We start from the raw sequence: 72,089 nt of genomic DNA, 5'->3' as shown, positions 1-72,089 counted from the left end.
TATTCTAGCAAAATTCCTTTCAAGTAGATCCACAGAGACAGAACTCACGTTGCCCGACAGCTTAATTCATTGAAGTATATGCAAAAGCTTTATTGCATGTTTGGCCATTCTATACATCAATTCTGATGTTTGCAGTGTTGGCATTTCCAGGTGCAATTTAAGTTTAAGTCGTTTCATTCGAACATTCTTCTTTACATATGAGTACGCTCAAAGAGTTTTTGTGGATAGTATTGAAAAAGTAGCGAATAAGAGGAGCGAAGATTCATTTATTTTTCATTCTCTATCAGAAGGATGTCATGGAAACAAGTGTTCATATTAAAAAAACTATCAAGTTAAAAGAAAAAAAATTAATCTTAACGATAAAACAGAAATATAATATGAAAGCATTGCCTAGTCTTCAAACGGAAATTTAAAAACACATTGTCCATTTCCTGCTTCTCACCAAAAATGTAAGGGGAAGGGGAAAAAAACTTATTTGAAAAATACGCGATCAAAATCACTCAAGATGCAATTCATTCAAAAACAATAAGCTTGATTAAAATGGTTGGTGTTAGCATAAAACACTTTCATTGCTGTAAGCACGAGCGTCAACAAGGAGAACCTGAGCCCTTTCTTCCTCGCTGGAATCGGGTAAATGATCTGTTTTTGTGGTTATGATTATTGACATATGGCAAAACTCACGAGAGGAGGAAAGTCTAAGCTGAAGGAAGCTCTATTTGAGGATTCCTTAAAGAAAAGTGGCTCACGTTACCCATGGGAAAAACTACGACACTCAACCACGCAGGCAGTCCGCTCGCCTAAATTCGGACCCAAGACTCAAAGAATCTGTAAGGTAACTTGGTAGCTACCAAGATTCAGCGGTTCATTCGGCCACCAAACTAAACTCGATGGCACAATCAGCTTATATTAGAGAACCACGGCCGGCAGTGCCCTGATATCTGATTTCTAGACCATGTGCTCCGGAGTGCTTGTGAATCTTGCCTAGACAAATGGTCATCTTGTCCCTGGTGCTTGTTTTATGGATTTCCTCAAGGGATTAAAGGCTGAGTCAACCTTGCTCAGCCCGGGGATCGAACCTTGGACCTGTGGTGCTGCTGCGCAACGCGTTAGCTATTCGACCACTAAGAAATGTATTTTTATATTGAAGCACGCACAGTTTATATATTATGTTTTGGAATTAATACAATGCTTAAATCAACCTGTCAACGCCCTCAAATTAAGAAAAATGTATTGAAGGAGTAATGTTTTGGAATTTTTACTCCCAGAAAATTTTCTGGCCTGGACAATATTTTTAGTATGCACACCCAAAATTGCGATGCATATAAAAGGAATAGAGCAGGTAGATCATTATAATAATAACAAATTCTTAAAATTAACGTTATTACTTTAATTTTATGCATTTCTCCGCATTTTTCCGAGTGGCAACAGTATAGCAAGCTGGAGATGAAAATCTGCTTTATTTTGAAAGTTGTTGCCACTGATTGCATTCAAATCCTAGAGTTTGTTAATAAAAATTTTCTAGGCTTTACGATTAAATAAAAATAGCATCGCCAAAGATTAAATACATTATTCCCGATTCCAAAAGTTCGTGGGAAGCCATTTCGACTATTCCCATCTTCGTACAACTTCAACGGAAATATTAATTAAAAGCTCTAAAAGCGCTAATTTTCGCACTCATTTTTTCCGAGTGGCAACAGTCTCGCGCGTTGGAGATAAAAATGCTTTATTACGAAAAATGTTGCTGCTGCTCGTTTTCAAATCGTAGAGTTTGTTAATTAAAAATTTTTAAGTTTTACAAAATCTATACGTACAAAGAAGAATGTCTGCTTGCGTGTTTGTTTGTTCGCGTTATTGATTTCTGATCAATTATGATCAATTTTTTGCCACATTTAATCGACTAAAATTGAATATAGGTGAAATATTGGATGCAACTTGAGCTTTTACGACCACTTGATTAGAAAGACGAAAATCTTTAAAAACTACCTACCATTGTTGCTGATAATGTGAGAGAGAATTAGTTTATTTTCCTATCGAAATTTTTATGTGAATACCATATTCCATCAGACTGTAAAATGTATGACTATGATTCGTACTCGTATTTTTTGCTTCGTTATTAGAGAAGTACTACAGCGGTATTTTTCTCTTTGTTGTCAGAGACATTACTCTCAATCTAACTTAACGGGCATCGGGTACTTCTGCTAGTAATAAATAAATTTGTATTATTAGTTAAATCTGAATTATAAATTAAATTTTTTTTCTGTCCGAAATGGCAGCACTCTGAGAATCAATAATTTGCGAGATCATGTTAAAGATTTTAAAGTTTATATATTTCGCACACAAAGGCAACACTTCCCAAACTTCGTGAAGACAAATCCATCGTAACTTATTTTCGTGTAGCAAATGCAATGCTCCAGAATCTTTGAAAAGACTCTGCTAAAGACTTTTCTGACTACTATAGTCTTATTGTCATTTCAATACACATTAATTTCTTTTAAATAATTTACAATGCTATAAATTTTTCGTCTCTCAGTTAGATACTGAGTAATATAATAAATTTACTCAATAACATTACAGTGCTTCAGTTTTCGCATTCAATAAATTTTTGAGTTGCAGAATAAATAACTCGTATTGTATTTTATGTATTTAAAATTCCTACTTAATTTCGTAAATTTTCACTTAATAAACGAGCAGAATTTTTAAAATGCAGTTTACCGTTTTTCATTTAAATCAAATTTTGATTTAAATGGTGTTAATTAATGAAATAAGTTTTTCTATCTGTTTTGGAGTAGTCAATCCATTTAAAAGTTTCATGCCATACAACAAAAGCACAACAGAACCCCGTTTTTAATATACATATACATAGATGTCTGTCGCAACACAGATTCCATTGTGTATTAAATTTTGAAGGACAGGGCAACGGTGTTCGGTGCTTTGATCACTTCGTCAAATTTATTTTCTTCAACAGAAATGACAACTGCTTTGTGAACACTACCTTTTCAGAAGAAAGTAATGCACTTTGATTGATCCTGCAGCTACTGACGCTTCGTCCCATTAATATTGCTGACGGTGATGGAAAATCGATATCATCTTCACCTGTGATTTTTCCGAAAAACGATTTTTATTTTTGAATGATTTCTTTCGTGCTTTCATTTATTAAGTTTTGATGTTTAAATATTTGAATAAAAAGTAGAAAGGATCCAATGTATAATTCAGAATTAGAAAAACCGGAAATAACAGATTGGCATAAATTTTGAATAAAATAAAAAAATTAGATTTACGTCTCTCTCCGTCAAGAACAGTTTTGCATCTGTAAGAGAAGTATTAATTATATTTATATGCGAAGCAATAAGAGGAGCAAAGCGAAAACGAACATAGGGCCATTTGTCGAGAAAACGATAGCAGAACGTGAAAAGTTAAAATATTGCAATTCTGAAAGAGCTTGCAAGAAATGGATTGAATTTAATGTCATTAACAAGAGAAGATAATTTTTTTTTCCTGTTAGCAAAAACCTTTTCCTTCTGAAGAATGGGAGATGTTTCTGTTTGCGGCTTATCCCACCCATTCGACAGTAACAACAGATCAGGTCGCTGATAATAGAGCAAGTCCACGAATTTTATCATGGCAAGGGTAGCTGGCATGAGCTTTGAGCACCCTGTAGGTGACAGTATGACTTTTATGAAGTAGGGGAGTTACATGCATTATCGCAGCTTCTTTTGTAGAAATCGCCAAAGTTTCGGAATACTCCAACTTTGGTAGCCACGCGTCTAACAATTTTTAAGGCAACAGTGAACATGACAATTCAGTTTTAACAACTAACGTCGCCATTTCCGTGTGTTTTCTTTTTGCTATATTCCAAATTCCAATGGTTTCCGTGGATAAATCTTTATAATTTTTGCCTTGAACTCAACTTCAAAATATCTGCTTGTGAGATTTTCCCACACTAGAAAAAAATATGATAAAAGTTCTGCAGAAAAATGAGCTTTTAGTGCTTTTGCCTAAAAAATCACTAAACGTAACAATTGCTTTGAATCTCTTCTCAAAGCGATTGCCATGAAATTTGTGACCATCTAGTTGCTCAGCGGTTAAGAAAACTAAATACTGGGAGTTTGGCCTGGGTAGGATCCAAGACGAAAAGACTCTCTATATGATTGGCACTTATCTTCTACAACGGTCCTGACGACAATGCTAATTTCGCGCGTTTCTGCATTGGCGAGGAAAAAACTGTTTATTGTTACCGATCTGCCCACATGTGTTTTTTTAACGTACAGCAATTTTTCAAAAGTTATCGATTGACGCATATGTATCTCTTCTATATCCGATTTTAAAATGTAACGGTTTAGCGTGCTGGTAGGTCACGTTTCTTCGACTAATGAAAATATTCGCTTTTAAATTAAAGCGGTTTTTTTTATTGCAAATATTTATAATGCTCACTAATTTCAATCTACCGTCAAATGAAGAGAAAGTTATAGTTTTTTTTTTTTACAAGAAAAAAGTGTTTTACCAAAAGAAAGAATTTGCGAAAACGGGCATAATATGCAGTTATATGTTGGGAAAGCAATCATTCGGCGATGCAGTGTCAGCTGCTGTAAAAAGAAGGTAGGTTTTCGTGTTTTTAGCGGATCACCAACTACAACTATCTTTTCTTACGGCATTGCAAAAATCAACGAAATAGCGAAACAAAAAGCACAGAAATACGGCTCATTATCACCTGGAATCCTATTTAAAAAACTGCCAAGCAATAAAGTCTCTGAACACTGGTAGTTCGGTTCAGTGTTTGAACGAGCTGGTCCCAAATTAGAGCTGGCTTTGCATGGACATATGTGTGTTTTCCCCATGTTTAACGTGTATACGAGCCAGCTTGCTTTAGAAAACTCTCCACGAAAGCCACTATACCAAATGCCTATTCAATACCAAAGCTATGAAGTTTTCACTAGAATCAAAGAAATAAGAAATTCGCTTGAAATATGTTTATTGATTGCTTTTTGGAATAAATACTTAATTAAAACACAAAATATGTGAGAAATTAATAATTTTTTACAATAATTAGTATCATTGTTTTTCTGCCGTAAAATTTGCCGAACTCCGTCAAAGTGGTTAAGTATGGAAAACGGGCTTCTGTATCATCATTCCTCGAAATTGATAAAATTTCATTCAAAACTTAACAAAACTGCTTTGCTTAAAACCTTACCTTGTCTTGCTTAAAACTTGAATAAAATTAATTTTTTTTTTACTTGTTTAAAAGTGTATCTCAGGGCAATGTTTCATTGTAGCTTGCTTATCCCAATAAAAACTGCCGTGTTAGTTTTCGCCTCTATGAATTATAAAACTGATGCTTCGTTTGAATTGCGTCTTAGTACTTGCAAAAATATTACACTCTACGAAGTAATAATGCACTTCTGCTTTCTCGTCATTTGGGCATTCAGTAGAACACCACTTTTAATTTCCGTTAAAAACCTAATTCGAACAGCATAACGAGTTTATTAACATATTAATTCTGAGTAACACAGGTTTAACTCTTGAATAGCATTATAAAGAACTCTAACGAACATTTTCATATCTATACAGTGCCGCCATCTGTACGTAGATAAATCAACTTCGCCTGGTCATATTCGTTTCTCCGAAGTCTCCAAAATTAAATCATCCCAATAATAAATTGGCACACAGAGTAAAAGCTTTATAAAACTCCTCTAAAAATAATTTATTATAAATTAAGAACAGTTTGTAGTAGAGAATTTATTATTTAAAGGTCTCTAGTTTGTGTATTTTACTTTAATTAATATTTTTAAGTATCTTTCTGATAGAATACACATGAGAAGAAACAGTCAGGAAATAAAAATTTTAAGTATCAAAACATTCTTAAAATAACACGAATACTAATTTTAATTTCGAATTGCTTTAAAATGTGATTGCCACTTTGGAAATTTACGTTATATTAATTACCTCGAGTTACAAAAATACAGATGGCTCAATATTCTTCTCGAACTATTTTAATCATCGGACATTATTAAATATTTAATATCACCTAAGGAATGAAGAGCGGTATATTGAAATTCCAATTTTTGAATTTTACATTTTAGGACTTTCTAACAATGAACTTTTTTGAAGCTTTCGATTAATGGCATATTTTCCATAAACGCGAATTATGTTTTGTTAATGGATTCTTTCATTTTTTTACATTGTGAAGAAAAATATCTTTGACGTGAAAGAATAAATCATATTACATATATTTATAGAAATAAAGTTACGTTACTTTACTAACCAAGTAAAAACTAATTTAGACATTTGAAAAATATGTAATTATGCCCAATTGCAGCCATTATTAAAAAGGGTTACAATTTCTATAAAAATACTTAACCATTTTCATACTCTCCATTTACCAAAATACATATAATAATCATAAAAAGTTTCAAAATATATAAAAAGAGAACATTACTAATAAAATTTTAATTTTGAATCGGAATAATCCAAAATTTAGCTGTACAAAATGCAACAGGAGTTAAGCAGCTAATAAGCTAAAATTTGAAATGGAATGTTATAGTCCTGAATCCATTCGTAACCGTGGAGATGATCGAATTCAGTGCAGTTAATCACATTTCAATATAGGAAATCCAATACAACGTTTCTGCACGCTATGAGATGTCTAATAATTTTGATTCTATATAAATATATGTAAGATAAAAACACATGTTAATCAAAATTTTTACTTTAATTTGTAGCAGTCTCTTAACCCTCTATTTTAATATTGCGGCGGCCCTCACAGAGATGAGAAAATCGTGTGCTCGGTTCCCCACAAACCACTATTTTCAAGCTGTTACGATGCGTCTTCCGTGTCCGTAAATGAACACTTGTCCCATTAATTGACCGGAACTCTGTTCTCTCTATTGACAACAAATTACTCATTTACAAGACCCTTTTGCATCCCATCCTCTCATATGCCTGTCATGTTTGGGGATATACCAGTCTTAATAATGTAATGAAATTGCAAGTTCTTCAGAATATCTTACTTAGACAAGCGGCAAATTGTCGATGGTTCGTTAGACACTCGGCAATTCACCAAGAGCTTGACATTAAACTTATGTATGAACTTTGCAAAACTTGCTGAAAATTTTTTTCAAAATATACCAGATGTAAACAATAGCACCACACCAGTGCTTAATTATGACTATAACTCTGATAGTAATCGAAAACGACCGCTTGTGATTCTTGGATACCTTAATAATTAACTGTTAAAATTTTAAATTCAAATATTACTCCTATGCATAATCTCCTACTGTTCTGCTTTTCTGTTAAGCTGCTGACGTATGTATATATTTATCTGTATATAATGTATATATTTTCTTTTATTTCTATGCATTTATGTAAACTGTCATTATTAATATTACCCACTTCCCAACACGAGAGTGACTCTCTAATTCAGCAACCTAAAGCATTTCTTTTCATCCACGTTTGACATGTGATTGCTTACCTCTTACTTGAGCACTTATCTTCGCCTCAAGGCCTGCACCGCAGGTGTGTTTCTGTTGGACTCATATCTATGTGCTCACCCCTACTGTCAACTACTTTCCGTGAACTTTCAATTTCTTATGTGTGTTTTATAAACTGTTCGAACACTCAGAGAATCGATAATTGGAAATCATTATGCCGGGATAGTGTCTACACGCGGACACCTAATCGAGTTTGCCTCAGCCGACGACAATATCTGACATCGCAGACGCAATAATTCGTTCTGGCTGACATTACAAGAGACATAACTTCACGACCAGTGTCAAGAGATTTTTAGCGTTCTACATCGTGTCTGTTGTCAAAGTCTCTCGATTTCGAGAAAGCTAACGAACCAATGATCTTGTTCTTCTGATATCGATCCAGATATAACGAATCAGAGGATGTAAAATACAGCTGAAAAATTAAGGAGGCGTGACTACTTCAGTCTGCAGATTGTTTCGAAAGGTACACGTCAGAATGCTCTGGAACTCTCGACTAGAAAGACTAGCCGTTAGCAAGATCCCTACCTTACGACGAAGATAACTCTACCTACAATAATTGTTCCATGTTATCAGATATTGAAATAGAGCTTCTCATAAATTTGTAATAAGTATATTTTGCATTTAAAAATGCAGTAGGTGATAAGCAACCTCAACAAATGTACTAAACGAAATAGTAACTTGGTCAGTTACTAATACTTACACCGAGTCATCAGCGCAACCTGCCCCAGTTACCACCATATGCTTATTTCCCCGTTTCATCCTAAAAACAGTAACTGCTTATAATAAATGCTTTTATACTACGCCATTTCAAACTTAATCTGTGTCATGTTATTCATACGTAATGTTCACGAAGCAAATACTTATATAACGCTTCAGCGAATAAAGATTTTAAATTTAAGAACGGAAATTTATTATAAAACAACGGGGAAAAAGTCTGAACCTGAATTACTTAATTCTGACCCAAGTTTTAATCTCGGACACTTCAAATTTTCTCTCTCATATCCCTTTCGGGCAATTTATTTGCTCACCGCTGCAGTTCTGCTTACACTGCATCGAAATTTATTGGCATGAAGATGTAAAAAAGGCACAAAATGTATCAACCTGCCTAATCCATGGCTACTAGTAACTCCATGCATAAACAATGTTTTTTATGTTCGTGTCATCAGTTGTACATATATATATATATATATACAACTGAAGACACACACACACACACACATATATATATATATATATATATATATATGTATAATTGTAATAATTGATGATTGGGCCGTAGCTGCAATGGATTGGATATGGCGACGTTGTAACAACTATGAGAAGGCTTTTCAGCCTACATATATGGATGATATTTACGGACAGATGCGGCCCGAAGACAAGATATAATTTATTGCTAGACAACTACCTCTTGATATACTTATTCTTATTCACACTCCATTAGGACACAATAGGCATCCTACAGTTTTTGTAAACTTACGTTTTCAGACAATAGATGATAGACAGCAGTTAGTCACATGTTAGCAGAGGAAGGCAAAGTGGGAGAGTAAGTTCACATTTACCTAAAGCGAGAGTTATAGGATCTTTTCTTTGTTGAAATTTTGATCTGTGATTGGAAAAAGGATATCCCTTTTGCTACGCGTTAAGTAAGATGGCATGATGCGGATATTAATTTGTAAATTACGCACTTAAGATTGTCATATTATAAACATTTTAGTAGTCTTAGAACAGGAATGGAAAGTAGGCAAATTGAAATCATGAATAAATATTGCCAAAATAAAGTTTGAAATTTGTTTGCATATTTTATATCTTGCATATTTCCCCCTTCAAAGAGAAAAAAAGCTAGGCCATAGAAAAGCCTTTTAAGAAAAAGCATTAAAGCGAATGAAGATGAATATTCTGTACAATATATATAATATGTGTTTCCTCAAAGAGAAAGAAAATTGTTTTCCTGAAGGACATACATAGCCTTTAGATTTCACCATGCCCCGTTATTTTTTTCACCAAATCTCATATTTTGAACATACAAAATGACATATAAAAATGTAATTTAGGTATGTTATAAAAACATAATATTATATAATATTTAAACTAAATATGCAGTGAAATTTTAAACGTTTGAAGGTTCTTTTTCTCTGTGTTAGTTGGAAGTGTTAAAAGTTGTTCACATTTTCTCACCAAATATCATAAAAATTATTCTAAATTTGGAAATAATTGTAAAAGTTCATATTTCTTGAAATCTTTGCTTACATTATGATATTTTACAGTCATTTTCTTGAAAATCTTTTATAAAACTGTTGCATTTAATATTAAAAAAATGCAAACATTCCAAAATTTCTTTTTTAATTTTCATAAATTCTTTTAAAATAACTAATTAGTCACTATAAAATAATCCACATTTCCTGTTGTAAGACAGTGTAAAATGGACTAACAAAATAGAATAGAAATCAAGAAGACTAACAAAATAGAGTAAAATGTCAAAATAAACTTTGATAAAAAATGGGCAGTTCTTCTACAAATAAATAAGCGTATGGCCATGAGATGCATAAATACAATAGAAAATGAAAACCCCTTTTTCCTATACGAGGTTTTATCGAGTAATTATGTAAAGGTTATTAATTATGAATTATGGCCATAAATATTCTCCAATATTACATAATTAAAATATAAGTATTATTACTATTATATTAAAATTTAGTTATCATAAAATTAAGACAAAATTGTATATTCAAATTAGGTCTTACAAATTTAGCGAACAAACATTTTACATTATCCCAAAATAAGAATATTTAAGGGAAAAAAAAAGTTTAAATACGTGTTTGTGTGTAAAATGACTAGAGTGACTGGTGAAGCACTCAGTCAATTCACAGCCATATCTTACTCTCTTAAAATAAAGATTAATTTTTATTAGGAGTATACCTAGGAGGACAACGAGCGTGTGGTGTCACTGCTTGTATCCTTCCCCTAAGGACAGAATGCAAGGAGTAATACACATACAGTGGTGGCCAAAATTGTGGACACTTTTGGAAATTTTTATGTTTTTGAACTTTGTATGCTTATAGAAAATGTTACGTTTCGCAAAATGCAAACTTGTATATATCATTTTATAGAGAATTTATTACTGAATTCAATACAAAACACAAAATTCAATTATTTGCAATACAAAAAAAAAGTTATATGTACTTTAATATAAATAAAAAACACAGTTATGAAGTAGTTTGCAATGTCTAGCTTTCCTGGCCAATCACTGTTCTTGTTCTGAGAACCAATCAAATGTTAGTAACTGCCAGTAAAAGCTGACATCATGTTTACACTTGAAACAATTCATTATTTTGCTTTGTTCTGTAGAAGGAGGACCTGTTTCTTATACATTGCAATTACAAGTAGGAATTTTTGTAAAAATTTTTAATATTTAGTCAAGAAGCAATGACATCAAATAAAAGAGTAGATTGGACACCTAGAAAGAGACGTAATATTATTGTGTTACGAGAAAGTGGTCTTTCCTATGCTGAAATTGCAAGACAGGTGGGTGGTTCAGTGACTACATCTGGAGTCCGAAAGTTTTGTTTACGATATCAGGAGACAAATTCAATAAAAAACAAAGAAGGAAAAGGCCGAAAAAGGTGCACCACATGTATTGATGACAGAAGAATAAAAAGACTATATCTCCAAGATAGAAAAATGTCATCAGTGGCCATCAGAAGTTATTTGAATGATGCTGGTGTTTCTGCCAGTTCAAGAACAACCAGGAGAAGATTAACAGTGTTGGACTGAGAGGTAGATTTCCATGAAAAAAGCCTTATCTTAATTTTCAGCAACGAAAAAAAAAAAGACTACAGTGAGCAAAGGAACACATTAATTGGACAGATGATCAGTGGTCACAAGTTATACGGAGTGATGAAACTAAGATATCGTTATTCGGTAGTGATGGGCGAAAATATGTAAGACGTTGAATAGGAGAAGAGCTACATCCTGACTGCATTCAAGCAACTGTGAAGAACCCAGTTAGTGTTATGATTTGGCCATGCATGTCAGCAGATTGTATTGGTCGCCTTCATGTCATCGATAGGACACTGAATGCCAGAAAATACATTGACACTATTCTAGAACCAAAACTTCTACCTTCCATCAGAGATCTCTTTCCTAACAATGCTTCGTTTATTTTTCAGCAGGATTCTGCTCCTTGCCACACGGCCAAAATATCGAAAGAGTGGTTTCGTACAAAGAGCATTAAATTGTTGTCATGGCCAGGAAACAGTCCTGACCTCAATCCTATCGAAAATTTGTGGCACCGTTTGAAAACTTTTGTCCGAATGAGGCGCCCATCAAATAAAAGCGAACTAATTGAGGCTTAATTGTTTCCTGGCATCATTTAATAACGAAAGAAGAGCTTAAAACTCTTGTCAGCTCAATGAAACGTCGGTGTGAAGCTGTAATCAAAAATAAAGTGTACCCTACTAAGTACTGATAACTCACTGCAATCATCACTATCTAATGTATATCGATAACTATTATCGTTTAACTTTTTTTTGTATTGCAAATAATTGAATTTTGTGTTTTGTATTGAATTCAGTAATAAATTCTCTTTAAAATGATATATACAAATTTGCATTTTGTGAAACGTAACGTTTTCTATAAGCATACAAAGTTCAAAAACATACAAATTTCGAAAAGTGTCCACAATTTTGGCCACCACTGTAGTATGAATCACCCGGTCTCAGAGTAAAGCAAGATAAACTTTCGTCTTCTAAGAATATGGTATTCTGGCCAGATTACAAAAGTTGGTTTAGAGTTTTTCCTCTTTTCATGTCCGGGGTTTGGGAAACGTATATGAGAAATTTCGAACGATAAAACTCAGGAAAGAAGGAAAGGGTAAAATAGGAAAGAAACCAGTTTGAGAGAAAATGAAATTCAGGAATAGTTTGTCACAATTAGGTTTAGAGGCTTAATCGGATTAAAAACTAACATCAGGGTTACAATTATTTTTTTTTTAAGTTTAAGGCTTAATAATTTATGTTTCCTTAGCTCTGTTGTTACGAGTTGGTGAGTAAAATGAAATTACAAGTTGTGGGATAAGAAGTTTAGATTGTTACGCTTTGACTTTGACCTGTAGGTAATTTGAATTATTGTTGACTGTCCAGCCCATAGGAAACGAAATTTAATTTAGTTAACTCTTTCAGATTCTGTAACTTCAAACTGAAGTTCAACTAAATTCTTTAGTTATTAGTTCAAAAGGCTATTAGTCTCGAAAAGTGATTTTGTGTTGATTCACTTTAAATTTCGCATACTGTAAATGCGTTGTTCACTTTTCATTACGTTGTCATGTAACATCAGAATGTAGGGCCCGTGACACTTAGCCGACAACCACTTAGCCGACGGGACACTTAACCGACACCAGACAGCGGACAGTACATTTAGTCGACACGGACACTTAGCCGACAGAACATTTAGAAGACAAGGACACTTAGCGGACAGGTCATTTGGCCGAGACGGACAGTTAGCCGACAAGACAATTAGCCGACAAGGACACTTAGCCGACAGGACATTTAGCCGACAAGGACACTTAGCCGACAAGGACACTTAGCCGACACTGACACTTAGCCGACAAGGACACTTAGCCGACACTGACACTTAGCCGACAGAACATTTAGCCGACAAGGACACTTAGCCGACAGAACATTTAGCCGACAAGGACACTTAGCGGACAGGTCATTTGGCCGACACGGACAGTTAGCCGACAAGACAATTAGCCGACAAGGACATTTAGCCGACAGGACATTTAGCCAACACGGACAGTTAGCCGACAGGTCATTTAGCCGACAAGGACACTTAGCCGACAGGACATTTAGCCGACACGGACAGATAGCCGACAGGCCATTTAGCCGACAAGGACACTTAGCCGACAGGACATTTAGCCGACACGCAGAATTCGCCGTCAGGGCATTTGGCTACGAGACAGTTAACTGTTAAGACATTTAGTCAACAGGACACTAAGCCGACAGTAACGTTTAGCTGTCGGGTACCCAATAATTATTTAAATTTACAATCAATTACAAAATTTCTCGACTTCTCCATAAGTTCAATATTTATGTTTTTTTTTTTTCACCTATCAGTAAAATTCAGTTTTCGATTCTTGAAGATCTCATACGTGCTTTTAATTTATTGTGTTAATTTAGCATTGTTTGATATGTATTGTGCTGTTTAGTGCATATTGGCCAAATTGAAAAAGCGCTGAAATTTCTCGTCAGGGAATATGAATTAAATTTCGAAATAAAAAAGGAATTTTTTTAGCTAAGTACGAGGGTCACTTAATTACATTTTAATATGGGATCTTCAAAATTTATCCGTAAAGCGTTTTCATTTAATCAACTTTCACATCATTAATAATTTTTCTTGTTTACTTAATGATATTAATTTTCCAATCTCGCTCTTCCAAATGCTTTCAAATTTCTAATATCTTTACGTTACATTACTATTTTGCTCATCACATCGTGTTACATTCCTTCCCTTAAAAAATCGTTTGTCTCCTCCCACTAATGAAATTTCCTTTCTCTGTAAGGAAAATCTGAATAACGCAATAAAAAGTATTGTTATACTTGAATTATACTTTTTTACAGAAACATATGGCCGTGAGGGTTAGTTTTGCAAATATATTTTATTGTGTTAAAAACAATTAAGACAATGAATTTTTAAGACCAGCAAAGGTATATATTATTTGTGACCTCTATAATTCATTCTATTTGTGACCTCTATATTTATGCCACCATCCTTGAGATACAATTCTGTAAAATTTTATTGACCACGCTTCTCGCTTAAAATACTTACTTAGGTTAATTTTTATAGCCCTAAACTAGTGCATAATGTTGAATTTAGAAGTAAACTATTTTTTAAGGTTTTGTTTTATTCATAATTGAAGCTGCAGAAGGAGGCGGCCACAAACCAAGTAGGGCGGAGCAAAGCGTCAGTCCGTGAAAAGTCATCGTAATGTGGCGCCATTTATCGATGCTGGATTTAACTAGATCAGTCATGTCAAAAGATAATATTATGTACTATGTTTTGAAAGTCGCGATGTGTAATTTTCGGCGCAAATCTCGCCAAGCAGACTTTATTGGCGACAACATATACATAAAAATTTTTAGCAAATTTAGAATTTTTAATTTTGAAGGCATAAAAATTTTAATATCCTTTAAAATTTTTCTAAAAAGGCAATAAATAATGACAATAAATTTGTAGAAAGATATTAATTTAAGAATTTACTATGCTTTCATGGTTCAACATCCTGATTCGCCAGTTCATATCACGTGACCCCAAGTGATCTCATCTCACGCAATCTACGCTACAAAAATATATAATTCTCTCTAATTATCGACATTAATTTCAAGTTAACTCTTAATTTGTTTAAATTCTAGAATTACTTCAATTCGTACGAATAGCTTATTCAGAAATTATGTAAAACCGCAGTGCTTTACTTCGCTATTGCATTCTCATTAGAATTGATGAATTTAAGCCTTGACTTCGCCTTCGGGTGGGCGGTGTGATTGCACCCTAATTGACTTAATTACCGCGAATGGCCTTAGGGCATGAAATTGAACTATCTGAGCGTAAAAGGTTACCAGCGGGGATATTTCGTTTGGCATCAGTTGTACCATCATTGGCGACTTTATTGGTTGCGCCGGGAAAACAGAAAAGTACCATAATAGGTTATATTAATGTTTTTCTACTAATATGTAACTTCTCTCAATATCTGTTAAAAAACGTATAAATTATCATTTTATTTTTCATTCATTTTATTTTTTTCTTTCATTCCTTCTCTTTCTCGTTTTCGGTTTAGCTACATGGTAATGGAAAAATTTCCTGAATGTATTAATAACGTTCTAGCCTAAAAAGGCAATTTTCATTGGAAGAGACTGGTTATGTATTAAGTAAAACGGTCACTCTATTTCTGTTAGATTCGGCAGCAGCCGAGCGGTAAAGTTTACACTGCATTGAACACTGGCAGTTCGGTCCGAATTTGAATCCCTCGAATAGACAGGTTGTTTTCGTGGTTTTTCCCATGTGTAACATGTATACGAGGCTGTTTTCCTTAGAAAGTCCTCCGCGAAGGCATCCCTCCCCTTAGGCAAATAGCCCTCTGGCTTTGCTGTAATTACATAAACTAAACTCACTTCTGTTAAGTGGTCGCTAAACCAAAACGAGAAGGAGAAGGAACGAAAGAGGAAAAAAAAATAATTAATGAGAAATGAAATGAAAATATATACATTTTAAACAGATATTGAGAAAAGTTATATTTTATAAGAAAAACATTAATATAACATATTATATTGCAAATTACACATCGCGACTTTCAAAATATAGTAAATAATATTATCTATTTACATGACAGATATAGTTAAATCTACAATATGTTTATATGTATATGCTCTATGTACAGGGGTTGGACAAAAATATGGAAACACCTTTAAAAAAACATGTTTCTTTGTTTAATATGGTGTAGGAAACCCGTTGGCATCCAAAACAGTTTGCAGTCTTCTCGGAATGAATAAATACAGTTCCTGTATGTTTGCCAAGGGAATATTATACCATTCTTCCTGCAAAACGGTGGCAAGTTCAGATAACGATGTTGGCGGTGGATAACGAGAACGCACTTTCCGTTCCAATGTAGACCACAAAGGTTCGATAATATTCAGGTCTGGTGACTGTGGTGGCCAGGAGAGAAGGGACAACTCATCCACGTGCTCGGAAAACCAGTCCTGGACAATGTGAGCTGTGTGAACAGGGGCTTTGTCGTCTTGGAAGACACCATCACCATCGGGGAACAAAGTTTGTACCATGGGATGAACTTGATCGGCCAAAATGTTCACATAAGTCTTGGCAGTCATGTGCCCTGACACAGTTGTCATGGGGCTAGCAGAGAACCATGATATGGCTGCCCAAATCATAACAGAACCCCCGCCATGTTTCACTCTTGGCAACAAGCAGTCTGTATTATAGGCTTGAGATTGCGTTCTCCAGACGTAAACTCGGCCAGAAGTGGGAAACAATGTGAAAGAAGACTCGTCAAACCATATTACTCGCTTCCACTGCTCTATAGTCCAGGCTTTATGACTTAAACACCACCTTTTCCTGTTACGGGCATTAGCATCACTGATAAGTGGCTTCTCAATTGCAGCACGGCCAGCAATTCCCTGTTTATGAAGCTCCCTTCTAATTGTTTTGGTACTCACAGGGTTCGGTAACACAACATTCATTTCAGCAGTAACTTTTGCAGCTGTGGTCTTCTTATTTTTCGTCACAATTGTCCTTAATGATCGTCTATCACGATCACTCAGGACACACCTTCGTCCGCGCTGTGATTTAGCAGATGATGTTTTTCCGCTTTTCAAATATGCGGAATAAATCTTCGATACAGTACCTCTTGAAACACTAAACACCTCGGCTACCTTGCTTACGGAAGCACCTACCGTACGTGCTCCAACAATTTGCCCACGTTCGAAGTTTGTTAACTCTGACATAATGCAATGACAACCTCACATAACAGTACTCCGACAACAACTGAACTGTTTACCACATTTACGAAGTTGTATAGGTGGCGTCAGTAGTCAAAAACGCCAGCGCCACCTACATATTTCATTAAAATCAATCTTTCTTTTCAAACATGCATTTCACAAGGTGTTTCCATATTTTTGTCCATCCACTGTATGTATTTACCATATGTGTATACCCTCACCACCATATGTTTCTATGTAAAATATAATTCAAGAATAACAATAATTTTATTGCATTATTCAGATTTTTCAGAACGGTCTACTGCTACTACGCTGAGGACAGCAGCCAGTTCAGTCTAACCTACGATGTCTCTCGATTAACTACACTTCGTAACACGAAATGAATGATCCCACCTCACTGCGGATTCTCGCACGATATTCCTACAACCAAGTTATGCCTGCCAAATAAGTATAATTGCTCCCAATGAATATAGTAGGCCCACCAGCGGCCGAGCGGTAAAGTCGCTGAACACTGGTAGTTCGGTCCGAGGTTCGAATCCCGCGAACGGGCTGGCTGCATGGGCGTTTTCGTGGTTTTCCCCATGTGTAACGTGTATACGAGCCAGTTTCCCTTAGAAAGTCCTCCACGAAAGGCATCCCTCCCCTTAGGCAGATAGCCCTAGTGTGCTTTGCCATAATTAAATACACCACACCACACCACCCAATGAATATAATTGCTCATCACCTCCTACTTCGCTAAAATGGTATCTGAATGCTTCGCATTCAAATCTCCTCGACTTAATGCTAGCACAGAAAAGTTATGCTCAGTAATTTCACTTGCTATATACAGGGTAAGGCAATGGCTGGATACCTACATCTGCGACTGCGTCGCTTCATAGGATAAAGGAAATTTCATTAGTGGGAGGAGACAAACGATTTTGTAAGGGAACGAATGTAACATGATGTGATGAGTAAAATAGTAATGAAACGTAAAGATATTAGAAATTTGAAACCATTTGGAAGAACGAGAATGGAAAATTATTATCAGTAAGTAAACAAGGGAAATGTGTGTCATGTGAAAGTGTTCAAAAGAACCCAATTTAATTAAATGAATAAGCATTACGGATGATTTTTGAAGATCCCATATTAAAATGTAATTAAGTGACCCTCGTACTTAGCTAAAAAAAATTCTTTTTTCCTTTCGAAATTTAATTCATATTCCCGACGAGAAATTTCAGCGCTTTTTCAATTTAGCCAATATACACGAAACAGCATGATACATATCAAACAATGCTAAATTAACACAACAATTAAAAGCACGTATGAGAACTTCAAGAATCTAAAACTGAATTTTACTGATAGGTGAAAAAATAACTTAAATTTTGAACTTATGGAGAAGTCGAGAAATTTTGTAATTGATTGCAAATTTAAATAATTATTGGGTACGTGTCAGTTAAACTTCACTGTCGGCTTAGTGTCACAGTTAACTGTCCCGTAGCTAAATGTCCTGTGGGCTAACTCTCCGTGTCGGCTAACTGTCCGTGTCGGCTAAATGACCTGTCGGTTAAGTGTCCGTGTCGGCTAAGTGTCCATGTTGGCTAAGTGTCCTTGTCGGCTAAATGTCTTCTTGGATAACTGTTATCGGTTAAGTGTCCCGTCGGGTAAGTGTCCGCGACCGCAAAATGTAAGATATCTTTCAAATCGAATTTATCTTTTATGAGTTAACAAACTAAGTTATTTAAAATCAACAGATTAAAACTCAAGTCGAATTCAAATTAATGGAATTTTCTCAAAATCGCAATGCCTCAGTTTTTTTAGACCAAAGGGCGTTAGCCCAGAAGAGCTATTAATTTCGTTTTGGCATTTTGCGTCGAAAACTTTAAATGTCCGTTTCAGTTTTCAAACTGTTGCCACCAAATATTAGAGCCCTGTATTATATTTAAAGAAATTAAATTATGAAGAAGCTACATAAATGTATGTATTTTTCTCACATTGCGATAAAACAACGGTATCTAGAGTCACGTCTCCACTAGAATATGGGCATCTGGAAGCCCAAATTTGGTACTTGGAATTGGTTTTATGATCTATTTCATATTCTGTAAAGCATTTGTGAGTTTTTCATTAAGAAACTCAACGATTTCAAAACGAGCAATAACAACACTGTACGGGGGAAAAAAGCGTTTTTATCGCCAGCGCTCTAGATTGTGCGTCGGAAATTCTAAACATATGCTCTTTTAAATATTTTGTGATATTGCTGTTGAATTGAATTTTATGGATTAAGTGCGAAGAACGGGATTGTAGTGTTGTTAGCCGTGATCGTATAAAATAACGATACTAAGAGTATCAAATGCGAATTAATTCCGCGTAAATAGTTAAACTAAAATTTAAGGGTTAGTACATTGCATACATTGCATGATCTTTAATAATAAGAATAAAATGACTTACCCAATAAGGCATGCATGAGTCTGTATTTCTCTTTTAAATATACATTTATTAAATCACAAAACACACTTTTCTTGATTAGCCTAGATAAATCACAAAACCACACTTTTCTTGATTAGCCTAGATTCTATATGTTACAAAAAAAAACTACATTCATAAATGCCTTTCGGCATGTCCTACTCGTTAGTCCTACGGGACTCTCACAGCGTTCATTTCTTACGGTATACTGTAATTCCTAATCCTACAGCATCGATGGCACATTACTTATCAGCATCTTGCAAGAAGCTTAATTACTATGCAGTGCAATTATTCGCGATAGAAGAGAGAAGATTTCTTGTAGATAGGCTTAAATTTGGCGCACATGGTTGGCACTTCGAAAAATCCAATTGGATTATACACGTTGAATCACAGCACAGGAACAATTTTTACCTCGTAGCATAATCAGCAGAGTTTACCTGAGTTCTTATATTCTTCGTACAAGAACATATTTTCTCCTCCATCTTATGCAAAGGAATATCAGCTCGATTACATTATGTTTTACCGTGAACGGTGGCGAGAGCTGTGTGTGTGGCCCAAAGGCCCACACACTCGTTAACACCACGACATGCAGAAAGAGAGAGACAAAATCAGTCCTTCCAGTTTTTATCCACTGCGACGCACGTGGTACGGCGCAATAACGATTCAAGAATCGATAAAGCCACCGTGTTCACAGCGAGAATTCTGTGTTCTCACAAGGATATTTATTAAATAAAGGTAACACACAAAACGTTAAAAAAATACTCTTTTGGGACGTAATATAAAATATAAAAGCTTTCAGACATTTTTGTTATTATATTTATTTGTTTTACGTTTATTCGTTAGAAAGATAATGACTTACAAATGTGACTCCAATAGATCATTAATGGCATGATATTTTCATTCCAGGTAATTTAGCACAGCAATGTTTTTTTTTTTTTTCTTTTTTTTTTTTTTTTCTTTTTTTATATTTAATTCGTCTGTATGCATGCAGGAGCAGAATGTAATTTGTTTTACTCCTTCGAAGAGAACATCTTTAGCGTATTCATTATTTCCACTTAGGGGATTGCGTGTCACTTAGGGAAAAAATTGCCTCTGGGAAAAATATCTATTGCAAGCTTCACGTCCAAATGATTCAGTGAAATAAATGCACTGTAACGTTTTGAATAGTTAAGCCTTTTTCTTTGTACGCAGGTCTGCATATGATGTTAATTTACAATGAAATATTAATATAGCACTTTTTATCTAGCATCTGGGACTGATATTTTTGAACATTCAGTTATAATTATATGATATTTTATGCTCTATAATTTCTAAGCATTAATTCTTAAACTAGCGCTCCAGCTGAGCTGAAAATTATTTCAGCTGTGAAAGTGAAATGCTGCTGTTAAGATTAGACTGTTATTATATATAGTATCTAAGTTATTATTTACTGATTCTATTATGACTTTAAAATTTTTATAAACAGAAATGAAATTTTTTAGAACTTTAATGGTCAACTCTTCGAATGTAATTTGAAATTGCTTTAGATTTAAAATGTTCGCTTTCTCTCTCTCCTTCCTTTTCCTTGCCTTGCAGATGATATCCAAGAGAAATAATATGTTAAAATTATTTCCCTACATTTTTAGAAAAAGTCGCGTAATATAAAAAAATCCTTCGACAAAGCTTAACTAAAATACGTAACACTAGATATTTAATAATTTTATTTGAACATCCTTTTCCCCATTAAAGAGCGAAGTGAAAGATCTGTAGTCTAAAGCCTTTTCGAGGATTTTAGCTAGTTGAATGCTGAATTCAAAGACTGCTTTAAACTGCTTCTTCGCGCGCCATTTTTGTCCCGCAAACTGGACATTTTTTGAGTGTGAATGCGTATCATGCGCTGGGTCTATTATTATAAAACGTAATTTTAATTAATTGTAAAATCGTTCTCTTGAGCAAAACCGAATTTATATTAATTTATTTAAATAATTCGTTAGTAATTTTACTTCATAAGGAAGTATTGTTTACCAAAGAAGTTTACCAATTTATCATGATTTGTTTTTGCATTTTTTACAGACTTCTCTAAAAGAAGCCGGGCGTTTGCATAAGGGGAATACGTGTGCTCCTGTTGAACATTCGGTAACTAATCAAAATAACAATAATAATATTGCCAATTAGAGCTTAACACATGTTTTTACATGGGTTAACCCTAATTTCATATTTGATATATGATTTATGCAGATTTTAAAATATAAGGTATGCTTCATGGTCAGCAAGTGTGTTATATTGAGCTTGAGCTCTCATTCTTTGAGAGACACTTGAGCAAAAGTCCAGTGCTGGAACTTCTTCAACGCAGCAGCATATTTTAATATCACGAACTGTTACGAAAATTAAGACTGCGATGTTAAAGGCATGAAACTATTTTTTTTTTTTTCTCCAAATACATACGAAAAACTATTTTCACATAAATTTGGGTCTCGCAAAATACTTTTAAAGGCACTGGCGAAAATAATAATTACTTTTAAGTAACTCCGTAAACTTTTATCAAAATTCAGAATTTAGACTGGAGAAAAATATTTTCAACCCACCAGAAAGAATTAGTGTCAGATAAATACCTTTTTAGCTATTTATGAATTAAGTTGTATGATTAAGACTTATTTGTAGTCGTTATCTGAAATATGCTACAGAAGCTCAAATCATAAGCCATGTTTTAGATGCAAAACTTTGTAGAGCTCATTAGGATGGGCAATGCCCTCGCCGGGATTTGAATTCCGAACCTCCCGATTGCCAGCCAGATTGCGCTCCCAGTTACAGCGGAAATGCCTATAGCACATCTACAGCTGCCTAGGCACGGGCGAAATACTTTCTGGTGTCCCTTATTGGAATAATCATCCTATGAAATGTCAACACAAACATATAATAAACATTTTATTAACACAAATTAAATAGTTAAAATGATATGGAAATAAAATTGTTAAGACTAACTGAGCAAACATATATTTGAAAAAAATATTAATTCACGGTTTTTGGTGGTTTAAAAAAATTAACTTTTCTGGCAATAAAAAGAACAATAAAACTGTTTTTTTAAGAGCTTTACTTCTCAAAACTTTTCCTACAGCATCAGCAAAATGAAAGTTTTTAGCTACTGCATTTTAAATGAAAAGATTGCCAAACTGTTAAGTCTTATTTGGCTTAAAGTTGACAGAAGATAACTTTTAATTAACTTCACATTTGAAAAACTTCTGTCTTAAACACAACTAAAACACACACTATCAAAAAAGTGTTTGTTTCCAAATATGAGTTAAGAATTTCATTTCCACAATAAATGGTAAAAAAGTCCACAATGGAACAAAATGAAAGTATCATGAAATTCCAGAATAGAAGTCCATTTCTACAATAAACTTTAACATTTTTAATTCAGACCAAATTTTTTTAGCTTCGTTCCTTTTTATATTCTTACATGTAGGTACAAATAAGTTCCTGTGTGAACCAGGACTTAGAAGAGAAGGGCTAGCTCATAGAGCTTTTCCCCCTGAAGCAGAAAGTGAGAAGTGATGACGTAGCATGATGACACTGAGCGCGCAAATGCAATTCACAGCTTGAAAATTAGCGATTTTGAACCAGCCTTTGAAATGAGCTGTGTGTAAAAGATAGCTATAATTTGGAAGAGACAATGTTACTGCTTTATGCATTTTAGACTGAACCATTAAAAAATTTAATACTTACTCAAATTTAAAATAATAGATAAAATGTGCTACTCTTTTAACATAAAGTTCCGTGGGTTTTTTTTTAAATTTTTATTTGCAGGTTTTTTATTTAATGAACGTTTATTGCTAATCATTTCTTTATCTGCATGTGAACTGAGAGAATTTTTATACTGCTTCTAAGATAACTATAATAGCAGCTATTTAAATTTACTCAAAAGACAATTTTACATTGACATAGTTTTAAACATATATGACATATATGGCAACATTTCTGCTAACCTACGTTTGATTTTTTGTTTAATTGTAAATTTTACATTGTTATAATTCTCTTTCGATTCAATATAATAATTTTTTTAAATAATTTTGTAATTTATAGTTATATCTATATTACAATTAAATAAATGTATGTAAGATTGTTACCTTAATTTTGACAAAATAGCTTTACTCAGAGTACCTAATACAGTTATTTAATTTTTCAAAAGTGTGAGTAAAGGAAGCAAGTCTTTTTATGCCAAATACTTTAATGTTTTATACTATTATATTTTATCTAGAATGCTAATTTAGCATAAAATCTAATCAATAATTAGTTACAAAGGATACAATAAGAATAACAAGTACTTAACAAAATTAGTTTGTTAAATACTTGTTATTCTCGTTGGTACTATTCATAATACCGAAGATATTATCGATTAACTCATAGAAGACAGATGCTTTTTGATTTCCTGTGGGGTGGAGTATACCTCTTGTAGTACTTTTTGAAAATAATGTTTCCTCTGGAGCGACTTTCTGTTTCTCGTTTTCCTTGACCATTAAATAATTCGGTTTTAGTTTGTGACATAATTTGATTTCTTCGCAATCTCTATTTAAAACCTCTTTAATAATAACAAAATTTAAAACAGTTCCATCTTCTAAAACAAATCCTTTATCTAAAACTTGGTTTCTCAGTAATTTGAGGCAGAGCGCGAAATGAGACCCCTGATTAAAACAAACTGCACATTTTGGAAAGAACCAACTTAGTCCAGTTTAGAGTCATAGCAGAGTTTTCAATCTATATGCATTTCGTCGAAACTGAGAACGCATATTTTTTCTACAGAATACAAATATTCGCCTCTTTCCTTCTTTAGAGTAAAAATATCACTTTGAATTCTTGGACTACACTAAAATTTAGCGCACCATTTCTTTAATTTGCTAATACTAGGTAAAGATATTTCAGTTTTTTTTCTTAATTTTTTTTTCTTTCCAAAAATCATAGCTTTAAGATGACAGAGCTCTTATGACAATGCAACGTGAAATATCTTCACTAGTCCACCTGATTTTTTCGTTCTTTTTCAGTAATACATTAATCTGAGTCTTTATAAAAATAGGCTTTAGACATTTTTACAAATTCTCCGATTTGTGCTTCCTCCCCCCGCCAAAATTTCGCTATTTGAGATTTTAATTTCTGATACCAATTTCTGTCTAGATGTCGTCCACCTTCTTTGCCTCTGAACAAACATTCTAAAATTTTTCTTCTCTATTTTTCAATACTTTAATACAATTTAATACAATTTTCTAAGGATATTATTTTGTTCTTCAAATTATCAATGCATTCTTGTTTATCCTTAAACTTAGGGCATTCAGGAATATCTATATTTTCATTTGTGAGTTTTATTTCAAAATCATTAAAATTTGATTTATTATTGTCATCATCAATTTCGATTTATTTTTGTCATCATAATTTACTTTCGGCACAGCATTCCATTTCAACAGTTTCTTTTTGTGGCTATCCAAACAAGCGATTTTTCATATCATCTTCATAAACACTGCATAGAAAATGTTCGCTGCAGATTTTTCCGCTCTTCGCATTAATAGAATCTTGTCTTTGACATTTGTGTATCCATTCTTGCGTCAAAAGCAAAACCTCATTTGGATCCTTTGGTCCCATGAAATACAATCTCATCCTTTCGTACTTCTGCAAGTGCTACGGTAAGTTACTACAGCGCAAAAAGCCATATTACGTAAACGATACTTTACAATATAGAATTTAAAATAAAAACTGACTAAAATTACATATATATAAATTATTTTAAATATATACATTATTAGAAAACAGATATATATATGATTAAAATTAATTTGGGATATGTAACCTCTAGAAAATCGTCTCGCTGCTGAATGAAACTACAGTTTTAAACGTGGGAAATCAGAACAGGTGGCAACACAGTGACGTCAGATTACTGCCTGTTAATTTTCCTCATTAGGCTCGCGTCGGCGAGGAGTCGAACAAAGAAATGAGCTAGCCCTTAAAGTTGAAAGAAGATAACTTTTAATTAACTTCACATTTGAAAAACTTCTGTCTCAAACACAACTAAAACACACACTGTCAAAAAAGGGTTTATTTCCAAATATGAGTGAAGAATTTCATTTCCACAATAAATGGTAAAAAAAAAAAAAGTCCACAATGGAACAAAATGAAAGTTTCATGAAATTCCAGAATGGAAGACCATTTCTACAATAAACTTTAACATTTTTAATTCAGACCAATTTTTTTTAGCTTCGTTCCTTTTTATATTCTTACATGTAGGTACAAATAAGTTCCTGTGTGAACACCTTTGATCAAAGGTCCAGGATGGTCCGTCCCCCTCCGTCTCGGCACACCTTCGGCGAATGCGTACGAAAAGGCAGGAGAGAAGTCCCTTATAAATTTTAAAATTAACCCTCCTAGACATTTATTCAGGAAAATTCGACACAGTAAATCTTTAATCGTGCAATTTTTTTTTTTTTTTTTTTTTTGTTAAATACAATTTCGACTCCGCGTATTCTACAAAGTATACTAGGAGTAAGTTATAACACTAACAAAATTAATAAACAAATATACAATAGCATTGCAGATAGAAAAAAGGTATTAAATATTCGTAAGACCTTACGAAACTTTACGTATTATCGTAAGACTTTACGAAACTTTACGTACTATCGTTAAAACATTACGTATTATCGTAAAGTTTTCAAAAATAAAATTAAAAAATAATGAATAAATTAAAAATATAAATAAAAGAAAAATAAAATAAGATAAAAAAAAAAAAAAAAGTAACTGAAATTCCGGAAAGCAGAAATTGTCTCTTGAGTCCGAAAAAGTCATTCTGTGAGAACTGAACTGTTGTACAGAAAAAGACTTTCACTTCACTAAAATTTTTTTTCTGTGTAAATAATTGCATTTAAATGTCTGATATAAATATTTAAAACTAAGCTTTTATATTGAAGCATATAAAATAACATTTTCTAGTCTGTATAAAGTCTTTTCGTATGATTTTTTTTTTTTTCATTATTTAGTTCAGTAGGTTTAGAAACAGTAACACAAATCGAAATAAAAGTGAGTGATAGGAAAAATTAAAATAATTTTTTTAGTTTATCTTAGAAAAAAAAAAAAAAAAAGAAGAAGAAGAAGAAGTACAGTCTAAATGTCAAATATAAAGTTTTCAAAAACGAATAATAGCAGAACTTTACTTGTTTGATAAGCTGTTGCTAGATGGCGCCACTAAAAATACATGTCTAGTAGACTAGAAGAGAAACACGCTAATGTGACAATCAAAATCGTAAAAAACAACCTTATATTTAGCGTAGGTATAATGAAACACTCAATCGATTTCGAGGGCAGCTAAAGGTCCCTCCTCATCAGGAGAAAGAAATACATAGAAAGAAGAAAATAGGAATCACAGAAACACGTGGTGCTTCTGGCTTACACCACCACGTGTTCACAGCACCACGTGTTTCTGTGATTCCTATTTTCTTCTTTCTATGTATTTCTTTCTCCTGATGAGGAGGGACCTTCAGCTGCCCTCGAAATCGATTGAGTGTTTCATTATACCTACGCTAAATATAAGGTTGTTTTTTACGATTTTGACATGTCTAGTATTTAAAAATTATTTCACTTTTAATCCTATAACTTTCCTCAAGACTTGGCAGAGCCAAACTGATTCTCAGATATATTGTAGGGGTATAAACAAACTTATACAGGAAGTTTAACTGCATTAAAGACTTTATTTCTTTTATTTTCATTCTGTTTTGTACTTGAAATATTTCTGACTTTATTAGTTGAGTTAATAATTTTAATTTTAAAATGCCAGAAATATTTTTAACTCAATTTTTTTTTTATTAGTTTTCGCACTGTGCAAGTTGAAATTTTCTTCCTAATATTACGCTCAGAAATTCAGCTACGTATATTACAATGCACAATAACTAAGACAGTTAAACTCGTATTTAACTAAAATATATCTTATATATAAACACATCTTATATAACTAAGACATATCTCAAGTATGTAAGCCTTCAATCTTTTATGTTAGCAATACATATATTGCTTTTAAAATTTTAAATTTTAACCTTCCGTTTTATAAAGTAGACGTTGAATTTATATAAAATACCCATTCAAGAGAAGAAAAAAGTCAATGATTTTTTGTTTTTGGAATCTAAGATATAAAGTAAGAATATGTAAACAACCTTTCAAATTTGCGACTTCAACAGCTGCGCTTTTGCTGACAGACAAAATGTTTTTTTTTTTTTTTTTTTTTTTTTTCCCCCTCAAAAATACGAAAAATACATTACAGAACTTTTAACACAGACATTAGCATGTTTTCTAAGTAAAGTAATTTTGAGAACAATTAACTACAGCTCTTATATGAGCATAAGGGGAGGAAAATATGATATCTGAAAGACCTTTTTCAAATGTTATTGTTTTAATGGAAATCCAGCTTTGACAAGTTGTTGCTAATCCATGAAGAATAATTTTTCCTTTTATTTTATAAATTAAAACACCGTATTACTTACCACATAGACTTGGAACTATGCAATGTAGGCGTGGAGGTGGGGGTGCAGTGCGTTAAGTTCAGTGGCGTTTTGGAAGGAGAGTTTAAGGAAAATACCTAATGGAAATGAAATATACCGAGATAATTTGTTTGGATGTTAACCTTAGTGTAAATGATCTGTATAATACGAGTATATCTACTGCAAGAAAATACAGTTTTTACGGCAGGAAACTCCCCAAAAGAGTTAGTTGTTAAAAACTTCTTCAGAGAGAGCCTTACTGAAAAGTTTGGAACATTGCATTAAGTTACCATGCATTTTTCATTCACTTGACTTACAACTGCCCAAAATATACCTTTTAATTTCTCTTCCACATGATCTTGTAAATAATCGATTGCTAAAATGCTGTCATTTTGTAAATTATAAATTTCTTATCTTTCAAATTTAATCAATCAGAAATGCTTAAAAACTGAATGGTTTAAACGAAAGAAAGCCATTTCTTAATAATTTAAATCTATTTTTTTATAAGAAGATTCTCTTAAATCTAATTAGATGGTTGCTACACGTTGAAATAGCCAGTTTTGATGAAAATCACGTTGATATTATATTGCTTTATTTGCTAGAGCATATTTTTAGCTTTACAAAATAAATTTGTTTTCCTCTCATAATTGAAAATTTTATGAAATCGGGTGAACTAGAAGTGAGCATCTAAATCCCAGAATGTCGCTTTTCAAATGGCTTGAAATCTAGCTTTAAAATAGCTGTGAAAGCCACTTTAAAAAAGCAAATTTTTAATTTTTATATATCTTATAAGGCTTCCAGGTAACGATTGAAAATGTGTGTAATTAAATATGAATATATTGGGCACATTCCAAGAAGCTTATCTATTCTAGATCTAGAGAAAAGTCGTGCAAAATTAAGTAAGATCTTTCTTTATAAGATGCAAAATTATTATAGGATGACAGTTTGTTGCAGATAATAATTTGCAGAGTTCAAGAACTGCAGCAATGTTCCATCTCTTCAAATGTAAAGCATCTGACGCTTGGTTATGCCTTATCAGCAAGAGAAGTTAGGAAAAATTTTAATAAGGTGTTTAATAATTTAATAATAATAAACAATATTTTAATAATATAATTAAATAATATAAACAAATAAAAAATTTTAATAATAATATTTTAATAAGATCTGCAACAAATGCTGGAATAAGTCCAAAAAAGAGGCAAAAGAAAATAATGAAGCTAATTAAATATTTGTTTCTGAAACATTTTCGACATTTCGAATTATAACATTTGTTATTGAAATACTTACATGGGAGAATACAGAATAAAAATAAGAACTTTAAAGAAAGTACTCTAAGAAAATCTCGCAAGACATTTTGTTAAACAACACAGTGTAAATTTAGGAACATAATGGCCATAATACAGTTATGCTTATTTATGTTAAACTCTCATTTTTATTTTAATTCCTCAATGTAGCAGTAACTTACGACATCCGTCACAACACATACCACTTTGTATTTAATGACTGTTGAGACATTTGTATATTTCTATTTATCTCATGGTTAGTCAGTCCCACGATCTGATTACTGCTTTCAGAGTCGGTAGCTGATTTTATCTTAATTTTTTTTTTCTGATAGGGCACCTTTCTTATATTTTATCTAGTATCTTGTGGCCCAGCAGTGGCCGAGCGGTAAAGTCGCTGAACACTGGCAGTTGCGTCCGAGGTTCGAATTCCGCGAACGGGCTGGCTGCATGGAAGTTTAAGTGTGACCACCGATTCGATTAAATAAAAATGCACACTAAAATTGTTACATAAAATAAACTAAATAAATAAATAAATAAAAACAGATCATGCAACAGTAAAAAAAGATATGAAACTAAACTACATGCAACACATTTATATAATATACAAACATTTATATAATTTATAATCACAAACATTTATATAATTTATAATTATATACGTTTATTTTCAACGGCATAAGAATTTCGCATAGCTTCTGGCATTTTTTTTTTAAATACCTGGCTTTGTTAAAGATTCATAAAATGCGGACGTTGTGTATGTTTTCAAGCGATGTTATCTGAGTACTTAGAAAACGAATGTCTCGTACATTCAAGTATTAAGCTTTAACCTTTGATCTTTAATGTTTTATGAAATACTGAGAGGAGGAGAATTTTGGTGTTTTAGATCAAAAAACAACTTTTATGCAGATTCTACTGTCACTGTATTTTGATAGATTATTCGAGAAACATTTCTTTTTTGAGTGTATAATACCTTCGAATTAAAACAGATAGGTCTGTATGATGGATCATCTAAAAGGATTGAATAAGATAATATTAATGAACTTGAGAATCCAGCTGGTATCCTTGACCTCCGCTGTATTTAGTGATGCTCCGCTGTAGTGATGCTGTTCTTAATGTACTTATAGTTTATAAATTTTTACAAACTAAGATTCGACATCAACCAATATATATGTACATATTCTGTAACTGATATGAAACTGTGGTGCAGAGCTCTTTATAGAACATGTTACATAAGAATGAAAATATTTAATTGTATAATACAAACCATTTTCCTTGTTATTTATTAGAATTAAAATTAGATTTAAAATTAAAACCATCATGCATTTTTATTGAAAAAATTAGTAGATTTAAAATTAAAACCAGCATGCATATTTATTGAGTTTGCATCTCATAAAAACAGTTTTATTTCGTGCTGGTTGACTAACAAACGAAAATGACTGATAGAAAATTATTAATAAATCACTTCACATGAAGACAAGAAAGACTTGGTCTTGTGTATATGAGAAAGGGAACACTTTTTACATTTTGTCTTACTGCAGTATGACCATTGCATAATAAACACTTGTTTGCAGTGAAGATAAATTCCATTGCAATTTTAGGAAGAATAAATGCAAGACACATTGATAGAGACACAAACATAAGCTTTCATAGTGTGTAGGATAATTCCGCACTTCCACAGCGTTCTGTTTTATAATAGGTCCCTCAAAGTAACTCGCATTGTTAAATGTTAAAAAAGTTTGCAAATATAATTGACATGAGTTTCATTGATGCAACTTCGTGTGATTATGATGATGCTTTCGTGGCATCAGAAACATGTTAAATAATTGGGTTTTTTAAATATATGTAGAGGAATCCCAAAATAATCGAAATGGTAGCGTTTTCGTAATTATTAACTGTGTAGCTAGATCTTTTTAACTTCAAATTTCCTGCGCCTGTTTGTCAAATGACATCAGTCTGAGTCGAACGGTTTATCTTGAGGGCTGATTTTTGTGTATCCCTGTTTATTAAAAAATGAATATATATCACATAAAGATTGATATGATGTGTGTATTCTTCGACCAGCAGAAATGAAGATAACATTGAGAAAGTATGATAGGCCATTAACGAAGATCGTCGAAAGACCAGTCACCCGATTTCTGATAAAATTTACTTGATCTGATAATTCTTTCAGAATATGCTGCTTTAAGTCTCACGTATTTTATCTTACTCAACGCTTTTCATCAATTATTCTTCTTGCCTAGTGTGATTCTTTTCAGCATTAACGGATGAACGAATACTTCCAAAAAGCAATTCAATGCACTATTAAAAAAATGACTAATTTAGTGATGCGGATAAAATGCCAGAAAATACATTTCGCGACTTGGATAATATTCGGTGTCAAGAATTCCAGAATTAATTTCATGTTTCTAGAAGCAGGTAAAACATTAGGAAACGAGTATCAAAGCTGATGGAGAATCTTTGAAGGAGACTTAAGTACGTAATTGATAAGTATAATATAATTATTTTTAGTATTCCCTCATATGTTTTAAGAAATTCGTAAGATAGAACAAATTTTCTAGATTTTTATTACAGTTGCATTCTCCACTTAGAAGACTTGTAATGAAATTAAAATATCTGAAAAAATTAAAATTTATCTCCTTTTAAAATATTGTAAAATGTAAAAATACGATGGAAAGTTTAGCTTGCGAAAGAAAATGTTCTGACGAAACCTAATTATATCTGATGACAAAATTATTCAGTGAAATATTGCATATAGAAAGATATGAAATACCCTAAGAGTTAAATTAAGAGTTAAAACTGAAATTTAGTAAAAAACAGAGTGGTTTTCCCCCTAATCAATATAACCTTATATAGAAAACTGCAGCAGCGCATATTTCAATTATTAGTGCAGTGAACCTGTCATGGCGATTGCCCTTACTAGTGTACAGTCTTTCTGAGACCGTAAACATCGGTACTGAATATAGTATAGACAGTAGGTTTTTTTGATGGAGTAGATGTGAAAAATGTGAAGTTTCGTCACCTGGATTCGAATGACAAATATCCCGATTCTCAGTCGGACGTGCTGTTCAGTCACACCACGAAGGCATACAGTAAGGAGGAAGAAAATATCTTACATACACCGCCCTTTTAATGGGCGACTGAGGATGATTGAATATAGTCACCAAATACTGGTGTTGACGAATTATCGTCCACAACCTTATAGTTCACTTCTAGAGTCATTTAGAATTTTTCGATGATAGTAAACTGAAGAAATTCTCTGTGCCCTTGCCGGAATTCGAACACTGGACTTCCCGATTGCTAGCCGGACGTGATATCCAGTAAAATTCTGAAGGCACCCTGTAAGGAAAGAAAAAATCCTTTACAACGTCAAACGATAGTCTTATTCTCTAATTCGACTACTTTCGCAGACCGAAATCATTTGAAACCATGAGGTCTGTTTGGATGGTTAAGTTTAACATGAGAGGAACTAAAAAAATATGAATTGTCTGAAATAATGAGATAATGTTAAAAGTTTGCCCCCCTCCATCGCTGAAACGCTTTTGACTCGCACTGGCCCAGAATCCTTTGGTCAGTATATATACTGAAATCCCTGGAATAGTACACTTACGTTTGAATACTCTCTGCTTATGTCCCAAACAGTTTCAAATAATACAATTAGACAGTAGTAGCATATTCCCAATTTCTTCTTACAATTTATGCATATAAAAATATTAAGTCAATCATAATATTATTCATTCAGATAAACAAGTTCTGCTATCTACCATATAAACCTAAACCCTTACGCGGTCTTTATTTTTGAAATTACTAGCTAAGATACTATAGGTATTGGTCAATATACTTCCAGCTACAAAAATTAAACGACACATATATTCATGTTTGGTGTTTTAAAGTGAAAAATGAGCAATCTTCGGCAATCGAATTACGAACCCCTTGAATACGCGCCGAGCGTGATGACCATTACACCAAGAAGACATGCTAAGAAGGCGGGAGAAATGAAACAATATTACGACAATTTATATTTAACCAGAAATCTACGTCTGAATAATCATGATCCAGGCAAAATTTAGCAATTTATAAATCATAAACTTGACGTTTGTATCCAAATTTAAGTATCCATTAGTAATATTACAACCACAAATGATCTCATTAACATTGTATGTGTATCTTTATTAACAGTTCTGGAGATAAAATAAATTATAAATTGATTTAAGAAACAGTTTTATCTTTTATTTTAGATCGAGACCTTTTCTTTCAACATTCTATTTTTCACAATCATTAATTTTTATTTGTATTTTACTAATTCTTCATTACAATAAATTTATTGCTTGGATACTGAATAATGAAATCAGAGGAACGCTATCAGCATAGTGGTGACAAATCAAGTTCACTCAGACCAATATAAGTCCCATCAAATTTTATTGATAATAATAGTCATAAATTGAAGATTAAGAAAACTTTTCAATAAGAACTAATATAATCAAATAAAGTGTATTTGATAAACATATAAATGTAAAAGATTTTCACAATTTAATTGAACCGTATTGCATGTGCCTAGAAGTGTACCAAAGAATATACAAAACTAAGTTTTGTATGCCAGTAAGCGCCACATTGCTCTGAAAGGCAATGTCGACTTTTTTCCCCCTAGCCCAAAAGGGACTGTCAGTCACAAAATTTAATTTTACGTCGGTTTACGGGGAATCACTTTTCGAATTTTTGTCACGAAATATTCTCGGTCTGTATTATTTTTAAAGAAATTAAACAATGAAGAATCTGCATAGATGCATGCATGTTTCTCGCATTGTGAGAAAACGACGGTACCTAGTTCAGTTGCTTGAAAGTGTGTGGTTTGCTGTTGTTCATCCACTACTTTGCCGAAGTTTAGAAGGAAAATGTCACAGGGTTTGAGTTTTGGACTATGTAAGCGTTTGAGAAGCCATCTGGTGGATGCTTGTCATCTAGACAATTTCCAGAAGTGTGTGAATCATGTATGCTCGTACGGTTAAGCCTAAGTATGGATAAAAGTATGATGGACCTGTTAGAATAAATTAGTATCACCTTTGCATAATGAAACTCAGCAACGTCAAAAACAAACGAGTACCAAACGATATATTGAGAAAGAGAATTCTTCCTATATATTTTTCAGATGCAGAAGGCTTAAAAAAGTTTTATACTTACTTTGTATTTGTGCTTCATTCTTTTCAGCGTATTACCACATTTTAACACTTTAATTGTGTGTATGTGATTATGGCAAAGCCTCGAAGGCTATCTGCCTAAGGGGAGGGATGCCTTCGTGAAGGACTTTCTAAGGGAACTGGCTCGTATACACGTTACACATGGGGAAAACCACGAAAACGCCCACGCAGCTAGCCCATTCGCGGGATTCGAACCTCGGACGGAACTACCAGCGTTCAGCGACTTTACCACTCGGCCGCTGGTGGGCCACACTTTAATTGAAATGTTTGTAAAGACTGCTAACTTTGATTTTTATTCTGTTTGTGTTCTATTTGAGTTAGACAAACTAACTTGTTCAATAAAGAATTTATAGTTATTCTAACTTATTATTCTTTAATAAAACTGTAAATAGAGGATAGTGTACTCGAACATCTTAACTGTGTTAAATGCACGACATATCAGGACTAATCATATTCTTGCAACACTGTAACATTGTCAGGTAGAAAAAGCAAACAGAAGAAATTCAAAGTTCATGGCACTGAACATTGTGAAATTCGTATGCAACTATGTACATGCACATTTGTTTCCATTAAGATTCTGTAAAAATAAAAAATGCTACAGCTTTTTAAAATATCCGTTTATATTCCTCTCAACCTGTACCTCAACTCTTCCTTTCAAAATATATATATATATATATATATATCCAAATGATTTTTAAATGAAATTGAAGTGATTTTAAGGAAAGCACAATTTCCTTACTTCCAAACAGTATAAGAGATTCTTTTTTTTTTTTTTTAAAGGTTTAGACTACAAATGTGAAATTTTATATTTCAATGATATCTTTACAAAAGATTAATTACCTTGTTTGTGACTTTTCCCATACATTTGCACGCATCTCATTTGTTATATAATTTAGAAACTTTTAATTTAGTTTAGAAACATGAAAAATATTGATGGGTGCTGGAGTAGAATATAAAACTAGAAAGCATAATGCTGAAGGTAATAACTGCAACTAAATTTTTTAAAACATACAAAAGATCAATGTTAGTAAATCATTTCATACACATTGGTTAAAAGACAAACTGTTTAAGTGGAATGAGAAATGCTATACTCAGCATAATTTTCCCGTTAACGACTTTCAAGCGGTATAGTTCGAAATTATGTGTAGCAGAAATGGCAGAGTAAATACGGTACTTCAAGGTTTTGTTTGCATTGTAATAACTGGCTGATAAATCACAAAAAAGTTTTTTTTTTTTTTTTTTTTTTTCAGTTTGGTGATCACAGTTAAAAGAAAATCCGAAGTTTTCTTTTTAAAGTAACTTCACGTTGTGCAACGCTTGAGAGTGTACCAAACAATGAAAGTTTTAGAAAATCATGACAGATGGCGCCACGAATGCATTCTAGTGAGGAGAAAGTAACTCTGTTAAAAGTTTACGATCGTCCGTATTCACCTCTCAAAATACACGACTGAAGAATTCGATTATCTTTAATTTCCATCTCCTCCTCCTTTTTTTTTTTTTTTTTTTTTTTGAGTCTTTTTTTAACGCAATTAATATTATAAACAGATCTTGCAACAAATTCTGCAATTTATTGCTGAAAAGAGGCCTTACACGACATATGCCATGCTCTGCCAGAACTTCCCTGACTAACCGAGACCACACTTCAGTAAATAAGAATTCAGAAAGCAGTTCATCTTACCTTACTGGCAAAATAGGCATTTACGATTTTGAAAGGAGAGAATAGAGAATTCTTTTTTCTACTTCATATCAAATAAAAAATAAAAAAAAAAAAAAAAAAAAAAACTTTATTTCCGTAAAACGAAATATAGTACATAGTTTTTCCGAAAAAATTAAAAAATGAACAATGCAATTATTTTTTGACTAAACTCACAACCCATTTCTTTTCAAATAAAATAGAAAAATAAAATTATTTTTTTATTTTCTTAAGTTCTAAAACTAAGCATGCGTTCAAAAAAAGTTTTAACTTCGTTAAAATTAAACAAAGGCTCAGCTTTTATTCGTTTAAAACAAAACTATTCAACTAAAATTAAACTGAAACATAGTATTTATTGATATAAAACAACAACATAAAAATTAAGCTGCAATCTGAAATTACAGTGCGGCTTACTGCACAAAGTGAAATTACAATGCGGCTTACTGCACTGTAATTAAAGTAAAATTACAGTGCGGCTTACTGCACAAAGATAAGAAATTCATGTGTGTGGTCTTCTTACAAATTGCAGCCTTCGAGCTGTCATGACGCTTTGACAGTGAAGGAGCAACAACTTGTTCATCAATGACTTCACTTACAGGAGTCAATTTCACGGCTACTATCATGGGATTTCAGTGATCAGGACTCCTCGAAGTCAAGGCCCGAAGAACCAATGACCCTTTAGCTCCGCTGACACCGCCTTCAAGTACTATATATTGTATAATAAGTCAGAAGACGTGAAACACAACCGAAAAATTAAAAGGAGTGATTAATTCAGTCTGCAAACTTCAGACAGAGTGTTGGTTGTGCATTAGCACTGAAGGCGTAATGAGTACGTTTCCTCAAGCACAGAATTAAAGAATCATAAGTCAAAAATTTTAACTACGAAATCTTTATTTTAATAGGATAATTTTGCTTAACTTAAGCATAACAAAAGTAATAATGTTCACGTACATTAAAATTCTGAAGTATTGAAAAGAATAACTTACAGAGAATCAACATCAGTACTAAATATCATCAGGCTTACCTATATTAGGCAATAAGAAAAATAAACAGGAATATACTTTGCCGTAGTACCTGAAAGATAAGAAAGTACTATTGGATTAGACCTTTGGCCAGGTACAAGTAGCTAGGGTGAAAATCAAATATTCTGCATTGCACACGAGCTTTACTTTCTCTCCCAATATATACCTTGGCGCACGTTCGTTTCGTATGCCTTTCGAGTTTCATTATTGTGGGAAATCACAACGTCCAATGCTGAATTAGAATTTCCCGTTATGACGTCATCAGTATAGCATCACCCAGCGCAGTAAGAATCATCCCAGACAGCGCTGAGACCTGGTCGAGAGTGGAGGGCAGACGTGAGCAGACGGCTCACACGTCTTCAAGAGTTTATGAACTCTTAGATTGAGCTTTTGATGTTATGCCTTTAGGTGTAAAAAAACTGTTGGTGCATCATTATGTTAATCCTGCATACCGTTAACTTCATCTTTATTTACTTTTATTTACTTTTATTTCTTTCTATTAAATAAACCATTTAAATATTACTTCGTGCTCTCATGCTGTGAATTAAGTCAAATTCTACATTATGCAAAATACCTAAATTTATGCTAACATTGCCCCTGTTTTGCTAATGAAACTCAGACCAATTGTAATTCATTCCTGCAAAACTGAAATTTAGCTTTAGGAATTGGTTTAGTCATAATATCAGCAACCATTTCCTCTGTTGAAAGATAAGCAAGTTTTACTATTCCTTTGTTATTCAAGTCGCGTATATGATGAACTTTTGTATCAATATGTTTTGTGCGTGAACTGAATTTTTCAGATTCTACAAGTCTTATAGTAGACTGATTATCTTCAAATACCTTTATCGGTAGAGTTTGGGGTAGATTGAAATCTTCTGTTAATTTTAATAGCCATAATAATTCTTGCGTAGCTTGCGATAGTGCAAAATATTCAGCTTCTGCTGAGGATAAAGAAACACAAGTTTGTTTTCTTGAAAACCATGAAATACAGTACCTTCCTAATAAAATAACACTTCCTGATGTAGATTTTCTATCTTCAATATCTTGTCCCCAATCAGCATCTGAATAAACTGTAATATTAGGTTCTTCACTCGACGAAATTTGTAAGGATAGGTTCTTTGTCGTGTTTAAGTATCTAATGATTCTTTTAACAGCATTCCAGTCCTTTTGACGTGGATTATTACACCTTCTGCTGAGTATGTGAGTTGAAGCTGTGATATCTGGTCTTGTGATAGACGATATATACAAAAGACTTCCAACAGCTTGGCGAAATTTATCATTTGAAGTTAGGAGATTTTCTTCCTTGTTTAGGTTATAATAGTTTGTTTCCATTGGTGTGCTGGCGGGTTTCGCTTCTTCAAGTTGAAATTGCTTGACAAGTTGATTTATTTTATTTTTCTGTGATAAGAGATAACTTCCATCTTCCTTGCGATTTATTTCCATGCCTAAGAAATATTTAGCTTCACCAAGATGCGTTATTTGGTAACGTTTCTTTAAATCATTAATTGTTTGAAGAATTAGTCCTTCTTCTGTAGAACTTATTAGGATGTCATCAATATACACTATTAAATTAATTCTTTTATCACGAACCACTTTTGTGAAAAGACATGGATCTGCTTTGCTTTGACTGAACCCCAGATTCTTCAGTGTATCTTCAATTTCTGCATTCCAGCACCTAGCTGCTTGTTTGAGATCATAAATCGACTTCTGTAATTTACAAACTTTATGTCTTTCTTCCGGAACCACGAATCCTTCTGGTTGTTCCATATATATTTCTTCATTTAAGTTGCCGTACAAAAAAAGCTGTTTTAACATCTAGTTGATGTACCTTGGCATTATTATACGCTGCCCACGCTAAGAAAACTCTTATCGTAGTGGGTTTCACTACTGGTGAAAAAGTTTCATCATAATCACTGCCGTATTTTTGAGTAAATCCTTTGGCTACTAAGCGTGCTTTGTATTTTATATTTTTACCAGTTTCATCATATTTTGTCTTAAACACCCATTTGCTGCCTACTGCATGTTTTCCTCGTGGTAATTCTGTAAGTTTATAGGTTTCATTTTCTTTTAGAGAATGTATTTCTTCTTGCATAGCCTTGATCCAAGCTTCTTGTTCACGCTTTGGTAAGTTTAGAATTTCTTCAAAGCTTTCTGGATCTTTAATTTTAAGTAAGATTGATTCTTCGTCTTCTGCTTTATAAGAGAATCTTTCCGGTGGGACCCCTCTGGTTGATCTGCTAGAAACACTTCTTTCTACATTTTCTTCACATTTAATTAACTCTTCGGAACTTTTTGAATCTTCTGTAAAATCATCGCCAAGAGATGTTTCTTCATTATTTTCTTCATCATCTTGCGAGTTATTGAAGTGAATTAATTCTAAATCTTCAGCATTATTTTCTGCAAGTTTGTCAGGTAAAGACGAGTTTTCTGAAAATTTAACAGTTCTACTTACTATTATTTTTCTTCCACCTACATAAATCCTGTATCCCTTACTTCGTAAATCGTATCCTACGAATATTCCTTCTTCAGCTCTGTTGTCGAATTTACGCCGTTTTTGTTTGTTCACATAATAAAATGCTTTACAGCCAAATACTCGTAAGTGACTTAAGTTTGGTTTTCTACCATTCCACAATTCATATGGCGTTCTATCTGTGGCTTTAGTTGGTAACCTATTTTGAAGATATGCAACAGTAGCTGCTGCTTCAGCCCAGAATCCTTTCGGTAATTTAGAGTTTATTAGCAAGGCTTTTGTCATTTCTATTAAAGAGCGATTTTTCCTTTCTGCGACGCCGTTCTGTGCCGGACAATAAGGAACCGAAGTTTGGTGAAAAATGCCGAGTTTCTTTAAATAATTTTCAGTACTTTCGTTACAGTATTCTGTACCGTTGTCGGATCTGAGAACCTTTATTTTCTTTCTAAATTTATTTGTTGTCGATGCAACATACTGTTTAAGTTTGTCGAATACTTCATCTTTTGAAGTAATAAAATAAATTTGAGTATAACGCGAATAGTCATCAATGAAAGTTACGAAATATCTTTTCCCTCCTAAGCTGTTGACTTCAATTGGCCCAAACACATCTGTGTGCACTAAATCCAGTGAATTTTTAAATCTAAAACTAGTTTTGGGATAAGGTGTTTCAGTTAGTTTCGCTTTTACACAAGTAGAACATTCCACACTATGAGTGCATTTGCCAAGTTTAATGCCGTCTGCCAAATCATTTTTCTCAAGTGTTTTTATGGCATCTATATTTCTGTGGCCTAATCTTTGATGCCATTTTAGTATACAGTTCGTATTTGAACATGAAACATTATTAGCTAAGTATGCTTTCTCATCAATTGAGTTTACGGTCAATCTATATAAACCTTGCTGAGCGTTGCCGTCGGCTACGAGTATATTGTTACGCTTTATGTAACACTTATTACTATCAAATGTAACAATGCAACCTTTATTGGTAACAGATTGAACAGAAAGTAAATTACTATCTAAACCTGGTACATACAATACATTTTCCAATTTTATTTGTGTAACCTGACCCTTTAAGTTTTGAACTTTAAAATAACCTTCACCAATACCATAAGAATTTAATTTAGCACCATTGGCTACAGTTACTATTTGTTTATTAGAGTCATTTAACTGAGAGAAAAAATTTTTATTACTCGTCATATGAGTGGAGGCTCCCGAGTCGATAACCCATTCTTGCGTTTGCGTGTTTTCATGTTTATTTTCCACTTTTAGAACTTGATTAAACTGAATCTGCGAATTTTCAGTTTCAATACTTTTAAGATACTTATTTTCTTTAAGTTTTGTTATGTTTTCTACACTTTGTGTATTTGCTATTTGGCATGCATTACTTTTATAATTTTGAGAATAATTTCTTACTTTACATTTATTTACATTTGTTTTCGGGGAAGTTCTAGCGTTACGTTTTAAATGAAAACAGTCATTTATCGTATGGTTATTTCTTTTACAATAAGTACAAAATTGTGTAACATACTTTGGTTTATTTTCGCTTTTACTTTTTAAAGCAACTGAATCGTACTTTTGAACTTTCTTAGTTTCCACACGTCTACAATACTCATCTATTAGTTTGTTTTTAACATATTCTAGCGACAATTCAGCTTCCGATTTACTTTCTATTGCAGTTATTAAGGAGTTGTATGAATTTGGTAAAGAACATAGTAGTATTGCGATTAAGTTATTTTCTTTAATTTCTTCACCTATACTACGCAGCTTTTCAGCCAACTCTAGTACTCCTTTGATATGTTCCTGCATTTTAGAACTTTCATTATATCTAATGGAATATAGTTTTCTAAGAAGAAATAACTTATTTGTTAAATTTACACGTTCATGGACACATTTTAACTTCTGCCAAACTTCTTTTGCAGATTTACTATGTAAAACATGGATAATTTGCGAATCCGAAATGTTTAGACATATTAAAGCTTTAGCTTTACGATCATTCTTTAACCAAATATCAGTATCAGTTTCCGGTTTTTCTTCGAATACAACATCATCTAAACCTTCTTTTATTAGAAGTTGTTTTATTTTAAATTTCCATACTGAATAATTTTCATCTGTTAATTTTTCTATCCAAATTGATTCTTTTAGAATAGACATTATTACTTGTTACAATTATTCATATAAACTTTGTGACTATTTTTTTTTTTTTCTTTCTTTTTTTTTTTTTTTTCTCTCAACAAAAAGTTTTAACACTTTATGCCCCTGGAATCTTACAACATTACAAAATTTCAATTTCTCAGTCTCATAATCACTTGTTGGTTGTGCATTAGCACTGAAGGCGTAATGAGTACGTTTCCTCAAGCACAGAATTAAAGAATCATAAGTCAAAAATTTTAACTACGAAATCTTTATTTTAATAGGATAATTTTGCTTAACTTAAGCATAACAAAAGTAATAATGTTCACGTACATTAAAATTCTGAAGTATTGAAAAGAATAACTTACAGAGAATCAACATCAGTACTAAATATCATCAGGCTTACCTATATTAGGCAATAAGAAAAATAAACAGGAATATACTTTGCCGTAGTACCTGAAAGATAAGAAAGTACTATTGGATTAGACCTTTGGCCAGGTACAAGTAGCTAGGGTGAAAATCAAATATTCTGCATTGCACACGAGCTTTACTTTCTCTCCCAATATATACCTTGGCGCACGTTCGTTTCGTATGCCTTTCGAGTTTCATTATGCAAAATACCTAAATTTATGCTAACACAGAGGAAGATCATAGAACGCTCTAAGACTCTCATCAAGAGAGACTGTTGCCGCTAGAAGATCCTCACATAAGGAGGATAGTAACTTTACTTATAAATGATTTGTCCCAACGCATTCAATATTAATTGCCAATTGACGTTATTACACAGTTATTACCGTTTCTAGTAGATTTATAATAAATGTGTTTTTAGTTCTCTGTGCAACAAGTAATACCAAAACGCAAATGAGTCAGCTGCCAATCATTACATGGAGTTGCTTCAGTCCTCTTAGTGCACTAGAGTCATCACCCTAAAAGTTTAGCATCCCGAATTACTGCTGTACATGTGCTGTAGAAAAGTCTTCTGATAGTTAAACTCATTCACAAAATTTTGTAAACTTCTTTAAACAAATTCGCTTTTAAATGCAAGTGAGTTTCAGACATTTAGCTAATTTATTGAGCATTTCGTTAAGTATCGCTATAATTCAGGTCTTTCATTTGCCAGCGTTTTAGGTTAATTATAAGAATAGTTTCAAAGCAAATTATTTTATTCTTCGGATAACCGTTTTAACTCTCCCAATAGTCTATATTTAGCAGTTACAGCTAACAATTTTAAATTAGAAAAGGTTATAAATTTTTTTTTTAATTGGGGTATGGAAAATTTTTTAATAACATATTTTTAAGAAAACTAGTGCCTAACTGAGTTTTATATATGTTTAATATTAAGTTTGTCTCAATATTTTAGCAATTCAAGGTGTTAGTCTACCATGACAGTAAAGATTTTGATCAAAATAGCCTTGAAATCGACACTGAAATATCTACTGAAAAATTATTCTTTTATTGTGCATATACGGAATGCTTTTAATACGAATAAAAAAGTTTTCATTCGCGGCTGCGGCTGTGATCGTTAATATTGATATTAATAATCACAGATGTAATACGTCGAACTAAATATTTACACCCAATAGAGGAAAGAAAGCTTGGGATTTATTTTCGTGCAATTCACACACCGTTATACCAATTTGTTTCATTTTGTAAAGCTTTGGAATCGTGACGCTGTTTTGGAATATCTTGTATGCGCTTACATGATGCGTATTATATATACGCGGAAAAAAAAAATTACATTTATTATTTGTTTCCTCAAATTTTACAGCTGTACCCACGGTTAAAGTCTTATGATATGAATTAGATAATATGACAATTAGACGCGTCGTTATTCACCATAAGTTTCTTAGAAAAATCGCCTGTTGACTTAGCACCGGAGGTTTTATGTAAAAGAACTTCGGAAAAAATCCGTAAGCTGAACTACGGAGAGGTGATGAGTGCGCCAGTCGTCTCAAAGGGCCGTTCAACCTACCTCACGTTCAAATGCATTTACTTGTGGTTGTCTTTGGTGACAAAATGCGTTAAATAAATTTATACATGTCTTTGATTTGTTAGCCTGTTTCTTGCAATGAATAATGTGAGATAACACAATTCGGCATAAAGTCACTAACACCAACCAATTTCATTTGCATCAATCCAACTGATATCGTCTTAAACAGATCAGACTCACCAAACATTAAAATGTGATCATCAGTAAAGAGTAGCGATAGGAGAACTTTCTAAGTCTTCAGATACATTGATAGTGATTTTCTGTAAACGAATTTTAAATTTGAATAATTAAATTCTTAGTGATTAAAAAATAACATTTGTTGTTATATGATGACTGCAAGGCTCCCTTAGAGTTCTTAATCTACCTTCAGATAAGATGGAAATCCATGTTCCTCAGAAAGCTCATGCAAGGATATTGAGTAATACTTTGATGCTTTTATTCTTCGTGAAATGCATTCTGCAAAAAGAGCAACAGAATGCATTTGCATATGAATAATGCACCTCCAATCTGAAACATAAGTCCACTTGTTTTTGATACGCAAGTCATGTTCAGGTCATCGTGAGGGCAAAAAGTAAATAACAGAGAACAAATCGGTCTTGAAAGACGACCAAGGTTAATTTAACGCTTTCAGGAGCATATGGTAGAAAAGGGTGTAAAATATTTTCGTTTGGGAGGCAAATGAGTTTTTCTACTATCAGAAATAGATCGAGCCTGATTCCGAATTATAGGAAGGTTAGAGAAAGGTTAAAGTGAACGTGTGTTTATTAGAAGGCAATTGTTTTGATCGGAAGAAAATGTGTTTTCTCAGACTAACTGAAATCTGCCATTATGCAAACTAGTTCTGAGGATTGTTTACTGGGTGAAATAGTTAATTTACAATCCATCACTATTTCGTGAAAATAAAAACTCAGTTCAATGTATCACCTTTTCATGTAATTTGTTATTACCTTTTACCATTATAATTGTTAAAGTTAATTGCTTTCACTTAATTTAAAATAGCATTAAAAGTAATAAATCAGTTTTCTCCCCAACAACAAACTTGATATTATGATTAATAATTAATCAAAAGATAAATTATCTCAATTCACCTCAGCCTTGTTTGATCAAAACAGGATTGATCATATCATAACACAGTGCCACTTTAGAAGTGCAACAGTTGTTTCAGAAAACAAAATAATGCATCGATAAGGATACCTTTCCTGCTTTTCTAGCTAACTCAATATTTCGCATAGTCTTACAGAAAACCCAAATATAGCACAAAATAATTAGCAATTTTCTTACTGCCATCAGTCTGGCAAAGAAAGAGTTATAAAGCTACTCATATTGTGCCTTTCACTTGATTCAAAACGACATATAAATTTAAAGGTGCCATCTAGAGAGTTTCTTTGTAGATTGCTTTGAAGATATGCACGAAAAGTAAGCTACATTGTCTCGTTAAAATGAGCGAGAATGTAAGAAATTTTCTCAGTCTTCAATGATTGCTCTCGTCAGCCTAGCAAACCGGAAGGTTCGTGGCTCAAATTCCAGCTTACGAAGTAATGTAAGATTTAGAGAACTGCATAATTAAGAGAAGCATATTTTATAGAAACTGAAACAAAACATGACTGAAAATGAACCATTGTTTTTAAAAGATGTAATTCAACAGATATTAATTAGCCTTTGGTACTTCTCCGAAAATGAACTTTATTTTCAAATGATATAGGTCTCCTTAACCTCACATGCAATAAGCATAAAGATAAAAAGAAGCGCTTGATGGGCTGTTCCATGATGCTTGGGTGTGGGAAGCCTGTAACCTTTAGATAGAAGCATAGGACGTTTCGTACATTAAACATTTTGCATTTCTTTTGATTTTTTACATGAAAGTAAAAAGTCCGTAAGATATTTTTAAATGTTAAATGTTTTATTTTGCTTGTGATTTTCTGCAGAATTGTTTAATTTTCGAGTATTATTCAGCTGATCTAAGTAAAATGTATAAATTGCAAGAACATGAGCTTAATTTTCCTTTTAAATGATTACACAGCCTGATATGAAAAAGAAAACCCCCAAGTGTTTTTATTTCTAAAATTTACTCCTACTATTTAAATACTATTTAATTATTTTTATATTTAAATAATATTCATATTATTTTCCGTTAAAGTTTCAGCAAAAATACATTGCAAAAAAGTACTTTGCAAAGTTAATATTGAAAGTTTGAACTTTGAAGTACGCTAAAACAAAGATATCTAAAACAAAGTTTAGAGTTTCTCAACTAGTTATTTTAGCAACTGTGGGAATGCCTTAGCCTAACGAAACCACGGAAACTGTGTAGACGAAACAAAATAATTCTTCTTCATCATACACATGGGCATTTTGTTTACTGAGCCGAGGCTAAAAATCGACTATTCGATTCATAACTTATTTAAAGAATCGACTCACTTTACCGAGCGAATGAAGAGTGCTTACAGAAAATGATGTGGTAGTTCACTGACAGTCCTAAGATGCGCTATTCGTTCAAAAACTGGTTCATTTTATTGAGCAAGCAGAGGCCTGATTTGAAGGGAAAATAAAGAGTGAAGTTCTTTAAGTTTACCATCCAGAGCTTTTGTTGGAAACGTACCATGAATGTACGATTCTCGTTTAAGGACAGAAAAAAAAAAATTTATTTTATTTTTATCATTACCCAACTTTTTGAAACTTTTAGAATCCTATTCTTAGTTTTATGTACAAAGAAGGTTTTAAGAAATTTAAAAAATGAAGTTGAAGGAAATCAGTCTAGGAAGTTGCGGATTTATGGAATTAATTATTTTGATACCAGTCTTTGTTCCATTGCTTTTTCTCTTCGTTTCAACATCGGTAACCATTCCGATCCCACAGCTGTCCTTCCTTCGCCCCATCCTCTTTAATCGCTCTTACGTCACATTCCTGATGTTTTCCCAGGTTATTGTTAGTAAACGATGAATCATAACAAAAATTTGATTCAATTCAATGAGCGCACGGCTTTTATCCGATCCCATAAATGCCCATCTCTAGTCATGTGATAAACGGTGATCGTCTACGTCATCGTAGACGCGAATTGCGAAAAATTTCATGTCGCAATGCTTCGAAAAATTTCATTTCTGCACTCGCATACTTCTTTAAGTTTCATCTTTATATATTTTTCGGAGGCTTTTTAGGAAGTTACTTAAATTCTACAGTACTTTTATAACAACATATTTGGTTGATTCCAATATTCATAAATGATATCGGCCGTGGTTATCCTATAAACTTTTTTAAAAATCTATCAAGATCTGAGATCATTCCTTTATTGCGTGTATATTAATCACCAGGATTTTATTGTTTCCATTCAGATAATCTTTTTAGGTTGGATAATTTCGTTTTAAGGAAGCAAATTTCCGGAAAGATTTTAGCATATTTACACGCCATTTTTATATTATCTTCAAATCTCAGTTATGTTTTATTGTTTAGTTTCTAAATTTCAGTTTAAATTTTAATTCGACTATTAGAATTTGTTAACATTCGTAATTTATTATTTTTATTGAGCTGAAAGTGACATGTTTTATGTATAGAAAGATTTGATTAAAGAATTAATTATTTAAAATTAAAATGTGATACGTGTGAAATATTGTGTAAGATCATTTAGGCAGTCGAGAACTTGATATAAGATAAAATTAATTAAAATAGGAATCGAAAATTAAACGCTTCTTTGAATTTCAATATTCTGGAGGTAGTCTTATACGGATATATAAAAATATGCATCCAAACAGAAGATACTTCTTAGTAATAGGGTTTAATACACTTTTCCATATTTTTTTCACCTCATTCTGCACACAAAATGGAAGAAATATATTATTTTGTCTCAAACTGCTCGAGAACTCCATCACATGACAAAGCCTGTCTTTTCCATCGTTCTGTTTTGCATCTTGCATATGAAAAATAGTTTCAGGTTTTCACCTTGAACCATACATTCTTGCGTGTTTATTTCTCTTTTGGGCTGTATGCTCCATATTTGCATTCAAAAATCTAATTTGGAACGAAGATTGACGCCTAGCATAATCTGTTTGGAATTGTATATGAAATGGTCAGTGAAATGTCCTGAATTTGTTTAATTAAGGCAGCAACAGAATGCAACACTTAAAGGCGTTTTGGACGGGTTCGATTGAATTTAGATTCAATAAGCATATAGCGAAACGTATTTCTTAGATATTGTCGATATTGAAATATTTCTCCACTCTTTGAACTTTAGGTAATAAATAACATGCCATTGAAGACAATAACTGATTCAACCACACCCCTACCATTCATGTTCTTTTCTTTTCTAGCTGTTTCTGTGTTGTTGTCATAGGATCTAATTTTAAAGGCATAAAAAAGTTAGTGATTATTACATACTGACTGAACGATTGGCTGATGAAAATGACGAGTTTATTTATTTTATTTTTATAATTATTTATTTATTTTTACGCTGGGCACTAGGAATCAAAGTTTGCTTTTCTCCACATTGAACAGCATCTAACACCCAGTTTTCTGGATGTTAACCAGAAGATTTCATCTAAGATCCATTCTAATCTGATGGTATTCGCAAGGGACCACAGAAAGGAAAGGAAAAGTGTGATAATATCAATTCAGTGAGCATTGCAATATCTTTATGGGAAAAGCTTATAAGATATTTCTCCAGCCTTCTTAGCGTGTCTTCGTGGTGTAGTGATCTGCATACTGGGCGCGTACTCCAGAGGTTCGTGGTTCGATTCCGAGCAAAAGCGTTGCTCATTTGTCATGACTCCTGCTTCCAAAAAATACCTAATGTCTCTACAGTGGCGCCCGAAGATTCTCCACACCCAGGATTAGGCGATTGGGTCCCCTAAAAACTCCAGTCGGCCTTCAAAAGGGGGGAGTATATAAGGCATTTCTCCCGCCTTCGTGGTGTAGTGTCTGCATGCTGGGCGCGTATTCCAAAGGTCCTTGGTTCGATTCCCGACGAAAGCGTTGCTCCGTTTTGACTCCTGCTTCCAAAAAATACCTAATGACTCTACAAACTTAAATCGATAATATTTTTTGTTCTGTTTTTCTGAGCCCTTGAATTAATTTTTTCCAACATCAATTAATTAAATTCAACTTTCTCAAAGAGCACATCTAAAGACAAAAATTTTAGGCTAAAAAAGCCTGAGAGCTTACCTTGAACAAACAATCTTAAAAAAGCAAAAGAAAATTTATAAGGAAAATTAAAGTATCATATGAAACAAAATACGCAAACTTCATTATAGATAATATAAATAGATTTGCGCTTCCAAGAAGCCGAAGCGAAAACTGGGCTTATTGATCTCTGTTTACGAAAAATGCGAAAGACAGATTAGGGTTAAATTTTCTACTTTTCCTTTTTTTAAAGATTACAAAAACAAGTCAGTAACCAAAAAAATAGCAATCTACTGAGGCATGTACTGTGGCAAAAAATAAAGGAAATATCGTTGTAACATTCAGCATTATTTGAAGAAGAAATAACAAAACTATATAAAACTACATTCTCCGAATTCATCAATACTTTCGGAGCATCTGGTCACACCACCTAAAGGATGAACCAGAAGCTGTTAAAACTGTACTTCAGTTGAAGAAGCCCATATATTTCCGCCAAGCAACAAAGTTCTATACAGAGAAATTTGAAATGTAAAAAATGCTTCATGAAACTCATTTAACAGTGCAGTGTGGAAAAATGTGTAGACATAAACTACACATTTAAGATACATTCATTGACACAAACATTTATGCTACATTCATTGACAATTTTCTTATGGCATAAACTGATGGCTCAAAAACAAAATCAAATAAGCACCGTACTCATAATTTTAAAAAATCTGATGCAGACGTCACATGACTTTCTTGTATGGAATATTAAAATATACACATATATTTCTGCATGTCATTGAATCTTATTTCCTCGAATTTCATTAGAGATAGATTTCTCATTCAATTAATTCAGTTCTCATTTCGCCGCAAGGCAAAAATACATAAAAACGCAAAATATCTTCGTTAAAAATTGAAAGTTATAGAAAAACATAAAATACCAAATACAATTAAAACAGTTAAAAATAATTTTTATAATTAAAATTACAGTTTCTACCCCAAAACAAGCAATTCAGCCAGCAGGCAAGAAGGCAGATTTTATAGTTCATAAAATTGAAAACTAAAAGTTTCATTTCGGTCCCACTCGGCAAAAAGAACTGAAGGCGCAGAAATACTTAATTCACTATTCTGATAAATTTCAAAAGGACACAAATATGGCTGCTATGGTTAAAAAAATAAGCTTAACCGCACTTAAACAACTTTTAAGTTGTTGATAATTCTGCAACTATTGCATGCAGATTAACTAAAGGCATGAAACATTAACCGGAAGATAAGAATAACATAATTCAATCCTTTTTAAACCAAAAAAAAAATGCACAGTTTACCAACATATAAGAAGAAAAACTGAGCTCACTGAGCCGAGTAAAGAGTGGGCATATTTATACATATATTTGTATACGCTTGGTGCCGCCAATTGCAACCAAAATAAGAGGTGCATAATTCCATGTTATAGAAGTCCTATATACAAAATTTCAACGTTCTGAGGCTGCTCGTTTTTGAGCTATGCGAGATACATACATACATACGGATGGCATCGCGAAAAGTATCTCTTCTGAATCCATTTAAATCCTTTATGTAACCTTTCGGGAAAAAGAGTCCTTTATTCTGTCATCGCGTACAGATGTCACACAGAAACATCGTTAAATTGCATTCGACAGCGGTCAAAATGGATATTTTCGTTGAATGTTTGTTACATATATGCTTCAGTATGGTTAACTTACAGTTGGAAAATTTTAATGCAATATCTGTATAGTCGTTCAACCGGCACGAACCCGGCAACCAGAAACACAAAGTAAATACCCACTATCTTCGGTTTAGTTTGGGTTAGGAGAAAAGTGAATTCAGTAAGTTATTGGTGTAATAATTCAGTAAATTAATGGTAAAATACGAAAGGTAATACGAAAAATAATACGAAAGGTAATGTAGTGCTTTTAAATGTACCCTCACTTTCCAATGGTACCTTTATTGTTTTATTTTTTTCCAGTGGTAGCTTTAGGAGTCAAGTTATTTAATATGATTGTCACCTTGAAAGTTAAAAACTTTACAATTGGAAAAAGAGGTCATAGATTTCTTGAAATATTTTGACTGGAGATTTAAAGTTAGAAAACTGTTTATATTGCTGCTTGGCTGTCGGAATGAACTGTGATTTTTTCTGTACTTACTTCAGTGACATGAGAAATTCCCAATTTTATTACTGTTACATCAGCTTGAAAAACATGGATAAATTGGTGGATATGATAGTGGATTATACATGGCGTCTTGTAGAAGAAACATACACTATCCAGTAGGTCCTAGACGTTTTAGCCATCCGTATAAGTTATTTGTACACTGAGAATATTTAGCTATATGTCCAGTTTAGATATCTCCGTTTTGTTTTGTCTGTCTATCAATTTGTTCACTACAGCTTTGTGCAAGTCTTTCCCTGTTTCATAAAAATCGAGTGTGCGTATGTGAAGCGAGCTGATTGAAGTTGTGTTTGCATTAATTTTTTTATTAAAATTAACCGTTAAAGAAAGATTTGAATTTGAATTTTTAAAATTACTGATTATTGTAAAAAAGGAGCTAAAATGTCAAATTAAAACTAAAATTATTAGTATATGATCCTATTTGCAGGCGCCAATATAGTTAGCAAACTTTCTTTGCCATTCTTCTTTTATCAAATTTAAAAATTCTATACATTAAAACACTGTGTATTTAACTTAACTCTTTTATTCTAATGAGTTTTATTTTAATTTACTTAATCAACTTTCTTTTTTTAATAATTTATGTGTTAAAAACATATTTTCATTATTCATATTAGTGCTTTTGATACGATTCGGCTCAATTTGGATCTTTTGTTTTTTCAATATAATTTCAATTATATTTGTTTTATGTATTCAACTATTTTTTATTTGATCAAGCAGCCAAGACGTCAAAATCAATCAATCAGCAAGTAAAATGATCAGATTACAAGCATTATATGTGATCTTATTTTATGTTTAATTATTTTTGGTTTTTACTAATCATTTCGAACATACGAAACATGACTTTTCCATTTATAGCTCTTATTTTTCGCTTTAATTCTGTTACTTTCCTGACGATGAGGAAGAACCGGACTTTTTAATTTTTAATTCCTTTAGTTATTAGTCTTTCAATAAAAATATTTTCTTCTAATTGTTGGATGTGGTTTTTTTTATGCGTTTTACTTATCATACGTATTTATGTTACTGATTACTGCTTTAAATTATTCGCCTTTTTATCTTCCTCCTAGTATTTTAGCTTTTTCCTTGTACGCTTTAAAAATAATCAGGTCTCACAGTTGAAAAAGAGAATGTATTAGTTGCACTGAATCGAAGAACATACAGCATCCGCAATGTCCCTGAGCTCAGAATGATTTGATTAAAGTCAGGTATTACTTTAGCATGAGCCGTTGGTTACCATCAGGCAAATAAAGAACTGTGACTACTAAATAATTCGAAAATCTTCCCAAACTGTAGGTAGATTCTTTGCTTTAGTTAAATGACATCAACCAATACAAACATGTCACCTCTCATCGAGATCCCATGTGTATTATGTGGCCAATCAAGTGCAGTTTTTAAGGCATACTGCAGCACTTAATTCTTAAAGGAAATTTCGAAGAAGAGAATTAACTAAGGAAGCTACACATGTTTTCAATTTAGTGTCTTCCCTATACGGACAAGTAAACTCTCACAAGTGATGTCTTTGATCTGTTTATATAGAACAAGATGTACTAACAGATTTAACGTTAAATCTGCCATAATATTAATCTTCAGAGCATCTAAATGCAATATATATGTATAATAAAACTGAAAGTTGCTATGAATGAAGAAACTGAAGAAACCGGGTGCAGTATCAGGGGCATATTGATGCAACCTTTATAGAAATAAACTCAACTTGCATTGATACGCGTCCAGCCGCACAAAAATATTTTGTATATATACACACTGGTTTCCAAAAATTAAGGAAGAATCATAAAAATAGCTATCACTCGTCGAAAAATAAGGCAATCCGTATAAAATCTGACTTGTCAAATAAGAGTTGGTGAGTAAAACTGCAGTATTCAAATTAGTGGCGCTGTAGTCGGAATGCGTCATTTGCGAGGAGCACAAAATTGCATATTTGAGAGAAAGCCTGTAAATATCTCCGTGATACTGAGATAAGAAATCTGGAATAGCCAATTCATAACAATGATCTCATCTCGGGCATCGTTAGCCTGAAGAACTGTAACGAAGAGCTACTGGGAGATTAAAGGCAGGACAAAGTCATGCGGAAGTAGCCAGACTGCTAAATGTGAGTCTTTCTGTAGTTCATAGAACTTGGCAACAATTTCTAACCACAGATTCATCATCAAAGAGGTTCAGCCAAGGACGACGACGAGCGTCGATGACCAATATTTGTTGTTATGCCCAAGAGGGTATAGAACCTTATCTCGGATTCAACTCATATCCTTCCCTGCTGCGGCCACCAGAAGCTTGGCGTCAACGTCAGCTGCGCGTAAAAGATTTCACGAAGGAGGTCCGTACGCGAGACGATCAGCCATTTGTATGCTGCTCAATTTGTTTGAGGTGGGTACGTCAACATATCCACTGAACAGCTGATCAGTCGACGGTTGTTCTGTTTACGAAGAGTCCGTGTTTAGCCTCCGAAACGACTGTAGGCGTTATTTGATTTGGAGAGCACCTGGAACTCCTCATCATCCATCAAACATTCGTGAGAGAGATGCACCACGGATGCAGTATCTGTGTTTGAGATGCTCTATAGGTGGTCGCACAGACCTCCATGTCTTTCCACGTGTAACCGGAGATGCTCAGGACTATAGAGATGGCATCATTGATGCTTATATGCGCCCTTATGACAGGGCAATAGATGATGATTTCCTGCTACAGGAAGACAATGTTAGATCGCACAGTGCTCCAATTATAAATGATTATCTTCAGCAGCAAACAATTCAATGCATGGAGTGGCCAACTCGATCACCGGATCTGAGTCCTATCCAGCATGTTTGGGATATTTTAGGAAGACGAATAGGTACTTTTGATCCTCCTCTGAAGATTTAAAGAATCTATACCCATGCCATGCTTGCAACTGTTTTGCAAGAGCAATGGCTCTCACATGCTACGGAACTGATAAAACTGATGAAACTGATAGATAATTGACAGCATCACACATCGCTGCTTGTGTTGCATTGCTTGTTTGCTTGTAGCAAAGATCAAACTCCATTACTTCTAGGAAAGATCAAACTCCATACTAAAGATAATTTTAGCACATCAATTTGACACATTCTATTTGTTCATTTTATACGTATGCTAATTTCTATAACACCATAACTGTCTGGTAATTTCTTTTCATGTAAATGTATACCTTACTATATGTTGTATACTGTAGCTCAGCTTCAATAAATTCTTACATTTAACTTTTGGAGTTGGAGTAATCGTCATTTTTATGATTTTTTAATTAGTGATAATCAGTGTAAGTATGATAAAAATATGTAAAAGATAAATTATTATTTAAATTAACAATAGCCTCTTAATGCTAAAATTAATTTCCCCTCTCTATTTTAAAAATAGTAATCTTTTTTGCACTGCATCATTTCGAGATTAATCCATGTCATATGACACTTGCATAACGCTGGTGACGTAAAAGGAACTAAAACTTAAACAGCCAATAATAATTTTATACCAGTATTAATTATCCAGTCAAAATGCACTGAGAACCAAAACTGATTCAGTCTGAATTGAGATTTCATCCTGAAAGTAACACAACGTGCTTTCTACACTTTGGCCTAGCTGAACTGCACCTCCTGCTCTCTTTTTATTGCAAACCTATCAAAATTGTAACCATTTTGAACTAGTCACGTCACAAATAGTACACCAAGTTGTTTGTGGTTGCAACATGTCACTGAAATAAAAATGAAAATTTAATTTGCCTCGGCTGCCAGTTTGCTGTTCATTATGGATCAATATTTAAGCATACTTCGCAATCCTGTTGTTTGTTAATTTAAAATTTGCTTTATTACAATGTGTGACTGTTTTCTTACACACATACATATATATATATATATATTTACAAATGGCGGGCTCTTGCCTATAACGGCATTGGCCACTACTAAGGCCAGAAGAGGTAGCCATTTTAGTATGGAGGCAACTAACAGGCGGCCACCGTCATCTCAACCATCAAGCTCTCCTAGCCCCTGACTGCGATACCAAAGCGCCCGGGTTCGAATCCCGGAGAAGGCATGGATGTAAAATTGTCTGTCCCTTCATAGGAGGTAACGGTGGCCGCCTGTTAGGTGCCTCCGTCAGGCTCCTCTAACCACTGATCATTATGTGTTCTCCTGCCCACACACAGCATTTAACAGCCTCAAGCAACCAGGAGCCAGATTCTGGCCAAATTGGTTCCAGAATCTACAAAGTAACAGAGTTGCCCAACGGAAACTGAAAACAATAATTGACTACTGTACTAGCAATTACTCTTCTGACACTAGGAGATAGTAGTCATAAAAGTCTATATAAGCTAGTTCAATATGTCAGCAACAGAGTATGTGATATGTATATTCAATATGTAATTTTGTATTTATGCTGTGCCAGGTTCTCATACCTAAAGTTCGTACTGTATCTGAATGCTGTAATGTATCTGTACATGTTTATATCTTTTATTTATGGTACCTAATTCATACTAAGGATCACGCGTACCTCAATGGCATGCTTCTTGCAAACTTTAACTATCATGATAACGTATATGTATGGGTGTATATATCAATATGAGTGACAGTATGTATACTTTTATTTGTTTCGTAATATCTATGTATGTAAGTGTGTATATAACTGTATGTGTGTTGGTATTTATATGTATATACATATATTTTAATTGTACTCTTCTTCAAGTGCCTTGTATGCACATGTATATATTTCTTTGTACGTTGTTGTACTCTTCTTCAAGTGCCTTGTACGCACATGTATATATTTTATTGTACATGGTTGTACTCTTCTTCAAGTGCCTTGTATGCACATGTATATATTTCTTTGTACATTGTTGTACTTTTCTTCAAGTGCCTTATTTGCATATATATATCTCTTTTTTGCATTTTATAAATGTCGTCTGGTCAGCCGGGGCTTCCCAGGGCTGAGGCCTGGTAGCTAGTGGTTGACTCCCGCCGAGTTGGTAACCAATTCTGCATGGATATATCTATACCTGGGTCGGAAGCCAACTCAGCGGTTTACCTTCCCTAACCACTATACCGTCTGAGCGGCATATTATTACATATATATGTTACAGTGAAGAACCGAAATCGGGAAAATGTCGATATTTTCCGGTGAATGTCAACATTCATATAGTCGCTTGGTGTACGTCCGAAATATTTGCTTAATATCCTTATTTCTCACAGCTAGCTGTCGAGGTTCACTATGCACTGATGGTGAATGTTGAATAAAAATACTTTTACTACGTTTTTAAAAACATATTATAATATATGTCAAAATAGTAGAAAGCTTAAGTAACAGCACACGTAAATAAACTATTGAACTTAAAACCAATAGTCCACTCTAAATGAGAAAGGAAAATACTACCGATAATAAAATTACTTGATTACGTGACTGACTTTATACATTTTATTTATCGCAACAACTTAACGTACGACACTTTGAAATGCATAAGAGCCCCTTCCTTTTGCAACTGCTTGGCTTTTCATTTCGATCTCCACCAGAACATATTTATTCTTGTCGACATACACCAGTATTGGTCCGAATGTATAAGAATGCAACGAAATATTCGGTCTTTCATCTACGTATTTGGTATGGAAGACAGGATAGGGTCTACAATTTCCAACTTCAGTCTTTCACGGTAACATATATATATAATATGTGTGATAAAACAAACTTAGAAATAAATGACCAGGAGGAATTTTAATGGCGTAGAAGTGTTGATCCATAATGAATAGGAAATTGAAGGCGAAGGCAGATTAAATATTCATTTTTTATTTCAGCAAACATGTTGCAGCCACAAACAAGTTGGCACAATAATTGTGCCTATTTCAAAAAGCTTACATTTTAAATAAGTTTGCAGTAAGATAGCAAGAGCAAACAGACAGCAGTCCAGCTAGGCCAAAGCGTAGAAAGCAATTGTGCTATGTTTAGGGTGAAATTTTACTTCAGACTGAGTTAGTTTCGGTTCTCAATGCACTTTGATTGGATAGTTAATATTGCTATAAAATTATTATTGGCTATTAGAGTTTTAGTTCCACTTCCATCATCAGAATTATGTAAGAGTCATATGACATGGCTTAATCTAGAAATGACGTAGCACAGAGAGAAGTTACTATTTTTAGAATTGAGAAGGAAATTTACGTTGCTAATTTAATCTTTATTTTTATTTATATATATACAATAAACATAAAAGAAGAGAAAGGAAATGCAAAAATTAAATCCCATTAACTGTGCCCCAAATTCTGCTCTGCTGCTACAAATAATCTAATAAAGCAATTTTATTGGAATAATTAATTAAAGTACTATTAAGCAACTTATATTTAGTTACAATAATCTTAATTCAATTAAAATTTAATTAAATAATTTCTTATTATTTAATTAAATTTTAATAATTATATCATATTAAATAATTTCTGTTTTAAATTCATACAGCTTGCAATTGCTTTCTAATTAACTTCACACGAAATTCTGCGTTTCGTATTAACATTGCTGTCTTGGTATGAAAATACTAACATTTGTTTTCATCAGCATTTACACTGAGACTTCAAACAGTATATTCACACCTGCCATGGCATTTTATTTGAACTAATTATAATATACATCTCTACTCAATCAAGTAGTATTTTTGTTTCACGATTTGGTTATCACTTGCTTGTTGCATGTGGAAGAATATTTAAACCGCAGTAACAGATAATTTTCATTCCACCTAACTATCTGTCTTTAAGTAAGGGCAGAGTGGCAGAAGGCTACCCACGCGTATTTTTTTTCTGATTTATTATCATATGTGCGAAAACATTGTTTTTAATGATTGCTAATAATTTACAAAATCTGAGGTCTTTATGATATTATAGTTGGCTAACATTTTAACCTTGAAACTTCATACTTATCTAAACTTCCAACATGTATAATTTTAACTGTAAGTTGTCTATTAAACAATGCAGCTAGTAGGCAGTTTCTATTTTTTAAATAAAAACTACCCAAAACTCACCGCAAGGAGGTGATTGCATATGGAGTTCCACCCAACCCACTGCATCCTCCACAGACCACAATTATCTCAAATGTTCTCACATAAAACTAAAAAAAAATTGCTTTCTCGTTTCAAATTTAGATAAAGCTTCTTTAGACGAATTTCTAAATCAGATTAACTTCTTGTGTCATAATCACTCAGTAGAGCTCATGCCTTAATAAACATTTTACTGCTTGAGAGTAGCAAGAAAATTAACAATTATTGATGTCATCCACAGCATGTAACACTATTGATTTAAGCCGTTATGCCTTAAGCCGCTAGTTAGGCTTGTTACAGTAACTATTACCGATTGGCAACTGATAAAATTAATGCAATTATTTGCTTCAAAATTTAGTTTGACTATCTTTAACTCTGGAATCTTTGAATTTTGTTACATAGGGGATTTTGTGAAAATATCGTATTCCAACTGATAAACGCAATTTTTGGATTTTTATTCAAACAAACTCTTGTGGAGTTTCGTGTTCTTTGGTTGCATAAAATGGATGAAACCTCTAAGACCTAAACTGAATTATCACTACGTGCTTAAAACTTACGACAGAAACGTAAGAAGGATGTAAATGACACTTATATTTAATTCAAATAAAAGTGAACAGAAGGTACTACTCATGCTTACAGAACATCCAGCATTTAAGGCTTAAAACGAAAATTTTAAATTATGACTAAGTTGGCCGAAAGGCAACACAGACACAAAACGCGCTAGATGACTTTGACCTAAAGTAGGCCTGACAATCCTAGTTTCGAGAATAAGGCAACGCTGCAGAATACTGCTCTCAAGAGAATCAATTAGCAAACATGGCCTTCAGCAGGCGGAACACGCTCTTATTCTACCTTTTAAAACCTTCCTTTAAACACAATTTCTTTTATACCTCATTTGAATAAACGCAAGATTGACATTTGCATTCTGCAAGGAAAACGGAAAGTTGGAAAGACGGCAAAGCAATCTGACTAAAATAAATGGGCAGGGAAACTAAACGAATCTTTATACCCTCTTAACATAATTACGTATAGCTGTAATTTCTTCAACCCAGGTTCAATTAGACAAAACAAGTTTGACTTCTTAAAAGCTGCACTATGGCACACAGAAAACCAACACAAACATACAAGTATATATGTACATATCATATCTGATATGTACGTAAGTTTACACAAATATGCATAGGTCAGTCTCTTGTATGATGTAAAGTTCTTAAAATCCGCCCTTGTCATTAAATCCAAACTTGACCTAGAAATGTTTACCGTTTACACACTTTTAAACGACTTAGATAAAGAATTTTTTTTTTTTAAAGTAAATGATTTGGAATAAAAATTTCTCGCAACTGCTTATTATTTAGAACGAAAAATATAGTCTGCTAATTTTAAATTTAGTCTTCATTCAAATTGTCGTATGTAAATAGTCTGAGGATTCAAGGATGTGTTTTGCGCTTTCCGAAGAAAAATATTACTATTCCATAACTGAAAACTTTGCGATAAGCATGGTATTAAAATTTTTAGTTCAAAATAAGCATTATTATTAATCGGAAAGTGAAAACAGTCAATCATTGCTTCTACATGGAAGCATGGTTCCAAATAAACACCAATAAAAGGTACGAATGGGTACCGGCGGCAAGTAGCGCTTCTCATTCCGTGTAATGATTAGAACATTTGTGAGGCTGCGTAATACTTACTGCATTTTTGAACTCAAAAACATATTTATTACATTTACGAGAAGCTATTGCTTCGTCGGCTCTTCTGAAATCAAGAGGCTTTGACGACAGACACAGTGCAGAACGCTAACTTCTCTTGACGCTGGTTGTGAAGTTATGTCTCTTGCACTATAAACTGGAACGGATTATGTTAGGCCATGCGATGTCAAGCCATGTTGTGTGATACGCCGTAAAGCCTTGAAAACAGTAACTTGTGGGGCCAAACACACGATTTTTTCATCTCTGTGTGGTCCGTCGCATACGCATTGTTTCTAATGTCCAAAGAACAGAAAAATAAATAGTTGGTAGTTAGAGAAAATCTGAAGGAGAAATCAGTTGCGAGTCTTTAAATAATTCTGTAGAAACAAGAAATAAAATAGTAAACCAAGATTTATAGCTTAAAAATTTTAAATAAACATAATGTTCAATGGCTTTTTCGGAGGCTGTGACTCAACGCAGGACAACTAGTAGAATCTTGCCAAAACCTATTTACTAGGAGGTAACTCGAAATGCATTGTGACCCTTGATGAAGGTTTATCGGAATTGCTCTAACAAAAAAGATATATTTGTTACAGGAAGCGAAGAGAAAAATTTCAGAAACTTGATTCTAACAATGCAAAGGGGGGTTATGATTGTCACAAAATCATTTTAAAATGGGAAATTAAAAATGAGAAGAATGGAAAAAATTTAAAAATCAAACTCAACGTACTATCAATAGAAAGTTCCGCGTCTGGTGTTTACAAAAGAAATTAAATTTATTTCTCCCAATCCCTTTTAAAGAGTGAAACTTCATCAAAACAAAGCAACAAGTTATACTTCGAAACGTACAACTGTACAATTAAACGTACAGCTTAATTAATTATGCTTTTGTAAATATATCTATATGCTGAATTTTTAAAAGCCTAATACTTTAAGAATAAGACAGCTTTTTAATCACACAAATTTTGCTTATATTTATTTATTAACGCGAATTTTTTAACTTAATAATATTTTGATAATAATATAGGTTTATAAGTCATACAAGTTCAGTCATCTGTGTCGCCAAAGGGTTCTCTGTGCCATTTTTTGCATTTCTGAAAGATAAGAAAGCGAAGCAGTGAAATACGCGAAGTGTTTTTCGATGGTTAACGAATATTAGCAAAGAGGGAAAGAGCCCTGTAATAACACATAAAGGAAAACAAGTACACAATAATACGAATTAAATATTGAATTACATATACTGCAAAAATCGGATAAATAGAAACTAATATTTTTTTTCGTAAATGTATAACAATATATGCTAAGAGGTAGGAAACGAAACTGAGACACTTAGCGAATATAACCACGTTAACAAAATATCAAGCAAAAGTATGCATTTTTGTGATTTTCAATGTTGTTACTGGCAAGAGCATATCGAGGCTGAGCGATAATTTCAACGTTATTATAAATTGCTTCAAAAATTTAGAATTATTGGTCTCAAAGCGAAAAGTATCAGAGTTTTAAAGAGAAAACAATACTGGTTCTTCTCTAGGCAGCAGCATTGTATTACCAAGTGAGCAGGGCTATTGATATATGAAGAGCTACAACAGTGTTAAAATCCAAGTTTGATTACCTAGAAGAGCTTTGCCCAGTCGAAATAGATGCCGAGGTAAGAGAAAATTATCGGTAAAATAATATTGTATGCTAGAACGAATTGGAACCCCAAAACACAAGAAAACGACTGACCAAATTTTGTCAAAAATTAATTCTTTCTTGAACTCCCCCAGTTTTATAATAATTGCCTGTTAAGAACTGAAGAGAGTGTCTGTTCACGAATGGACTATTAATAATCAGTGTTAATACTAAATGTTGGCATTTTTGGCATCATATCATCAACATACATCAAGTTAAAACAGCTGCAATACAAAAGGGATACTCTTCAGCGATGAACACACTTTCACCATCCTAATAACATCCGGGATTGTTCATGTGCGGGGAATTCCTTCGGTGGCCCTTTAATCTGGATCTCAAAGTTAAGCATGACGACGTGAGGACTTAGGTTGCAGTGCAGGGAAAATCGCTAGGAACAGCTATTATCGTTGATGATTCACATTATTATTAAGGCTGTTTGGCTGTTGATAGACAGAATTTTCACTATTTGTTTAAATTTTATATCCCATAGGAGATGTAATGCATCAGGATGAAAATGTCTCACTTTACGCAATAAACTAATAGAGTGGGGGTGAGAAATCTGAAGGCGAGCTTAAAAATCTTCCACACCTTGCATAATTCAATGATCTTGACACCACTGAGCCTGTCTGGGATAATCTAAAAGACACAGTTTAAAACATTTTTCTTCCCTCCACCATCACGAGGTGAAATAGCCAATGTTTCGTGAGAGATATACCTAATAGATAATATACCTATATAACATTCAATGATTGAAGAAGACTTGTATCGGTCGTTTCTAAGAAGTTCGTCTCAAGTACTGGACTCCAAAAGGAGGTCTACTCTCCATGAATAAAATATTATACTCTAGTACGCACTAGACAGTTTTTTAGTTTCATTGCTTAACAAAAGTATGTACATTACAACGAAGTAACATTTAGGAAGTTTCATCTACATATTTTAACATAACGACTGTCTCATACCGAATAAAGGAATGAAATTAAGCAAAATCACACATGGAAACTAATTAAAATATAAAATGAAGTAATGTAAGTAATATAATAGGTATGGTTGCTGTTTTTGTAAAACTCAACATAGCTGATATGCATATGTTACGTTACTTAATTTGTTTTATGTTTGGATCAATTTTTACATTGAGCATTGCTTTTTAATTCTTTTGTTCTCTTCATGAGTAGTTTTTCACTGCAATAGATAATTTATGTGCGATATCTCAACATTAATGCGCAACTCCAGATTTTAGCTTTGAAGCTCTAACTGCTTTGTTATAAGTCAATTAAGGCTGCATGTTTTCAAATTATGATTACTGCATTAGTCACGGGTTATGGAATTTAAGAGAAATAATAAATAAAAAAAATATTAAAATTATTCTTGAAGATCATGTTTAATATAGATATTAAAATTAAAATTTATGACGATCGCCGCTATGAAGATATAGTGGTAATTGTTATAAATACATATTAAATTATCCAACTAAAATACATATTAAATTAGCCCCTTCTCTATGACGGTTAATGAAGACTTGCTAACGCGTCGGATCAATACTCTGACAGGGCGAGTTTGTTTACGATGTCAAGGCCGTTCCTTTTACTGGTGAAATATCGATCATTTTTTGGGTGTATTCTAAATACATTCTTCGATAATGTCTCAAAAAGTGCTTGGTTTAAACAAATGGACAACGTCTAAAACAAGAAATAGGAAGAGCTTTGATTCATATAAAAAAAATTAAACTAAAAGCTATTCTGAGAATTATTCCTTCCCTTGCACAAATTAAAAGCTATTAACAGAAAAATGTTATAAAATATTTTATAAGGTCAAAAAATATTGGATAAGGTCATTGTTAAGACACATACTGTTTCCTGAGTGCTCTTTTGAATATGAAACACACAGTTCTTTTAATAACTGTTACATCAATTTAAATAAAATTTGGTAAGCAGTCTTTGAAATCGTCACCTTATAGAATTAATATTATCTGATAATGTATTTCAAGGATATAGGACTACCATGTCATGTTTACTAGAAACATCAACTGTCTTAGACTGCCAGGACCACGAGAGCTCTCGGGTTCATTGCACGGGATAGGCACGGGTGAAAGTGAAATCTGTCAGATTCTTATGTCAAACTTGATATGGTTATACAATGTTGTATGCATCTGTCTTCCCTTTTATAAACTGCATTTTATCACCCATACTCATGCCAGATTCATAAATTTGATTATTACAATGAAAAACTCGTTTTAAATCTCGCCTTTCCCACGGTTTTCTCGAACTCATTGGTGATACCAAAAAATAAAAAAATTCTGATTCGAGTACTTAATTATATCCAAACTAGCAAAAGACCGACGGAGCCAATGTATCAACCCACACAAGGTCACTTACTTTTGCTTCTCCTCTTCAGACACTTCGGTTCTTGACTCGCTTAATGCGGGGTTTTCCACAGCTCACCACGCCCATCAGCCAGAAGAAGAAACAAACAAACAAATAAATAATTGTAAAACATGAAGCTGCTTTAAGAATCGCCATTTTCTGCAACTCTTACAACATATCCAGAAGATGAGATGAATAATTTATTGAAAGAGTTATGTCCTCTTAAGCCCACGTTTGTGGCCTTGGGTAATGGCTTATTTGAGGTGGGTGCTTAATAACAGTTTATTTGCCTGATACTCTTCTTAATTATGAAAACAAAAGAAGCTTCTGGCGATTTAATAGGAGGTGGGTACTTTTGTGTTACAAATGCTGCAAAATTGCAATCAGTTTAGAGTCTTCATAAACAGTAATTACGATAGCATCTCAACTCTAATATTATGCCTCCGGAAAAATAAAGGGCAATAAACTTTCGCAAAATAATAAGAGAACGAAATTCATTGAAATCACACTTGAAATTTGACTGACAATTTGATGGATGAATGCATTGTCAGAATGTTTTACTTAATGAAATTTTTATCTATCGTAAATAACCATATTTAAACAAATATTTTAAGAGATCTTATATGAAATTTCCTACCTCTTGACTACCTCTTTTTTTGTTCATTAAGAAATCTGATTTGTACACCACATGACTTTCTTGTACGGAATATTAAATTATACGCATTTTTCTTGCATTTCATTTAAACTTATTGGATTGAATTAAATCTACTTCGCCGGCAGCGCATAAACCACAATAGAATAAATGCATTCTTTAAAATTCACTCTACTATTTGTTTACCATAGCGACACTCTGGCGCTAGATTCACTTAATAATAATATAACAGTTAACTTTTATAATAATTATATAACGGAAACTAAGTTAACTGTTATGTAATCCAATTATTATATAACAGTTAACTTATATGTTTCGTTCATATTATAACTCATAATGCACAAAATTTATATCATTTAAAGATTAGAATTATCTAATCGTTGCCACATGTTCTATTCAAATACTATAATAAAGCTAGAATGATGTATAAAAGAAATTAAGCAAACAAAACAAAAAAGAAACAATTTTTCACAGACGATTGAGTAATTCTCATTTAATTAATTCAGTTCTCACTTCGCGAGAAGGCAAAAATACAGAAAAACTCAAAATATCTATATTAAAAATTACGAACTAAATCTTAAAAACTTATTTCCTCGAAAAAATTCCAGAAAGAATTAAGCATGATTTAATTGGCAATAATAAATGAATGCGTTATCTTTGTTGTTGCGAAGCTAAGTTTCTCTAGATTGGCAATAAATCCACCAGTCTCCTGTTTCAAATGTAAACATCAATGGCCGCCATAAAAAAAGGCTTAGCGGCACTTAGACAACTTTAAAATTGTCGATAATTCTAAAAATATTGCATACAGATTTACTAAAGGTATAAAAACCTTAACCGGAAGATAAAAACAACATTTTTAAAGCAAAAAATGTACAATTTACAAACATATAAGAGTAAAGAGACTGAGATAACTGAGCCGGGTAACAGAGTGGATATATATATAAATATATTTATATACGTTTGGTGCGGCCGATTGCAACCAAAATACGAGGTGCACATCTACATGTTATAGCAGTCCTATATACAGAATTTCAACCTTCTGAGGCTACTCGTTTTTGAGTTATGCGAGTTACGTACGTACCTACGTACGTACATACGTTCGTACAGACGCCACGAAAAATTCTCTTCAGAATTCATTTTAAAGCAGTTTTATATATATATATATATATATTTTTTTTTTTGAAGGAAAAAAAGTATTTTATTCTGTCCTTACGTACAAATATCACGCAAAAAACATCGTTAAATTGCATTCGATAGCGGTCAAAATGGATATTTTCGTTGAAATAATCTGCCTGAAACTTTTCGCGATTACAATACTTCCTTTTTACTTCGTACAAGGAAGTAAAAAGAATCTTAAAAAAAAAAAAAAAAAAAAAAAAAAAAAAAAAAAAAAAAACTATTTAAGAAAAAACGAAGACATTTTGGCCTGAAATCGACACCAATTGAATTGAAAACATAAGAATGGACTTTCGAAAACATAAAACTTCGCAGTACCTGGAACTGAAGAAATGCATTCAAACTTTATCATTTATTTTCTGATCTAAGAATTAAGAAGCTGAAGAAATTATTAGATATTTCGAAGCAGGAAACACACACACACACACACCAAAAAAAAAAAAAAAAAAAAAAAAAAAAAAAACTTTATCCTCACCAAGGTTCAAATAGAGATGGGCATAACCGCTCATTTATGGGATCGGATTAGAACTGTTCGCTTACTGAACTGAATCAGTTCTTTTTTATGACTCACCCCTCACTAACAATTGTAGAGGCATTAGGTATTTTTAAAAAGCCGGAGAGATGAAAAATGAGCAATCGCCTCCACCGGGAATCGAACCGCGGACCTCTGGAATGCCGTCCCAGCGCGCAGAACCACTACACCACGAAGGCACGTCAAGAAGGTGGGAGAAATACCTCATACAATAAATAACCTTGAAAACATCGGAAACGAGGAATAAATAATCTGTTAACGAAGATGGAGTGAAGAACTTTATCCTCGCTAACCTCTTTTGGAGCGAAGAGAGGAAAGAATCGAAGGAGCAGTGGATCAGGAGAGGTTAGAGAGTGAATCAAGCAAACAATGTGATCGGAAAAATCGACTCAATCAAGCGCTATCTCTCTGAACTGATTTGCAGCGTCTCACAAAAGTGATGGGACACTTGTGCTTTACAAAAGGAAACTGTAATAAAATAAATTAAAAAAACATGTAAAAATTTTTTGTGGGTGTGTTTGATACTTAAATTTAATAACAATTATTACATAACATACATTTTCTCAAAATATTAAAATATTAATTTAATAAAAATACAATTGTTTAGAACGGAGCAAAAAATGGCTCACATAAGTCATGGGACACCATTAGATACTACTACGTACTACAAGGATGTCAAACTCGCGGCCCACAACAAATATTTTTGCGGCCCGGCCAATATATCGGCAAATAATAATATATAATAATAAAATAACATATCGACGAAGAAAAAAATGAAATGTTTACTGCTAAGTAATTAACGATAATTTATTCAGTGTTGTTAGATAACTCACAGCGAGCTGACACACACACTACTTAAATTACAAATGCGTGTGAGTAGCTTGCGTTCAGCTACCTTCGGCTTTTGGGGGACACGTGCACTCATTCCCCGATAGCCGACTGTGGCCGAACTCATGGTCTCAGTTTTCCAATCATAGTTTTGTACGATATATTGGTGCATGCATGTGCATGCACTTTGTTTTATTATTAGTTATTACTTAATTCATATTGTTACGGATTTCATAGTTATTTATTTATTTAGTTTTTTTTTTTTTATTTTTTTTATTTAGAATTATAATTAGATTTGCTTCATGTTGCCTTAGCAACGCAGACGATTTTTGAAAAGACAGCTGCGTTGGAAGGTTAAAAATAGAGCAGCTCGTGCATTTAATACCTAATAAATAAATATCTCGTAATTGCTGTTGCCATCCACAAAAATCCAGATATTTATAGATGTTTCCAGTATATTTGAGAAATTAATTATAAAGCTTATAAGAGCCGAGAACAAACAACTCATCTCAGTAGTAGCTGTAGTTCTAGCGAACTGTTTGTTTACTTAATGCTGTGATTGATTTGTAGCGATTTCGCTGTAAGATAGAATTAGTTTCTCTGTTTTGAATTGATTTTTGCTGAACGTTTGACATTTTGTGATATTGTTAGAATATTTTTGAAGAAATATTGCATGCGGCCCGCATAAAGTTATGCGGCCTGCCTAAAGTTAAACCTTGTTTGTTTGGCCCAAGTGTACCTATGAGTTTGACATCCCTGACGAACTACAATAAAAATATTTTTGGGATTTTTATTTTTACTCAAAAGCAATTGGCAATAATTTATAAAATCGTCTGCAGTATTTTTTTCCAGTTTGTTTTGGAATTTTGTGTTTTTCAGCTCTGTGCATCCATGAATGCTAAACAAAAAGAAACTTTGCCTGAAATTCGAAAATTAGTTATTAATTTGCATATTGAACGTGGAAAATATATTAGAGAAACTGAGTTATTCAACAGTCTTCAATATCATTAAATGATATAAAAAGAATCATATGATTCAGGATAAAAGAAGACCTGGCCGACCATCAAAAGCTATCCAATGGAATAAAGCGAATTATCGTTCGAAATATTAAAAACAATCCAAGTATGAGTGCTCCTAAAGTTGCTGCTGATTTACAAGCATTATATGGAGTAATTGTTAATCCTGAGACTATTAGTTAATCCTGAGACTATAATTCGATCTGCTGGATATCACGGCAGAGCAGCCAGGAAAAAATTCTTCGTAAGTGAAAAGAATAGAAAACTCAGACTGGCTTTCGAAAAATCCAGCATAAATAAGAATTATGATTACTGGAATGAAGTTATCTTTGCTGATGAGAGTAAATTTAATATATTTGGTTCTGACGGTAGAATCTTGGTGTAGAGAAAACCCAGGGAAGAATTTCGCAAACAGAACTTGGTGCCAACAGTAAAACATGGTGGAGGAGGAGTTATGGTATGGGGGTGTATGGTGTCCGCTGGAGTTGGTAATCTTGTTTTTATTGACAGTATAATGGATCAGTACAAGTATATTGACATTTTAAATCAAAATTTGAAATCTTCAGCACTAAAACTTAACCTTCATAACGATTTTAAATTCTGCCAAGACAATGACCCCAAGCGCACTGCTTTGAACGTTAGACTCTGGCTGCTGTATAACTATCCTGAAATAATAAAAACGCCACCGCAATCTCCAGACTTAAATCCCATAGAGAATATTTGGCAAGAATTGGAATCAAGAATTCGCAAACACACCATTTCTTCAAAACAACAATTAAAATCGGTGCTTCAAGAAAAATGGGGTGAAATCACTCCAGAAATCACAAAAGAACTAGTCGAATCCATCCCAAGAAGATTAAATCATGTTTTAAAAGTAAAAGGAAATCCAACAAAATATTAAAACCTTTTAAAAAGTAAAATTTTTGGATAAATATTTGATGGAAAAGTAAACGTCCCATCCCTTATGTGAGCAATTTTTTGTTCCGTTCTAAACAATTGAATTTTTATTAAATTAATAGTTTAATATTTTGAGAAAACGTACGTTATGTAATAATTGTTACTAAATTTAAGTATCAAACACACCCACAAAAAATTTTTACATGTTATTTTAATTTATTTTACTACAGTTTCCTTTTGTAAAGCACATATGTTCCATCACTTTTGTGAGACACTGTATTTTTTCACCTGTAGCTTTCCTATTTTTTTCCTACATGAAACTAACGGTAATATTCTAGAATAAGAAAATTTTCAAAAAGTTGGGATATGATAAATTTAAACTTACATTTAACGTGGGAGAATAAACATTGTTTACTCTCCTTAAATGGAAATCGAACTTTCCTGTCGAGTTTTCAACAAGAGATTTCGGTGAGTGAATTTTAAAACAGCTCCGCTCATTTTTTCGTGTAACAGGTGTTCGCTCTCGGTATTTTCACCCTCCTTCCAGCGTGCCTTCACGGAGTAACGAGAGCACACTCAGCTCGTATTCGAGAGATCAAAGTTCGAGTCCCGGAGACTCCATTGCTCATTTTCCTGTCTCCTGCTTCAAAATAAACTAGTGTCTCTACAGTGGCGCCCGAACTAAAAGGTGGTAGACAATAATTCGTCAATACCAGAGTTTGACGATTGGACGTCTTACTTCTCAGTTGTCCTTTAAAATGAGTAGTATATAAGATATTTTCCCCCTCTTTCAGCATGCCTTTGTGGTGTAACGGTAGCACACTCAGCGCGTATTCGAAAGGTCTTGGTTTAAGTCTTGCGAGGGCATTCCTCATTTTTTATGCTCCTGCTTCAAAGTAACCTAATGTCTTTAGAAAGTGAATCAGCTCGTAAACGAATAACTCATCTATATATTCCTCTTATGCTTATAACAAGAGCTCTCCACGAACCTACCATTTCTTTGTTTGAAATCAAAGTTCATTCGCTTAGAAAAGTGAATCGGTTCCGGAGCGAAACATTCAACTTCAGATTCGAACCACAGGTTATAGGTGACGCAACTTATTGCGGACGTAAACTTCGTGGATAAAACAACGCAAGGGTAAAAAGGCGTGGTACAAAAGAAAGCAAAGAAGAAACATTACAGTTCTAAGATATTTCGATAGAAAGTAAAGCGGTGCAAAAACTTCGCGCTTTTAAAAGATCATCGTAAAAAACATCGTGGTAAAAAATAAAGCACTTACAAATTATTTCAAAATGTTAATATCGCACACATGACGCACACTTTCTTTCTTTCCACCGACAGCGAGACAGCCGGTCCACAGGGTAGTTAGCATATCGGCCAGGTAGCCCCGCTGACGGAAATAACTTGAACAAAATAACACACTTAAAAATACATATTGTGCTCAAGACGACTGCTGGGGCAGTGCAAACAAATGCTGGACGAAGACGATAGTGCATGATGGAAGAAGGGTGCATTGCTGGTGAGAAGAACACAATTTCAGTTACATATTTACAGAGTTATGGATAGGTGGTTACAAATACTAAGAGTAATAAGAAGTAAAATACTAGAAAGTGAAATAATACATAAAATAAATAAAAAGGCAAAACAGTGGAAACAATACATTAAATAAGACAAAATACATAATTCAAGGTTCATAATTCAAGGTTGACAGTTCAAGGAGATAAATATATACAGGGAATAAGAAAAGCCGAATAAGCTATCTTAAGATAAAATTAGTTCACTACAGGTACAGAGTATACAGGGGCTGTGCTGGTGACGAATATGGGAGCTGAGAATTACTCCAGCCTGTTTGAGATTTTGCGTGCAATGTTTATGCAATCGCATATGCGTTTCAATGCATTGCGATTTTTTGAAGTAGCTTCGGCCCATGCATGGGTGTGGATTGCTACTGGTTGCCTAAGATGATATTTGGCGATCTCTCTGCAAGCGAACAGATAGTGGTCCGGATATCCTACCATCCCGCATGAGCAATGCTCGTTTTCGCGTCGTCTGAAGCGATGCAGGTAAGTCATGAAGGGACCCTGTCCTATTAGATACTGAGTGAAATGAGACGAGCCAGATTTTAGAAGCCGGCAGACTTTTGGAAAAAATCTGTAAACTCTTCTGCCGGTGATCTCTGTCTCCCACAGATGTTGCCAACGTTTGAATAATTCTCTCTCGAGCTCAGCTTTTAAGAACGAACCCGGAAGAGGCACGTCAAGTGTGTGAACGTGGGGGTCCAGTTGCTGCTCTTTTGGCTATTGCATCTGCAATTTCATTACCCAGTATCCCAGTGTGGGCAGGTGTCCACTGGAGTTCAGGCCTATAGCATTTAGGTGTTCTTAGTAAGAGTTTTTGTATGGCCCTGACGAGTGGATTTTTACTACATGTGCCTTGGATTGCCTGGAGGCTAGAGGCTGAGTCTGAATATATACTGGAATAGTTATTTTCCATTGCGTAGACAAGTGCAGCTTTTAATGCAATCAGTTCCGCCTGAAAAACTGAGTTGTGGTGCTTAAGCTTTCTTTCCCAGGTCTTTAAGATCTGGTTCCCAAGTAGAACACAGTATCCGCTACCGGTGCCACATTCTCCTTTGGAACCATCGGTGTAGATTGCAGTGGCGTTGAACCACGTTGGTGACCTGCAGTTAATCGAGATGTTGAATTCGGCCGGGTGGCAAGGTGGCTCAGGAATGCTTTGCTCATAGTCAGAATAAACATAAGTCCTGTCCCATAAACTTATTGTCTCTTTGAGTCGGAGCACTCGCACTATTGCACTCTCGCGCTGAGTTAAGAGATGCAGAGGTGGTAGTCTTGAAATCACGTTTAGAGCATTTGTGGGCGAGGTTTTATATCCTCGGGTAATGCTTAGGAGGAATGGTCTTTGTGCTGAGCGTAGCAGATTCTCCATTTTAGTAGTTATCGTTATGCCCCACATGGAGGCCCCATACAGTGCAATACGTTCAGCAACTACAGAGTACCACGTCTTAAGCATCCTCGAAGAAACTTCCCATGTTGGTGCTGCTGTTCTGAGCATGGAATGAAATATCCTGTGAAGTCGTACCTTGATCTCCTTTAAATGTGGCATCCAAGTGAATATGTCGTCAATTATAACTCCAAGGTACCTCAAGTTTCTGACTATTTTAATATTTTTCCCATGAAGGTTGATGCACGGGGTTCTTCGATGGCGCTTACCTGGGCAAATAAGCATACCTTGGGTTTTTGAGTTGGCAATAATTAACTTATGGTCAT

This window comes from Stegodyphus dumicola, chromosome 4 (genome assembly GCF_044657685.1).
Source record: "Stegodyphus dumicola isolate Sdum_Otavi_A_Nest chromosome 4, ASM4465768v1".
In the NCBI taxonomy this organism is placed as follows: Eukaryota; Metazoa; Arthropoda; class Arachnida; order Araneae; family Eresidae; genus Stegodyphus; species Stegodyphus dumicola.
Note: the sequence above shows the minus strand (reverse complement) of the source record.